This window comes from Fringilla coelebs (genome assembly GCF_963513975.1).
Source record: "Fringilla coelebs genome assembly, chromosome: 9".
Classification (NCBI taxonomy): domain Eukaryota; kingdom Metazoa; phylum Chordata; class Aves; order Passeriformes; family Fringillidae; genus Fringilla; species Fringilla coelebs.
The window spans coordinates 17,379,281-17,449,532 of NC_140067.1; the positions used below are offsets into that span (position 1 = coordinate 17,379,281).

The 70,252-nt window shown below is 38.8% G+C and overlaps 1 protein-coding gene across 5 annotated transcripts; it reads right to left on the minus strand.

Moving 5' to 3' along the window:
- Positions 1-4,915: 4,915 nt before the first annotated feature.
- ARHGAP29 (Rho GTPase activating protein 29) lies at positions 4,916-53,201 on the minus strand. 5 transcript variants are annotated; one of them, XM_084211823.1, is made up of 23 exons: positions 53,083-53,201; positions 50,052-50,397; positions 31,011-31,154; positions 23,756-23,852; positions 23,325-23,397; positions 19,446-19,506; positions 18,813-18,950; positions 18,462-18,526; positions 17,914-18,024; positions 17,725-17,805; positions 17,250-17,438; positions 16,867-17,004; positions 15,438-15,628; positions 13,450-13,616; positions 12,814-12,942; positions 12,546-12,644; positions 10,922-11,046; positions 10,499-10,687; positions 10,218-10,355; positions 9,037-9,269; positions 7,966-8,272; positions 7,699-7,807; positions 4,916-6,767 (listed from the first exon to the last, which is right to left on the minus strand). In XM_084211823.1, the coding sequence occupies exons 2-23, from the start codon at positions 50,311-50,313 to the stop codon at positions 5,869-5,871; spliced, it is 3,945 nt and encodes a 1,314-aa protein (XP_084067949.1). In that variant the 5' UTR covers positions 50,314-50,397; positions 53,083-53,201; the 3' UTR covers positions 4,916-5,868. The 5 variants fall into 5 exon arrangements, with proteins under 5 accessions (XP_084067949.1, XP_084067948.1, XP_084067950.1 ...); XM_084211822.1 differs by having other exon boundaries at positions 7,699-7,804; positions 10,922-11,085; XM_084211824.1 differs by having other exon boundaries at positions 4,916-6,713; positions 10,922-11,085.
- Between the last annotated feature and the right edge of the window lie 17,051 nt (positions 53,202-70,252).

Here is a 70,252-nt window from a genome sequence, read left to right on the forward strand (position 1 = left end):
TCTAACCTCAAAGATTCTATTCTATGGTTCTGTGGAAACCTGCTCTTTTACAAATGGCTTTGATCTAATTTCTGTTGAGCATATATTCATATCCCAGGTAAGACACAGCCTGCTTTAATCTAGACAGAGAAACAAAGCTTCATAAAGACACAGATAGAAGCTAACTCTGACTAATGGCAGTGCAAAGCAGAGAAACCAGCACTGCTGCTGCTTCTCAGCTGCAGGCTGGGTTTAAGCCCTACCACAATGTGTGAGGCAAACAGATAATTTAATTGTTTTATTCAGAAAACAAGCATTTCATCTCTGAAGTCCTAAGGCAAGTTATTTTAAGAAAATAGATCTCTTTTTGCTATCCACATGTTTTCAGAGACAGCTCTAACAGATTAAATTAATCTCTTCTAATTAGATTTTTACATCACAATTGGATGATGGTAGGGGATATTTTGCTTTCTATGGTCAACTACATCTGCTGCTCCTGTGACCCATTTCTACTTTTTAGCTTTACAAAGGGATCTTCAGAAGTAAACAGAGAAAGCTTATGCAGGACCTATCACGTTACATGGGAGGGTAAAATACAGTTCAGCTTATGGAGCACACTGCACAATTTCACTGTAGCTCTACCCACTATGACTTAGCTTTTTCCTAAAGAGCTGTCATTTGTTACCAGCAACAACAAATCATGAGACATTCCACTTACATATCAGACCATAAAGAAAGCAGAAATAGATGTTTGGTGACAGTTCTTGCATTATGCCTACAGTAGATATCTCATAATAATCCCTGTGACATGCTTAGTGAACACTTTTATGCAATACATGAGGTCACACAGCATGTGTGTTGTGATACCCCCTTACCTCAGACACATATGCCACAGTTTTACCTGCTGTTTTAAATATCAGAATTTTGTTTTCTTATTTCCAGGCTTATTCCTGACTTCTGACTAAAAAATTAAGTCTGATTAAATGCTATTCATCCAGCAAATTATAAAAAGATCCCCAGTAATCTCTCCAGTACCACAAACAAATATTTCTGTAAAATAAGGAAATTTTTAAAATTACCTGAAAAGATAGCTTTGTAAATATCCACACTGAGGTGTATTGGGTGTGCTCATGGGCCAGCACTTCTATGTTCAACAATGCTTTCCAGCATCCAAACCATATCCTAACCTGTGAGACATTCTTGTGCATGTAGGAGATGCCCCTCGACATAGGCTCACTAGAAAGTTAACACAATTAATGCTAACACAATTTTGCCTAGACTAACTGTAAAAGTGGGTGAGTATAAATGTATCCTATAGCAATAAACAGATCTATCTCTGTGTATGGAAAGGAAACTACACAAACACAGGTTGGTACTTTCTGAGTTAAGGTAAGTTTTGCACCCAGCTATCTCAAACTACTGGAGAAAACCCAAGCTAAAGCTTTTTAGGTGTTTCTTATGTATTTCAGAGGCTTCCCTCTGAAATAAGGAGTAACCTGAAAGACAAGAATGGGAAGTTCTGTCAAACCAGGATCAAATGATAAAACATCAGAGAGACTAAGAAAAGGCCCCATGGAACTTCTGTTTGAAAGGTGTATTTCTATGAATCAAGGACAATCACAGACTCTTCCATGTCAAACACAGAGAAATGTGGAATCTTAAACAGATTCCATTCTTATGCAAACCCAGCAGTGAGCTAATCACCCCAACCTGTGGATAAACAAGCACAAAACAGTAGAAACACATGGCATACTTTCTACTTCTGGCGTAATTCACTTCATATAAACACTGTTCTGTCATCCAGCTGCATAAGGCCTGAGGAGCAAAGACTTTCCTAGCATTCACCCTCCTCAAACATTTAACATTTTGGAAGATTTAGGATAGCTTTTTCTTCTACCTGTGAGTGAAACACTTTCCAAGGGTCCTTTGGATCTCGAAATTAGAAAACTAATTCCCCTCTCTCTATGAATATAGGTAAGGCATGCAGATAGGCTTGTCTCCAAAGAGTCCGCCAGTAAGACTTACTTCAGTGAATATTCTAAATAACACGGTTTGTAAATATCAGACATTCCCCGTCCCTGCCCCTCCCTCCTTATTAATAGGAAGCAAACATTAGATTTTCTCTATTTTCCCAACATACTAGGTGTATGTTGACTAGTGGGATGGCCCAACAAGAGCAGCTCTACAGTGAAACAGTGGGTGCTGAGGACCAATGACCCATGCACTATTTGCCTAAGGGCTACTTCAGATGAGCTCCAGGCACAGACTGAAAGTGCATTAGCAGCTGCAGCACATCAGGTATGGTGCTGAAGCACACGTTCCAGTTTAGTTCACCCAAACAGAACTAACTTTGTGTGCTCTGAGACCGCTCTGCATGGTGAGCCGCAGCGGTATGTAGCGAAGTCCCTCAGTAAGTACAGACACGCTCTGAGCTAGGTTACCAACGTTACCATACGTGCACTGCCTTCACAGAGCATTTCGTGTCAGCTCTCAGATTAGCTCCATTAGGCCTCTGCTGCACGGAAGCTGAAGACTTCATGGATTTGCAAGCAAAACACAGATTTCTTACACAGAAGCAACAAAAACCTTAAAAACTTACCACAAAAGCTTACCTCATCTGTGAGAACTGCTGAAAGAGAAAGGTTTCTGAAGGAATGTTCAGCTTGGCAGCAAAGAAACACATATCTTAGATGCAGTTAGCAGTCGCAGAATAACACTGCTCAGTTGTAAGGAGATTGTTTTAATCCCCTGCTTGATACAGAACAGCTCCTTCTGTGAGTTTAAGGACTCATGAATAAAAATCCTCCCAAATATCCAGTATGACCTACCCAAGCACAATCAGGTCTGTACCAGGATGTTGATATTTCTGTATTTCTTCAGGTCTGAACAAACCCCTTGTTTGAGAAGAGGTTTTAAAAGGGTAGTTCTGGTAGCATCAGAGGCCCTACTAAACAAACAGCTGTCATGACTAATTAGGTCAGCGACTTAGAGAAGTCGGTACTTTGCCAAAGCTTTAAGAGGGATGAGGCACTACATTACTTCAGAAAATACAATTACCAAACAAATCTGACTGCGAGAGGTTTCCTCCCCAGAGTTCAAGCTGCCAGGTTCTGGCATTTTTTGTAATCCACAGCCTGGTACCTGGGGCAGGTGGGTTGGATCGCTGCACTTCCATTGGAGTGAAGCCATTTCAAAGCAAGACAGAGGAAAATCTGCATCTGAACCAAAAGAAACAACAAGAGCCAACCAAAACATTTCCAGTTCCAAAGGAAACCAAGTCTTTTCCACTAGGCGTAAGGCTCCGCTGCCGCGGCCGCCTCCTCATCCCCTCAGGCGGCCGCCGGACCCCGCTCCCTCACAGGGCGGTCGAGCCCTCCGCGCACGGGCCCGAACACAACACGGCCGTGACGCCACCGCGGAAATGTTTACGAAAATTGACAAATTAAGAAGTCAGAGAATGGCCTCGCAGCTGCCCTGTCCCAGCCTCCCCCGCCGGCCCCGGGCTGGTGGGCAGACTCGGAAAGAAGCCCCAGCCCCACCCCGCAGCCGCTGCTGCGCTGCCGCCACGCCGGGCAGCGGGGGCGTAAGACTTGCATAGGCTCCAGAGGTTTCCATTTCCAAAGTCGTGCCCTTGCTACTCCGCTTGTATTACATAAAAACAGCTGAAAGCAATGTAAAGCTGGGACACGTAAATTATCTTTTGCAATGGATGCTTCCCCTGAAATAACATGGGTTTGTAAAACACCTACAGCTGCCCACCCACAGGTACCGGGCCCTGCTCACCCCTCTCCTGGCCCAGCCTGCTGGCACCTGCGGCTCTGTGGGAAAGACCTTAATAAGAGCAGAAACCTTCAGGACTAGCAAAGTATGGAAGATTTTACATAAAAAGGAGTATGGCAAGAGCCAGTAATAGCTGGTATTATGACTTGATTAAGAAATGTTTGTCTGTTTCTCACGGGTCAGTATTCAGTGTTGTAATTCTCTATCTCAGGAGCCTGCTCTGAGGAGTACTAGAGACCTCCAACACAGTAGCTGACAGCTTTATTAAATTAAGAAATTATTAAATTGAATTTAATTAATTAATTTCTTAAGCCATTGCCATATCCAGAGTTAGAAATGTTGAAACAAATATAGCGAGACAATAAATGTAATGATAATTCACAGATTATTTTGTTATATTGTGGCCCTAATCAATATTGATCTTTTCACAATGCTATGAAGTTATGCTACACTGTCTTTAATGATTCATTAACCAGTTGTGTGGGGTATATATAGTCCACTTCTCCACTGTCAAACTACAATAAATTCCCATCTATGTCAAGAAGCCTTTCCACGTATTTTATTCTGCAACTCCCAACACCAGTCTGGGCAGACAGCAGCATCTGGGACTTTCAGCTCTTCTGTAATAAGAGGCAGCTCCCCAAGAAATTACCTCAAGCATGGCCAGAACCATCTAGTTATCACTGTTATTAGATCTAGTGATAGGATGGCCTTTGCCAAGAATGCACATCCTGCTTCTGTAGAAATGCGACAAGGAATCGTAGTCCAGCATTGTGAGTTCTGGAAACAAAAATCAGATTATGTCCACAAAACAGAGTGTGGGATTTTATCTGTGGTGTTTTGGGAAGACTGGCAAAGGTAATGGTGTATTAAAGTCCAGTGTATTTCCTGTTGCAAAAACAGAAGAGTGATTCTTCGTCTTTGCCATCCTTTGAGAGTCACCCTGGAGCTTACATCAGTAGAAAGTACCATGATAAAACACCTATACTCCATAGTATGCAAGAAAGGGTCATGCTAATTGTAATCCCATATAGAAAAGCGTGCCAGCCCCTAGTCCCAGAGGACAGATGCAGGAGAGTACTACACTATTGCAAAGGCCAAACGTGTATTTTAATAAGTTAGAAGAAATCCAGGTATAGAAGCCATGGAGTCACTGAACTGTTAACACGTTAATATATTTTAAAGCAAGTATAACACAGTGTATACATAAAAACCATTTAATACAAAGTGAAAACCATTAGATGCACCTACTAATGCTGATTTTTGGTTATTTTTATCTGTTTCACGGAAACTTGGAAACAAAGCTCTTCATTTCAGTTACACCAGGTTTAGTGGTAAAACTGATCTACAGCAAGCAAATCACTACCTTGTCATTCATTCACCTGGGAAAGACACCGCCAGGGCAACTGAGCATGTCCAGAATGGCACCCAAGTGAAACAGGCTGTGCACATTTGCCCCACTCACTAAGCTATACAAGAGACCAGATGTGAATTGACTGCTGCTTCTGAACAGTAAAGCTCAGTAAGTGCATCCTTGCTGTACAAAAAAAAAAAAATTAAAGTGACAACATAGAAAACTGGCAACAGATAACCATGTCTGCCTAAAATATACACATATGATACATAACTATTGCCATGCTGGCCAGTATGTAAGCCTGTTCAAGAGCAAAGCTTTAATTGCACAGATTAGAAAAATGAACAAATGCTTTTACAGAGCAAAGCACAAGCTTTGGTTTATGCTTAGACAGTGAACATTAAACCTTCCATTTTTATTATAACATCTATTAAGAAAAATAGCTGTTTCTCTATGAATAAGCACTCCATTCCACACAATGAAATGAAGCTCAATGTCTCATTCAATGAACCCATGTGTCTAGACTGGGAATGTATTACATCTTTATTGAAAGCTACTGAACTACAAAATTTTGACTTATTTAATTCACAGTTCCCCAGGCCTCCCCCCGTTTTTAAAATGCTGCATATATAAAAATAACTCCAATATGGCACAAAAGTGGGATTCTCAAGGGAAGGCAAAGGATAAAGGGGCAAAGGGAAGCCTCCACTGGGCAACATCAAGAAATTGCATATCGTCCAAGAGGAATTTGCACCCTATACAAAATGAGCTTCCCTGTGTTCCAGTTCTTGGATCCTTTTTGGTCTCAATCTCTGGTAAGGAGGCTTCAGATCTGTGGAGTGAATATCCTCTGAGCTAGATTTCTGTTCGTTTGTGTTTTGTTCAGCATCACCTGACAGAAGTGCAGAGCTCCTAGCCAGTTTCACAGTATTATCCTGGGGGAGCACAGAGCTAGCACTGGTGGGTGCACAAGCTTTAGCAGAAGAACCATCTCCATTTTCTTTTGATTTGTTAGAGGGTGGCTTATAAAATGTCCCTGGGGGTGGTTGCAATGTTCTTGGTGCCCTAAAGGCAGCAGGAGGATTAACATCAGGACCATTCTCTTCAGCTGTTGTCCTTCCTGACCCGACAACAGAATATGGCTTATTAGGAAGAATGGCTTTAGCTGAATTGTTACCAAGGCTGCATAATGATGATAAAGCACCTGCAGTTCCACTCTCGAGCGGCCGGATCTCCTGGGGCACATTAGTCACGATCATTGCTGTCCTTGCTGTGATATCATACTGTTTGTACTGCTTGTCCCAAGTTTTTCGCAGCATCTGGGTGTCATAACAAGGCAGTCTGCAGCAGGTATCAACAGCAGGGACTGCCTTCACCTCTGAGACTTCTTCAATAGTAGGGCTTCTGCCCAGCTTCTCTGAACTTATTGCCCCTGCATTTCGTGAATTTCTTTCATTCAAAACACACGGAGGAAGTATTCGGTCTACAGGCAGGCTGACAGGGCGAGATGTTGGCTTTGTCCTTGGAGCCCGCAGTGGAACTTTGGCAATCTGACGGTTGGGTTTTACAGCAACTAAGTTCATTTGGCAGGGGTCTTCACCTAGAGAAATGAATGGATCATTGTCTTTCTCTGAAGCTGGACTCACAACATCACCTAGAAACACAAACAGATGTGACTGGATCTTTTCACCAAGAGAAATCAGCAAGATTTCAATGACTCATTGCTAGTTAGTATTTTAATGGGATAACAGTTTTTTAGGGATAGCTTGTATGCATACTAGCAACAGCCTACTCTAACCAAATGTAAGCATTTCACTAGCAGTAAAACACATACTGTACAGCTGTAACCAAAGAGAAAACAAAGAGACACTTCACTTTTTGTTTGGTGCTTTGCCATCCCTGAATATTTTCAGTTTTAGTATGTTTCAGGATGTTGCACTGTTGATGTACGGGACATGACTGAAGTGGTAACATCAGATGAAAATCAGTACAATTAAAAGGGAATATGTATAGTTACTCCTAAATGAAGTACATTAAATTATACCTACATTAAACCAAACCCCTGTAGTAGCATAGGCAGATAAACAGAAAAAAATTCAGAGTTAGAATTAGGTTAGCAAACCTGGGGTTTTTTAAGCAAAAATACTGATGAGTCTGTCAGACAATTACTCTTTCCAAAGCCTTCTGGTGCAGTTCCAGTGAGTGGCAATGATATATATTTTGGGGGAACAGCAGTCAAAATACATAAATTGCTGGGTATTAGCTTACAGCCTTGTAGTGGATTTCAGAAATCAACAGTCACAGCATAATTAGAACTTTTTTTGTTTGCTTTCTTTAAAACAAGGGAGAACCAAACCACTGTTACACTCTCTTACCAAATACTTCAACCTCTGACTCCATAAACATAGATTTCTTAAAAGCCTTTAGAAAGATTTAATTTTCTGTTCTTATTACAAAAAATAAACAGTATCAAACAGTGATGAACAGGTTTTGTCACTTCTTCTGTCTATATTGCAGTGCTACATGCACTATAAAGCATCCCGGGCTCCTTATTTACCCACACCCAGATTTCACAGAATACTAACCAGTTAGAGATGTAACTGCTTCTTCTTTTGTATTCTTGCTATTCTTCAATTCCAAAAAGAGTGCAGCTGTTTCTGAAGCTCTTTCACATGGAACTATTTGCATACCCTGCTAACAAAGCCAGAGCAGAGTAAATGAGAACAAAAAAGGCACTCTTTATCCAAAAACCCCACAAAGACTTATTAGAAATATGCTCTGGAATGCTCCAGAATTTAACACAGAAGTTAATGTGGCACAGGTAACATTGTGGCAGCAAGAGAGTCACTTACTTCCTTTACAGCAACAAACGATTTCCTCTGCTGCTGCAGCTCCCTCTCATCTCCTGATAAAGCAACTCTGACCGTACCAGCTGTTTCTTCAGCATGAGAAGCACTCAGAAGTGGTTTCAATGAGACATCAAATATCTTTTCATAGTATGTTATGAGCAGCTCCACTACCCGGGCCTGATAAGGGTAGTCCACAAGTGATGACAAAGAAACTGTAGCATCAGTTTGACGTGGTCTGATCAGAGTTGGGCCAAATATTATGCCAAGGTTGCTGGCTGACATTTTATTTTCATCGCACTGTTCTGTAACTCTGCACAAAGAAGGGGAAAAAATGAAACCAAAAGAAATCCCCAAGTGTTAGAGGGTTTTATTACTTCAGAAATACTTTTGATATTAAAGAGGGTCTGAAGAGGGTAAGAGATGACAAAAAACAGAATGGGTTTGGTAGGCAGGCAGAATCTTCAGTGCAGACCACATTTAACAGTGGCTTGAACTTCCCACACGGTGCTTTTAATGTCCTATTTGTTAAAGTTATTTGTGGCTATTTGGCATTTCTGGGGCTGGGGAAAAGAATGTCTCCCATTCTAAGTAATAACACAGTTATAGCCCAGTATTACCCATTTTTATAGGCAATCATCAGTTTAGTACTTCATCATACAAACCACCATTTGGAGAACAAGGAAGTGAAATGTGACTGAAGAATGGTTATTAAGAGACATGATACAAGTTTCAATTTTCTGTTCACAGCCATCAAATCACTGCCCTATCTTTGTTACATTGCAATTTAAATCATATTTAGATCCCTGCATATGACACTAATTACTACTGACCCCAATGCTAGCAGAGAATCAAAAATAATGGAGGCCAATGCATTCCCTGCTTTATTTCCCTTTCATGCTCTTCTCTCACTTGGGAATTCATTATATGGAAAAAACTTCAGCAACAGAACAGTGTCTTCAAAGGCATATGTGACTTCTTCCTCAACAGCCATCAAAAAGGTACAAGAGATTCCTAGCATGCAGCATGTAGCAGTTAAGTTTTCAACATCAGTTTGCATATAAAGTATTTTCTTACCTGTGAAGGTGTCCAATAAGGTACTGAAGAGTGTTATAGTTTGGTACAGGCAGTTGTTTCAGAAGATCTTTAATTTTAATAATGATCCTATTAAGTTCAATACAGAGTGACTGTCTTGTCTTTGCTTTGGGGCTAGCTTGTTTAGCATCCAATTCCTCATTAGCGTTCTGACTTTCTTTTGCAAGTCCAATGAACTCATTGTAAAGCCGAAACAAAATCAAGGGCTCTGGAAGCTGAAGAAATAGGAACATTTCAGAAACATCCTTAAACCTGAATTTTAACTCTTTCCTTCCTGTCTTTCTCCAATCTTTTCTGGTCTAGCATCTTTTCTTAGATGATGACATTGTTTAATCCTTGTTGATTAGCTCAATCCCCAATTTTCCTTTTTCCAATCCACACCTTTTTCCAGAAATCATGCGCTAACCCTTTCCTACAATAGCTCCAGGACTGAGCATTTATCACAATTTATTGAAATAAGATTTCAAGAAAAAAAAGTTGATTTCAAAATCATTTAATGGTGACGATCATAGGATTGGAATGCTCATCTCTGACAGCCAGCATGAGGAGGAGGACAGGACCATCCAGCTTAAGATTATTCCTTTCAGGGTTAACACATTTTCAGAGTGACTCAATAATTTCACTGGGCTACATCACAGCTTCATTTTTTCACATACATATTGAAACTGTTTTAGAAAATTCAAACATGAAGCTTTAAAGCTCTATTTTAGAAGAAAAATATGGATAATCCCTCCATGATGAACACATCATGACCACTATGAGTGTTTCATTACATTTTTGTTAGCAGGTATTAACAGCAATATATCAGCATCTGTCTGCATGAAGGGGCAAGAACATGGCAATCTTTTAAACTCCACATAAGACAAGCAAATTCACTAATCAGAAAGGTTTTAGAAATAAACTCTACTATGAGTAGATAAACAAGCTTGTTATGCACAATTTCCTTGCAGAATACATATTGTAATTCCAGCACTTTTCCCAGCCCTTGTCACAGGCTCCATGTAAATAAAGAAGCCACTGCAGTTATACAAAGCACTTGTTTAATTGCTACTGTAGGACAACTCGCTGCTGTAGGAGTGCTGAAAAGGAGTGGTTGTTTTGTACTGTACTGAAGAAATATACTACAGCACTTTGGTTTTCCATCTGACCTCTCAATTCCATACCTGGCGGAGATACAGCTTGAGAACATTGCTGATATCATGTGCATAGAGTTCTGAGAGCTCAACCAAATCCTTTCCATTTTCAAAAGCTTGACAAAGCTTTTCAACTCTTGACTTGGCTCCATTCACACGATAGATGCCCTAAAATTAAAAGATGAATGGAATTCATCTTTTGATTTGAATGGAACTTGTAAAACACAGATGATACTGACAGCATTAAAATCCTAAGAGAATTTTTTTTTTAAGACTGTGTTAAGCTTAAGCATGAACAAACTTAAGCATACCTTGACATTCAGCGCTCTGCTTTCAATTTCTGACGTACACTTTTTGATGATGAAAGGAATGCCGTCAGGAAAATTTTTAGCAGCTTGGGCAAATTCCACTCCAAATAAGTGAAGCCTTCCATGAAGTTTTTTGTGCCCACATTGAATAGCTAAAGTCTCTAAACATTTTTTGTGGCATGCAAGTGAACACTACAGGAGAAGAAACAAAAAAGCACATGGCTTTATATAATCTGACACTGTAAGAAATATTTCTGCTGTTTCTCACCCCATATGTGAGCAAAAAAAAAAAATTGTTAGTATGGTGTGCCTCTGCTTAAAGTACATGGTGGTTATACGAGACACAAACTCCAGTTTTTATACAGAAACAGAACTCCCAACTTTACATAAATCCCAAGCAGCAATTAAAACTGATTGTCGACTTACCTCCTCACATTCAGCTCCATGAAATACTACTAGGCCGTCACATTCTCTGCATTTAGATGGAGCTCTCAGCTTCCGTAGTTTGTGTGTTTGTGCTGCTTTGGACATATTAGCATTTCTAAAAGGTCCTGGAGAATTTGCAGTTTCAGATGTGAGATCATTTAAACCTGAAGAGAATTTCCCTGTTATAGTCATTTTAATATCTACTCCTGGGGTGGTAGTTACTGATTTTTTAGAATTGTACTTCAGAACACAAGTCTGTAAGAAATGGCAGCTATCAAAGTAATCAAAAACATTTCAATCACAAGGAGGCAACACTATGTTGCAGTTCACATAACAGAGACATTAACTATCAAACAATCTTTTTTGCCTTATTAAGTATTTAGTTTTCTCCTGTATGGTGGCAATGTGAAAATATTAGGACATTTAATTCCAACTGCTCTGCATTTCAGGCAAAAATTCATGGAAGTTTAATGTTATACATTTCGAAATCCTGTACTAGAGGATGAAAGATAGCTTGTTTTGGCCTTTAGTGTTTCTGAAATGCTTGAAAAAAGGAATATTTTGCAGCAAGGAAGAGTTAACACACACTCATGGCAGCAGCCTCAAAAATAATTAAAAAAAAAAATCACTGATTCTGAGTTTCCTGAAACTTCAAATATTTTTAGAGGATTCTAAAACTAAAAAGAATAGCAACTGGTCCTTTTTGTGTCCAAATTTACTTAAAATGCTATCAGTAACTCTGTGAACCAAACCCCTTTGTTTTACAGATAACTTAAAATTATTACATTCAGTTAATTGGCCAGAAAACTTCTTAAATGCTCAAGCATTGATTAAACAATACCACTCTAACTAAGCTTGCATTCAGAAACATATTGCCATGCTTTAAGTCTAGATCTGAATAAAAGCTGTTTACCACAGGTTCTTCTTTCCTAGAAGGCAAAGTATACATTTAGGAAGTAAGGGCTAAGTAAAGAATTTCCTAAGGGGTTTACTGAACAAGTGCCACAAATATTTCAAAATTAGTTTGTAAGTACTCTAGACATACAATAGAACAATTTCTGATAATCCAGTTATTCAGGTTTCAATGCCTGTGGCAACATTGTCGTTATACAGTCAAAATTCATTTGAAAATTAGAAAAGGCCTGGTCAAGACATTACTGAACTCATTTATCTTAGCTGAAAGGGTGAAAATCTCACTTACTACCCTAAACATTTGGTTCCACTTTTTTCCCAATTTGCCACTTATCACCTCTACGTATTTGTACATTTCATGTTCAAGTTTAGAAGTGATCTTACATAACTCAGTATGGAGCTAAATTTAAATGCAAATGTCTGGAGGGAATGCTTAGTGGATCATTTGCTTTATCTCAAGAGGGTGACAACACTAGAAATGTTCTATGGTTGTCCATACAGTAACCTGAACATATAAAGGCAATTCTGCACCACTTCATTAAAATGAACATGATTCTTCATCTCTCAACCTGAAGTGGATGCATATATGAAAAACAATGCTGTTGGCAATCACACCTTGATAAAGTACTTTTCTTAAGAATGTTAGAAAGAAAAGCCACACAATGTAACAAAATGCATCTTTTGAGGACTTCAGGTACAGAAACAACATTACCACAGTCTGAAGGAGATGGTGGCTCTCTTTCATCAAGATCATCTGCAGATGACATAGTCCCAGTGGAAGGTGTTCGGGGAAGTCGTCTTTTAAAATCCCCTAGCAGATGACAAAAACTTTCAGGAAGTTGTAAATATCAGTCCCACCCAACTGTTCGTTTTTCATTACATGCTCCGCTCAACACTTCTTTATTTAACAATGTCTTCACTAATGTGAAACAGTGCAGGGAAACGACTTCAGGTTGGTATAGCAGTGAGGGCAGCTGTACCTGGGCTGGCAGATGGAGAATCCATGGATCGGGACTCACTGCTCCCCCCTGCACTTTCAGAGTCACTGCACATTCCTCCACTCTGGTTGCCAACTGACCATGATCTGAACGGTGGTGGCCCTCGCACTGCTTTTGAAAAGAAAGTTCACTAATTCCAAATGTCAAAAACAAAATTTACTTTTTTTAAACTGAAAACTAACTATGAGTATATTTAAAATAGGAAAATTTGCACAAGTTACATGAACATGCAATACAGTGAAGAAACCCCAGGGCATATATTCCTGTAAAAGCTTCAGGAGCTAAGAAAATTCATTTCAGAAACTTGACAATTGTGCTTTTGCAGAGGACCTGCAATCAACCAGGAATTTACAAAACCAATGGATTTTCAATTGCTAGAGTTTCAATTGAAAGAGTTTAGTCTCCACTGAGTTTGACAGTACTTGCTGTTTGAATTGTATCTCACCTTTCTTATCAAAGGATCTAGGATCAGGCAGTTTTCCATTTGTCCTTATTATGCTCAAATACATTATGTTTTATAGGCTTTGAACTTTACAATACATTTTTAATCCTCCAGTGTTACATTTAAAAAAATATTTATTTAGAGACTGAGCTCCAAAAGAAATATAGAAGGACTACCTGGAATATCTGTGTTGCTGGAAGATCTCTTCTCTCTAACCTTTTGTGAACGATGATAAACTGGGCTTCCCACATCATCTAATGTCTGAGCAGGAAAATCTCCTGAACACTGAGATAAGTTACCATGGGATGTATGGACACTGTTTGCTGATTGTTTATTAAAAACCCTTCAGAAAGAAAAAAAGTATTTTGAAGAATGAATAAGACAGAAATTCATGAAAAATAATGCATTTTTTTAATCCCTGGGCACAAAAAATGCTGCACTTAATTACTATTTATGAACCTATATTTTTGACATGTCATTCTCATAATTAAATTTAATTCAAAAATTAAAAAAAAAATATTAAAAGAAGAGTGGCCATTTATTTTCAATTAAGTATGTGAGATTTCCTAGTGTTTTCTCTCCACCCAGTGAGAATCAGCTTTTCCATGTCTTCATGTATTATAAACATTATCTTGCAGACTTAGAAAAACAGCCTATCTGTTCATCTGAAGGTAAGAATAATCAGAAGCCATTGTATTCTATCATTATGCTTTCCTCTCCAAAAGATTCTCTGACCAGCCATCAGGACCATCCACCTATAAACACAGGTGTTCACATACTGTACTTTTTAAATGCACAGAAAATGTGTTGAAGCTGCCAGAGTGTCAGTCCATTTTGAAAATCCACTCTCACTGTAAGAACAGAATAATGTTAACAGTAATTAACATAAAATGCTGAAGCACCCTGGGGACAAAATAGCCTGCTGGTCAAGTTTAGCAGTCAGGAGGCTGTTCCTTAATCAGTTCTACCCTATCAAGCTTAAGGGAAACAGAGACTGAAAAACATTCAAATTGGCATTTGTTCAAGGAACAGTCCCTCAAATTAATGCAGAATCAAACAATAAAAATGATCAAGTACATGAAGTATCACAAGGCTGTGACATAGAAAATAAAAGGTGGGCAGAGGAGGAGAAAAAACATGCTCCTATAAATGCCAAACAGTAAAAGCTGAGAGAGCACACAAAGTGTTGGAAATTTCACGCTCATCAGTTTCTCAGGGAGCTACATAGTTAAATCCCCCAAAGTCAAAGTTTATGAGTATAGCCTAAATCAGTCTTAAAAGGCAGGAAATTTACAGACAAGAATTAAGAATCTCAGCTTTAACTTTGAATTTCCGGCCTTTTGTTGGTAGAAGTCTGACTCAAGCATTCAGTTTTTTGTATTTAGTTTCCTTTTGAAAAACGATGACGACGCTTTCCTGTAGAACTGTGAAACACACAGATTGAAATGGATATTCTGGTGCTTTAGTGCCAAGATGACCATTTTACAACAAATTAAAGGTGGAAAAGCATTTGGCATGCTGACACAATGAGCTGTCTTTATCTTGAAGTCTTTACTTCCACATTAGCTGGATCTTTCATAGTTTAATAATAAAAACTTCTATTTCATACAGGTTGGAAAAAAAATAATTAAGTTATAACATGTCCCTACAAATGGACTCTGAGCTTTTTTTAGGCACATAACATGAGATAGAAATCGAGACACATTTCCTGCCAAAAAGTTGCCAAATGTAAACAGTATGAAAGAAGCTACTGTATGTAGCAGCAAGGCTTGTAGAAGAGGAAAACTACCTCTTCAGACTGTCTAAATTTCTGATTTTCAAGTACTACTGCCACACAACCCTACCAAATCCAAAACTTACATTTTTCATATTAATCAGTATCCATATTAAAATAGTAAAAAGTCAAGTCTTGCACAACAATTGTCAATGTTTTAGCAAGTATTATTGCATGAAATAACATTCTGCCTTAGAATTCAGAGGCAGATTTTAATGTCAAAATTATATATAATCTACCACCTAAAAGATGAGACTAAGAGAATAGTAAAGCATGGTAAAACACCAGGATTCCTTTAGTTCCTCCAAAAATATTGTTTTATTGTTAAACACATATGCCTAACTGTTGCATTTTAAACCAAGCAGTTGCCACCTTTACTTTGGCACTTACCCATCAACCTGGGAATTCTGGGTTTCAAAACAACCTGATTCAACAGGAACACCATCCTTTGGCAAACTTTTCACAAACTCTGAATACTGCTGACCAGGATCATAGAGTTTGGCACTCTCACAGAGGGACTGGCAGTTAACTGGCAGAGATACAACCTGAGCATGTTGCAGCTGGAACAGGTTAACTGTTGCCTGTTGGGAGAAAGACTTTCATTATTTGTAGATCATTTACCAAATATTCACTTGCACTTTGCTCAACTCAATACCCCAGCAGCAGATTATTTGAACAATAAGACTAAAAAACTTCAAGAAAAGAGTAACATGTTACTTTTTATAGTCAACTTTCAGGAGACTTGCACAAGCCTCATCTTAATAGAGACATGAGTATTTCCCTCCTCTCTGGGTTATTGAATCCTCCCACTAGCAAATGCAATTTTTTCTCACTTTGGGTTGATCAAGAAAAACAAGAAGGGCCTTTGCTATCAGAAAGGCTTTTTTCATGATCTAGAGTGAATATTAGTCATCACTACAATAATGAAGTAGCTGGAATTCCAAACCCAGGTGAGCTCCTTATTGTCTTGTCCCAGCAGACAGATCAAGTGAACACTTTCTTCATTAAATTACCTTACACTTCTAAAAGATTTTATCACATGTCAGAGACCAGAAAAGGGGGACACTGCTTCATCAGCTTTTGGGTTGCAAAGCAGTCTGCAATTTAAATATACTTGAACTGACAAGTCTATACTTTCTACTGTTCTTATGGGTTAGTTTTAGGGTTGCTTGTGGAGCAGGGTTAAATTTGATATTTTTCCTCCCTGTGCCAGCATTAAGTTTTCATTGTCTCATCTAAACAAACAGAAAAAAAATAAACAAAAACCCCCAAACATCTCTTGACATAATGAGTTCTTACATTCAAGTTTTTTTGAACTGTGCATGTCGTATACAGTTATGACCATCACTTCCCTCTTACACCAATAAATTAGTACATTCTACTAGTCACAATGGATCCTGCAGTAACTGAGACTGCCAGCAAGGCTGAAGTGCGTTAATATCCATGCTGGGCTTGATCCAAATGTCTTTGCTAATGCACTAATCAAAGCAAAGAAAGCTGTACTCTTAAGCAACAGAGGAACACTACTGCCATCAAAATTTTGAAGAGATATTTTGTAAGGATTGTGTAAGTCAGGGTGCTTGCAAGGCAACAGCTTATGAAACACCCAGAAATGTTCAAGACTCCCCCCATATGTTTGGTTTTTTTTTTAAACTCCTACTAGAAAGAGAACAGAGATTAAAAGTTTTTCTTTTTTTTCTGTTGGCATGACATCTGTCCTTTGAAAACTTTCTATTTAAAATGGGGCTTATGGGGCCTTCTCTTAGTTCTAATAATATATAAATATCTGCGCAAAATGTATTTTAAAGATCATGCTTACAGCTTTAAGAGTAAGATCACACTGGTAAATAAGCTCCCGAAGCTGTGTTAAAACATCACTTTTAAAGCTCTCCAAATAATTTCTTTTTTCTTCAACCTCTGCCATGCTTGCTTTATAGTGTTCATTGGCTTCTTCGGCCTAAAGAAAACACAAGTATAAAGAGTTGATGAACTACAGGCCTTGATACTAGAAGCAAGAAAAATCTCCACTCAATATGCTTGTATTCAAGATTCTCTTTTAAGGTAAAAACCCATACAAACGAAGGAACATCGCATGATTAAAATTAAAAATGTGAACTCAACTTACTCAAATGCCCTCCTTGGGAAAGCATGAATAAAACCAGCATAGACTTAACTTTAAAAGCAAGGAACAAACCTCTTTACCTTTTGAAGAGCTTCCTCTTCTAGCCTTCGTTTTTTCTCAAGTTGCTTGCTGAAATCTTTGACAAAGCTTCCACTTGAGCTAAGCTGTTCCTCCTCGGCACGAGCAGTACAGGACTTTGCCTTTTCATACTCATCTTGACGCTGCGTATACAGCAACTTGGCTTTTCTGAGAGCAGCTTCCAGCTCTTGCTGCAGAATGTTGCCAGAGAAAAAGGAGAAGGATAAACAACATTAATTTTTCAGTTATTTAATGTGATGTTTAAAGAGGCTTATGCACAGGTCTGTATGCTGCAGTACCAAGTACATTAACAGTGAAAGATAACCTCTTACAAATGCCAGACTGCCACGAAATTGACAGTTACATCTACTTTCACCAAGCTCTAGAGACTAGGTGAATTTAAGTGCAGAACAGGCTAGTTTGAAAGTTTCATCCTTTTGAAGAAGTCCAGACTGAACATATGAAAGAAGTACCAACCATTTTTTTCTGTTCTCGCTGCCAAAGATCCTTGATATCTTTCCTTTGTCTATCCAACTCATTTTTCCTTCCAAGAAGAGGCTAGATAGGAAATATTAATGGAATACATTAAAGGCATATAGGCTGGAAGTTTGTTTTCTTGAATATTCTCTAAAATTATATACACTCTTGTCTTTTTTTAAAGCATACCTGCACAAATTTGTTGGACTGGAGAGCAGCAGCTGTTTGTTGCCAAAGTTGACTGTTCTCGATATCATTTTGAAAAGCATTAAAGAATATTGACTGGAATGGCATATAATCCTAAAATTACACAAAACATGTTCTAGGTAAGACAGAGGCGTAATGACATTCCAGATGTCTGTAAAACTGAACTAGATTTTCAATTAAATTTAGTAAATTTACTAAAATAGTATGAATGTCAACTATGAATGTAGAAAATTACTAATTTCTCAATTGTGATTCATTTTACTAGGAAAAAAGTCTACAAGTCCGAATCACAAAGCATACAAAATATTAGTCAGAAAAAAGAATATTGTGAATCTTCATATTCAACAAAAATATTACATATACAAATTTCCATTACATCTTCCCATTTGTTAAATGAAGATCTTTTTAACCACTGCTTTATAATTCTGTATTAGCTTAAAAATCCATTCCTCAACATCAGAGTTTTACTCCTGAGCAAGCCATCCAATAAAGATTTAAGACTAAGATAAACCCCCAAGGTATACACTCACCTGGTGTCCAACAACAGCTTTAGCAGTTTCAGCCATTTTTGCTAAGTTTTTAGCACACTCCACTTCTGTTAAAAAAATTCACAGTTACTGTTTACATTATAACACAACAACAGTTATAACACATGCTAAATGCTTTTTACAGTCTTCCTTTAACAAACAGACTACAGAGGGGACCACCTTCATTTTGTTACAGGCCTTTAATTGTAGGAAATGCACGATAGCTCTGTCCACTTCAGCGGAACAGCTACTAATTTAGAAATCACATTATTGACAGTCTGCAGCACAGAGTCCTGACAACAGATTTAATTTCATCATGACAAAGCTGATTAAATGCCAGAAAGAGCCACTCACCCAAGCTAAGCTTTTTTTCTACCCATGCGACTACATCCTTGGTATATTTTGACCATGCTTTAGCATAGGACAGAGCCGACTCAATTCCACTGTCATTTCTTAGGAGCATGCTATCAACCTCCTCTGCTCGAAGATGTCCTGCAAATAAAGCATCCAACACAAAGAAGTGATTTTTAGACATGACCACACACTGAGAGCAAAGCCAGTATTAGCCAACTGTGAATGCTTAAGCAGCTCTCATCTTGAGTTGGTCTTTAATGCTAGTTGACTCTAAACAGGACTGACAAGAGGTTTTAGAACAAATTAAAGGGTCATAGTACTTTATCTGGAGTAGTCATATGGTCAGCATAACTTTCTTCAAGAAAGTGACCCAACAAAACACCAATCGTATGACAACACACAGAAGGTCCTTCAGGCCTTAGTTCTCTCCCCAGCCAAAACAAAAAAAAAGCAACCTGGGTTGGTTATTTACAAAAGAATGAAACGTTGACAATAACTTTTTTTTCCACAGTGAAGTTGTAAAGACAGCATAGGTGTAAAAAAGTGACCAAGCAACTTATTTAGAACATTTTTAGAAGAAAAAACCCCACAGATTACAAAAGGGTGTTTATCAATGTTAAATGAATGACCTACCTTGAATATCATCCCTTTCATGCAGTGAACCCCCAGACTCCACAGAAAGATTCTCAAAAGACTGGCGTACAAGAAATAAAACATTAAGTTAGCAAAGAAAATCTCTCACTGGAACTGAAAGCTAACAAGATAAATGGCATTAGCTGCCTCTATTTCTTCATAGATAGAGCAGATAAAGCAAACTGCACCATCACTCCCTCTCTTCTAAGGCACAGCATTTTTTAAACCCCCATTGCTGACAAATAAAAAAGAATAAATAGCAAGGAATCATTATGTACCTTTACATCAACAATCTTGAAAGTTTGTGATGAAAGAGTTAAATATCAACCAGATTTGTTAAACAATTAAGTGAGCTCCAGCTTTTCTTAAATCCCTACCTATCTTTTAAAAACCTTTTCACACAGACTTAATGCCAGATACATAAAACAGACACCATTCTATAAGCCATTATAATCCTGTATTTCTTCCTCAAGGGAATAAAGTTTTTTATTAAATTACTTGCAGGAGGTGCACTGTAAACACAACAGCTGACTAGCAACACTTGCTAATGAAGCCCTGAGAATCAGTACAACCTGACAGAAAGTAATCCACTAATAAAAGGAATTTAGCACATCACGTCATCCCTACCTTTGTCCTCACTGCATTTTGCTACCCCTTGAATTGTGCAAGTTGAATTATTTGTAAGACTGTGCTGTAGACCTGACTACTCAACAAATTTAAATAAATAAAAAGTTTACTTTGTAGCAACTACCTCCTCAAAAGCCAAACCAAAACAGACAGACATCAAACCCTACATAATGTTAAACAGATAAACTACATTTGAAAACTTTGAAGCACAAAGCAGACAAAGAAAACAAAGGCTAAGAAATAGCTGCAAAACGTCCTTAAGCTTTGCAGGAACAGGTTATTTCTATTTAGACTTTGGCACTGGTTTATTTTCAGACATTCACTAAAACAGAGCACAGTTATCAATGATAAAAGTAGTTTTGGTTTGTTGGTGTTTTTTAATGTAAATGAAAACTGATCATAAATCACACAAAAATCTCTCAAGAATCATTGTTTACTTCACAGCAGAAGCAGCTTTTCCAAAGACCAAAACATGCAAGGTATTAATCATCAATGACATCCAACAGAATCAAATTACAGCCTAAAGACCTGCTTTGTTACTATTACAGTGGCTGTCTAATACAAGTGAGTTTCCACAAAATGGAAAGGGTTTTTCCAGAACAGGTGGGAAATCTATCCAAAGCTGTCCCCAACTAAATTGGTAAACAACCCCTAAAATGTGAATTTAGCAATGGATCAATATTTGGTTACAGAGAAAGCTTGAACATTCTTAGATTTAGTTCAGATTTTATATAAAGTATTACTGTCTTCAAGATTATTTAAAAGTTGTTAGGGGAGAAAAAAATAATAATTGGAACACCTCCATACTTTATATTAACTTGATGCACTTTTAAGTTCTGGACCTAAAAATTTTTTTCCCATTTCTATAAGATCTAATTCATTGCAGTCCTGAAAACCATTCACTCCTTTCCAGTAAATCAGGCACACCAGTTAATGCAGCTAATCAAAGGTCCCTCATTCTTCCACATTCACCCACTGCAAATATATAATACCAGAATATAAAAATTTCAGAAGCAAGCATGAACATATGCTTTTATCTATGTCAAATCTTTTATCTACAACTTATCAGAACGTGATCCATACAGCTTGCCCCCCTCAAGCAACCCAATGACTCACTCCAAGCAAAATTAAAACCCCGACTTTCATTTCCAACTTCAACCAGTCTCTTCTGCCTCTTCTTCCCCTCATTACCCGACTCTCCCCCTAACACAGGCAAATCTCTTCACACACTTTGAAAATTTTATCCTTCTTATTATGCTCTCAGATCTGCACAGCATCAAATAGCATTCAAATAGCTTGTTGAGTAATGAAAGGTCAGACATGTCTGTCTGGTCTCTTCCAGTATATTTTAAAGTGCTTTTGTTTTTAATTAAAAAATATCTTTGCTTCCACCTTGTACATCTGGTTGAACTACAAGAAGTAAAATGAGAGCAATTACATTTGCTAAGTGGGGGTATACATATCATTTAACGTAAGCTCCCAAGTGGAATGCCTATGGTAAAGAATGTAGACTCCCCTGCAGTCAAGAGAAGCAAGATCAGCTCTGCCCACCCCCCTCCTTGGAGCCATCCTCATCAGCTTAATTAGGGAGGTCCCTAACTAAACAGGCAATTAAAATATTTCTCCTTAATCAACCCTCAAAGTATTTACATATTAAATTCTACTAAAATCTTATGCTCTATTTAAAATACAGCTAGCTGCTATGATCACTGAAGATGCAAAACTACAGAAAAAGTTAAACAGCTATTAAATATTTTGCATTTAACTCCAGTTAACACTCAACTCCTAGCTGGCCTCCAAATTCCTCTCTGAATTGTAAATCAAAGTGAAATTATTCACCTGTTAAATGTGTATTTATTTGCCTAAATGAAAATGCACTTCAGACAGATTTCTATGAAACTGAAGTATGTTACCCTACCTGCTCCAAAATTTATAATTGTTCACCTTCACGTTAGGAAAAGCATGCAATACTACAAAAGCAAGGTTCTAAATATAAACTGATTTCTGAAGCATCTAGAATGGAATTCCTTCTTCATTTCACTATATTCAAATTTCCTCTTGGCCTTCCCCTCACCTCCATGTTCAGAGGAGTGACCCTCTGGATAATCAATCATTCACTTCACAATAAAATATATAAAACCATCTCTTTCCACAAGCACATATTTTTGCAATGTAAAACCATTTCAAGATTAAAATGTTGGTAAATTCAGCAATTTCCTTCTGCTGGTGAACCAATTAGATAAACCAGTACTTCTTCAAATAATCTCATTTAATTTACATGAGATGCTGGGTTCTATGCTATTAAATTCCATATTTTTTATCAGTGACCTAAAATGAAGTTTGCTGGAACCAGTTTTCTGAGTAGCCTCCATATTGTATATGAAGATAAGTTTTGTAGCAGCTACAGAAGTAGAATTTGCATGATAACACACATGAGAGAAAGATGGATTATCAAACATAGTGAAAGTTTGAAGACTGTTCAGCTGTAGCTGCATGGCTTGCTGCACACAAGGCTGTGTGAAGAAATGCTAAGTCTTAAGTATGTTTCAACAAAGCCTTTAAAAAAACACAATCTAACTTTTTTAACCTCGCTGCAACTTCGCTTGTAATACACACTAATTATCAATTGAATTTTCCTTGCATGTAACTTTAAAATTTATTTCATTTACCTGAAAGTCTGCTTCTCAATACACAAAAATTCAAAACAGAACTTGGTACTGAGCATTTTTCAATCATACCTTCAGAGTGTTTAAAGGGAAGTTTAAAATGTTAGTGTTTTTCTTTAACTACCTATAAACTGACAGTTCTTTTAGTGAATTGTTGCTGGAACAGTTACAGCACAAAGTGGGCTCTGAAAGAAGAAAAGGTAATTTTGTCATAAGTTCAAATCTTTAAAAGCCAAAATGAGTCCTTAACCCTTTGGCTTTCAGGTTTAACAGGTAACTGTCTAAGTACTTCAGCGACAAATCATTCAAGTATCTTACTTTTCCCCATTTATGTTCACTTAACCAATTTTAAAACCTCAAAAACAATGACAGCAGGTAGCCCTGTCAAGTCATTGCTATCATTTAGAACTGAGAATACATTCAAGTATTTGAAATGTTGAATACACATTTTTCCTGGGTTGAAATCTTGTTTTAAAACACAGATAACTCCTACTGTCCCAGCCCAAAGATACCGAGAGTTTCAGTGGAACTGAAGTCTCCTTTAACAGATATCATTTTACACTCCAAGAGAACGTGTTTAGCCTACCCGACTTCTCCGAGATACAGGAAGTCCCAATGACGAGCCATTGTCTACATCTCCCATAAGGAAGTCTGAAACACTGCCAGAAAAACAAAGAATTGTGTTACTTCATTACTTTACCTCACCAAGCAGTTCTGTATCACTGAATTCAGAAATTCAGATAGTGTTACTAAGCCCTTTAAAAGCTCTGCGAACCATTTTTAGTAGACATCTTATATTCTCTGCAATTTCTATACCATCCTAAATTTTGTTATTAAGGAAAAAAACCAAACTGACAAAAATCCAAAACAGTATAATTATTCTAGATGTAGCTAATTTAAATTACTTTATCAGAAAATAGTTGTCCAAAAGAAAACTAAAGCTTTTGTGATTATTGTGTCTTAATTTGATTTGGCTCCATTGAGTTCTTTAAAAACTTGTTCTGGATTCCAACTTACACGCTTCCAAAGGTGAATGCCAATGTTTCAATGGAAGAAAATATTTCACTGAAGAGCTCTCTCTTATTTTCTTCATTAACTTCTTTGAAGTTCACAGCTTACAAAAGAAAAAAGAAAGAAAACCAAAGGGTGAGAGGTGGGGTCAATTAAGCAAGTTTACCAGGCCTAGCGACAAATTTTATACACAAAGTCTCCTACAGAACATGCAACATTATGCTTTTCTGAATAATTGAAAAAACATGGTTTTAAAGAAGATTAGTAAGAAAGTAAACACTAAAGGAAAAAAAATTAACACAGTCCAGATGCTTCCCACAATGAAATCAGATTACTCTTGCACTTCCTGTATCTTCCCACTTAAGGAGCAGCTTTGTGTGGAAATGTTGGTAATGCATGAACAAAAAATAATTTACCAACCAGAGTCAAATGACACAGCAGCAGCACCCACAAAAAGCAGCTCACAAATGCAGTCAGATGTTGGAACAGCTGTTTCTTTTCTGAGTAGAAATTTCGGAATTTCAAACAGGAGCAGTAGTTTGTGGGGGTGCCCCCTCAACTGAATACAATCCAGAACACAGCATTTCTGGCTTAAGTACGGGCAAGCAGAACGCTATCAAAAGGTGGTGTCCATTGCAAACCCCTCCAATTATTAGCTCCACAGTCTGGCAAAAGCCCATCAGTTTTTCCTGTTTAAAGTGGGGAAGAAACTCAGCATAACTATTGGTGGTCCCAAATAGGAAGAAGAGTGTTGCTGGACAAGTTAGATGGTTTTAAGTGGCGATCAAGTACTTAACTACTCAACACAGCATTTAGCACACTTCTCTGACAAGCTGGAATAATGAGACAAGAAGAATGATTCATCCAGAATTTCTATTAACAACTACTAAACAAGAAGATGGAGGGAGAAAGGACAAGACAAAAAAGCACGACCATTTTTGTCTGGTTTCAACTTAACTCCTTAATCAATGGCGACTGGGAGATATTTTGTAGAAAAGCTGCATACATTCCTTTGAGCTGAAGCTGGATCCTCTGGAGGGAAGTTTTTCCCAGAGTTACATTGTGAAAATGACAACTTCACATCAGTACTTTAAGTTTTCTTTTTTTTCAGTTTACTGTTTATCTTTTTTTAAGCAATGCAATATTCTTAACTCTAGATCTGTAAGTCACACATGCTGCTCACACCTATTTTAGGGGTACTGCAATGACACACATACAGGTACTCAACCCACAGCACTTTTTGCAAAATCAAACAAGATTAGTTTGTCTTCTTTACATTTCAAGTACAAGTAGAATACAATGTCTTGTAGAAGTAAAAATAAAATAATGTTAAAATGTTACCCATTCTACACAAATTTTCTCAGCAAATTAGCAGGCTTTAATCTTAAAAAGCATTCAAACTTCCTGCCAGGTGCCTAAATACTAATGGGTAACAAACAAAGAAAGTACAGTAATCTGCTCCCCCATTAGACTTCCTTTGTGAAAGGAAAAGTTCTTTACCAGTAAAGTAGCACAGTTAAATCCATTCCTTTTTACAAAGTATGTTAACAGACTTGATCAACATTTTATAACAACTATTTCTATACAAAGCCATTACAGAAAATACATATTCTTCTCATGGGCTATTTTTACAATTACTTGCAAATAAAAAGTAATGTTGTAAGAAGCTTACAGCAAAAACCAATTCTTGCATATTATAATAACATTACCAGTCTCTGTTGACAATTCACTACTAAATTACAGCTTCTCCTACCTCTTCATTCGGCTACACTTTGTAATTAGGAAAAAAAAAGCCTCTGGCACCTTTGTTTGAAATGAGATTCGATAAAGCTCCACAGATTATTTTTTTAAAATAACTTTGTAAATAGCAGCGGATTTCTTTTTTTTTTCTTAATTCAGGTTAGTTGAAAACCTCCGCTTTCCAGAAATAATGTTGTGCATAAGTCTAAACTTTGCATTCCAAATCATTAAGCAACAACAGTCACAAGGCGACCTATTGATTACCAGTCCCTAATGACTGGAAAAATCATTTAGGAGCCGTCATGAAATGCAAACTGCTTCAAAATTAGAAGGAATTAGCAAAATTGTCTATGTATTCAAAGCACTTACCATGGTAACATTTGTATATCCATTAGCTGCAATGTCTTCAGAGAGAGAGCACTTCTTTCACTTAGCTAACGAGACATTAATATAGAGAGCCTTTCCCTAAAGAAATGCCGTCTGTTTCACTCTGCCTTCCTGTTCCAGGAAGAGTTTTGTTAAGCTTTACACTTTATATGCCAGAGAAATCCTTTCTTTTCAGGATCCATCACAAAAGGAATAACAAATCTTAAATTTTTCAGATTTACTTCTTTGCATTTCTCCCAAAACAAGTTAGTTTAATCTCTTAGTGATTCAGTAGAACACCACCAGCTTTTTTCTAGCTTACCACCACTGGAATGCTGATGTACTTAACGTCAACTTTAAACCACGCACTCTCTTTCCCCAGGACATCCTGACTGCACACAATAGCTACTGACAACAATGAACTGTAGTAATCTTGCCATGTCTGGAAATGACAGCTATCTATCTATAGTTCTACAGATTTCAAAGCAAGAATAAAACTAGACAACTCTTTTAAGCAAGATTTCAGATGACACATAATGAACTTCAAAAAATCATATGACAGTGGTACTTTAAAATCTAAATCCAGTACCAGAAATGCAAGCCTAGCATGCAGTGGATCTCTATTTCTAAAGCTGTCTTCAAACTGAGGTGGGTTTGGCAATCTCATTAAAATGCTGCAGTATGCTGCAGTTTCAGCACTTGGGTCATGCCATCAAAACTTTTTCGAATCAAGCACAGATCAGGCTGGGGAAGCCAAAACAGCCGTGAAGGTTTTGGAAGTGAGAATCCCAGAAGCTGAAGCATTGCCTGAGGACATTTGAGCAATGCTTCTAAAAACGATGCAGGAAAGGCTGCCAGCTGTGGAGACCGAAGGGCAAGCAGGGCCTTCAGAAGGTGATGGGTAGCTCCCAGTGAGCTCCCAGGCACACAGCCCATGGGACACAGCCACGCTGGAGGCAGCGCAAGTTCGCTCGCTGCCTCAAGCATGCTGCCCACACACACGGGCAGGACTGGCAGCAGCAAAGCTGCCTTGCCAGCTGTCTGCAGATTCCGGACAAGCTTGCACAATTTCCTCCTTGCAGGTCAGTTTTCTCATACATGATGGATATATATGATGGCATCACCATGTTTTTTTTTTAGACAGGAATACATCCTCAATCCTTGCTTTGCTAGCTGACGTATAAGAAGTAAGCAACCAGCTGACTTCTTAGAACTGAGTACCTTTGCAACCAATTTTGTCTTTAAACTCACAACAATGCTTTCAAAAACCTTTCAGAACTATGTCAAAAACAAAACAACCCAAGCAAACAAAAAACCCAACAGAGACGAAAAGACCACTCCCTCTCTGAAAACAAAGACTTATAATACCTCTTGTTATTACCACTCTGCTTCAGAAACATGTAAAATAAATGGGGAGAGGAACATAAGTAAGAAGATCAATAGTATGGAGATTGGAAATAGGCAGAATATTCTTGTATTCTAGAGAAGATCAAAAGGCTGTCCAAGCCCCACTGTTCTACTTTTAGTTGTTAGTGCCACATCATCTCACCATCCTGCACTTACTACCAGATTTGGCAGCCTCCTCAACTCAAGCTGGATGCCAACAAGACAATTTCAAGGAACTGTTTCCTACTCCTTCCATAATAAATTTTGCTCTGAATGAACATCACAGATACACCAACAAAACTGAATTACTTCAGTTCAGTTTTTTACTTCTTATTTGAGGTATTTCTTTTTGATGCAAAATTACTACAAAAAAGCCCATGCTTAAACAGGAAACTTCTACAAGACAAGCATAATTTTCAGCTTTACCAGGAATCAGTATTCATTCTAGTGATTTAGTCAAAGGGTGTAATTAAGAGCAGAGGAAGAGTACAAATGTCAATTCAGCATGGGATCGGGAGAACCATGTACTCTAGGGCCATCAACTATTTAAAGGCACTGAGTGGAAAAATGACAATTACAAATATGGTGCTGTGCCAGGATGGGAAGTGACTTACAGAAATGGGAGCATAAACAGGTTCCAAGCAAGATGCTTCAGTAAGTCTCAATTCTTCCAGGTCAAGCGAGGTGCCATTTAAAAGACATTTTTCATTAAGTACTCAAGTAGGCATGTAGAAGTAGTAGAGTCCAAAGAGGCCCAGTGAGGCACGTCATGTCCAAGATATAACCAGAGAAACCAAATGTGTCATGTCCCACTCTTCTCACCGCCATTTCCCCTCAACCTCAGTCAAAAACAGCACAGGTCTGACAAACCTGTACTGCCAAGTATGATTCTCTGCAGCATGATTCAGGTAACATGTTACAGGTGGGTTTTCCTTCAATCTATCTAAAAGGAAAAGCATTGAACATCCAAAGCAGAACAAGGGGCACATTTGTATCATTCCCATTGAAGGTCTTGAAAAATGGCCAAGAAGTTTCAAAGAGGGTCACGCACACTCTAATTTTTGTTAGCCTTTGAAACAGTCACACTTGCAGTAATCTAAAGGGGGGTGGGTAGTCCATCTGCACTGCACATTATGATTAAAGCATGGTGCAACTTGTCACAGTTATGAGAACACTTCGCAAGACACTAAGACTTCATGAGTCATTAAGGTTCCAAAGTTATTATAACTGATTTAATGAAGAGCAAAAGGCATTTGTTATAATACCAGTATGTCCCTATATGAAGTTTCAAAGAAAAACTGGATTTGAAACTGACATTATACAAAGATTCAAAAACCAGGAGGTAGAATCAGGTGTAAATCTCAGCTTGTTTCTATTTCATCCTCTCCTAAATAAACATCAGAATTTTTCCATGTCAGGTTAATTTTCTTCCTAGTCATAAATCCAACTACAGAGTGCCTCCATATCTTTTTATAGTTCTGTCCTCCAATGACAAGAAACAGATGAATCACATGAACTTTTCATAATGTCACATTAACAACGACAGGGAAGCCAGAGGAAAAAGGATACTGGATATGTTCTACCAGCTCCTCACATTCTTGTAGCTTCCTGTTTATTCAAAAGCTGCATTACCTCTGGTGAAATAACCACAGCTGAAAACATGTGAATGCATGTGTAACACACAGGTCAAAGTAAGCAAATCTGAGGTCTGATATGCTTAAAATCACCACAATGTGCTGTATTTTTATTTCCGCTTTCTCAGTACCAGCTGTCATACACTTCAGTTTGAATATAAACTTGGAGCAGTATGATCTTCAGAAAAAGAACAGCTGTAAAAACCAAACAGGTGCTAAAGGCAAACTGCCTTCACATTTACCACAGATTATGCTGGGGGAGGTAGTCTGTTTTCATACTGCAAAGGCTTCGCTGTTCACAGAGAAGTAGGACTGAAATATCAGCCAGAAAGAGTCCTGAAGTCTTGAATCTCCCCATTTCCATCTCCAGAGGTGTGACAAATACAGTATGTGTCTGAGCAAACGCTGACAAGCATTACCAAAATCTTTGTATCAAAGTACTTGTTTGTATCAATGGCTACAAATACTGAGGCAGTACTGCTTGTTTTCAGCTCCTGTAAATGGCAGTTCAACCCCTAGTGAAAGAAGATTTTCAGATAGGCTACTAAACTCTATCCAAGCCTTTGTTTTCCCTTTTCAGTTTTAAGAGCTGGGTTTCACCTTTTGAGAGGTAGGGAGCTGACTCATTCCTCCAGGAGATTGCAGGAAGCCAGTCACCTGAGTGAACAGCTGAGCTCAAGTGCCCAGAGAGGGCCCCTAAATGTTGCAGGATGACTGACATGATCCTGCTTTAGACTCCTGTGGATTTTGCATTTCATGCTATTAAGCTTGAGAGTTGTTTTAAAACAATATGGTATGACTTACTTGGATACCTTAGGTCACTTTTCCTCAACATTTCTTAAATTAAATAAATTGAACATTGTCCTATGACCAATGCAGGCAGAATAGAGTACACAGTCATCTCAGCACAGCACTTAAGCATGGAAACAGCTTGTTGGAGGTGGAAGAATTATGTTCACTAAACAATTAACATGCTCACTAAACTCTGGCTACCCCTGTAGGTGTGTACTTCAGCTCTCCCCATGATCAATAACAAACGGCACCACAAGCGACACCCTCTGTGTTTCTGCTGTAATGTACAAACCTCTAAAGCAAGTTCAGAAGTTATAGTCCTGTCCCATGATCATCTGAAATACAGGTACAGAACGACAGGGAGTGTAACATGAAGAAAATGTGAAGTAGTCTGCTTCTACCTGCCAAGATCAAACAAACTCGCAAAGGCATAGATCAATAGGAAGAATCCATAAGAAGCTTGGAAAAATTCAATATATAGGAATCAGGAAGCTAAACACATTAGCATTTTAACTGATATTCCCATTTAACTGATATTCCCATACACTTCAGACATACTAAGATAAATAGGAAACAAGAGGGAAGGCCTAGACAAAGAAGAAAACCTAAACTGTCTCTCTGAAGGAAGGTATCCTACATGATTTAATGCAGGCAAGAGGTAGAGATTTAACCCTGCTCAAAGCTGGTTCCACAGTAATACACCAGACTCCAGAGTAGGAAGAGCTGCAGTCAAAGGTTACACAGAGAAGGAACAGGTTTCTGGAGCAATTGAGTACTTAATTATTTGCATTTGTCTGGCATGCTGAGAACTGCAGTAGCAAAGATCAACAACAGAAAGTATTAACATGTCTGCAATACTTTTGTTGCTATTGGCACCTTTATTGACACGTGGCTGCAATGCACTTGTGGAATTTATAACTCTTCAACTATGCAGATTTGGATTGCTCACCTGATATAATTATAATACCATCCCTACAGATTCACAGACTTAGGCAAAGATACTTGGCAAATCTCAAAGTGGATAAATGCCAGGCTTATTACTCTGTGATATTATTCTGGATACTCAGGTAAAGAAAAGCTTAAAATCAAAGGCTTGTGCTTTTAGAATTCAATGTGAGTTTGCACTTAACTTCCTATAAGCATAATTCTATCACATCAATGAGAGAACAAGCTACTTAATATTACTCTTCACTTAGGGAAGGCATTTTTTTAAACAAGTATTACAGCATTAAGCTTAAAAAACCCCTGGTTTCTTCAGTACACGTAGAATTCTATGTATAACTCCATCCAATCAAGTCACTAATTACAATTTTCCATGAATATGAAACATAGCAATTCCTTACCTTTTACTTTTGCAATAACTGTTCCTGCAGCACTAAGAATATCAACAGAATTTAGAGTCTGATGTTTATTTATCACTGCTTTTAAAACGCGTAGTAACTCCCCCAGGCGTTCATGTACTACTTGATGCAGGCCATCATGATTTTCTGAAAAAAGTAAAGGAGAAACTAAATTAAACCAGTGAATTAACACCCAGTCACATTACAAAACTCTTTGATAGTATTCAGTTGCATGGAATTCTAGGCCACATTGAAGCTGAGCCTACTTCAAATAAAGAAATTGTTAAAAACAGAGTTATAATAGTAGCTGCCAATAGTAAACTTGCAATATTGTACATCATTTACACAAACTTATTTCTCACAAAAAGTGAGGCAAGGATACTTTAAAAAAAGGGGGAGGGGGGGTGTGGGAATTCTAAAACAATACCTTAAGGCTTCTAAATTAAACCATAATTTCTTTTTCATGTCATTTAATCTACCACCGTTTTGATAACTACCTATATGAAAAAAGTATCAACGAAAGCAGATTCTGATTTTTCATTAAGTAATTCTTCATCTGATACCAATTCAACACCATACATGTATGTTTGTAAATTAAAATTTCTGGCAAATATTGGTTAGTTTTCAATTAAAGTATCAGCAAAATCTTAAGCATCTTTAGTATATAAGCCTAGATCTACAAAAGGTCTGTCTTTAAGTATGTCAGTAAGTTGAACATCTAAATTAGTCCAAATCAGAAAAATTCTCAAACACACTCCAAGATGGTGATGCTTTTTACAGCATGTGCCTCTTGCTATGTGCCTCTAAATCCCAAGCTCATCTAAGTTTTTTATAAAATACTTATTGTTGCATCCACATCACAGGTTAAAGCACAATCTGTTTTGTTACAGAAGAGGTGCTGGTGCATGGAATTAAAGTTTCTCATGCGCTAGAGTGCTGCGTTGCAAGTTGTGGTAAAAAGCTTTCAAATTCAGGAAAGTCTAGCTTATGAAAAAGAAAAAGAGGATCTAATAGAAGCTGACTCACTTCCCCACCGAGCAGGGCAATTCTGTGTTGTCTGTGGCCATGATAACAAACAGGTCAATACAGACAATCACAGTACAGTGCAAATTGATCCAGTGTTGCTCAGAAAATAGTTTCAACTCAGAGCCATTTTTTTCTGGTGACAAGACATTATATTTAGGCTAGAGGCACCTAAATTTTTCTGAGGAATCCACATAGTACAACATGACACATCAGTACAGTAGTCAGGTGTGCAGGTGGGGAGGCTACACACTAATTTTATATGTTTGTATCAGGTATAATAGCAAGTCTCCTAAGGACCACCACGCTTCAGACTTTATTCCCCTACATGCCACATATCAGGAGTTTTTTTTTTTTAACTCAGACTGGCTTATACATTGTTAAAGGAATAAACCTTGACTCAGGAAGTACACTAAGGTAAAGACTATCTACCATTCACAGGCACTTTCCCTGCTGGAAGGGACAAGCAAGATCTGTAATAGGACACACGAAAGTCCAGGAAAATCCATCTTAATCAGCAGTAAATTAGGAAAGTTGTAAGTAACTTGTTAAAAAAAAATTACCACCCAGTTGTGCCTTTATCTTCATTTACACCTACGTACTGGAACTGCATCTCTCGCCTAGTCAAAATGATGATGGTGTCCCTGCCTTATGACACACAGGTGCTCACAGATGTGTCTGGAGAGATGAGCTCCTAATCATGTGATCAGAACACCCATCCCTATAGCCAGATCCTTTTGGCAACCTGGGGGGTAGATTTTTGGACCCCTCACGATCAGGGAGGGGAAACAAGGCCATAAAGCAGCCCCACCAACCTACAGATTATTTTGAGAGTGCTCAGGAAGGAGTATAACACAGACATACATCAAACAGCATGATTTATTCTTGGGACTTCAATGTGACCCACAACTACAGATTTGTCATTGTAAGTCAAAAAAGTCTCTTAGGGTTCCTTATGCATTAAGTGAAGACAAAAAAACCAACACCCCCACAAAGACTAATTAAAGCAAAATTGATCCCAAAATACGGTTTCATACTACTAAAATTTGATAATATATCTTGCCAGAACAATAGAGCTGGGGGGGAAAGGCAAAATAAGCGAGAAGGGAAAACCAAAAGAAAATTCTTGAAGCGGACACAAACCTCTTCAAGTCTGAAACAGAAGTAATAAGCTTCAAAGGGAAATGCTAATGAAAACAACCACCGAGTTGAATTAAATGTTTATCATACCATCCAGGAGAACACTATCACTAAAATAACACACTCAAGCAGGACTTGTACTCTCAAAAGCAAAGGTCTGGCTACACCCAACTGAGATTTCTTTGTATTCCATCACTGTATCATTTGTTTACAAAATATCTGGAACATTGTTTCTGTGCCTCCAGAAGACAAAAGGTCTGTGACAAGTGGTGCTTGGGACGAGGTGGGGGCAGAAGTCATCAGGAACCACAACTACGCTGCATTCACAATAACTAAGACCAAACAGACACTAAACCAGAGATTTCCTGTACAGGACGGATTTAGAAACCTCAGGTAGCAAAACAGCCTAAATATGCCAGATGAACAGAAACAGAGTTTGAATAGTAAGAAGTCTGAAAATGGCTGAGAGCAAAACAATGGTAGAACAAATACAGTGAAAGGAATGCACAAGGAAATGTGTCTCCAATGGGTTCCTGCAGGAATTCAATCTAACTGAAGCAGTCACAAAAAGTACTTTCAGTTTTTCTTCTGTCCCTTGTATTGTTGTACACATTCATTGATGCACATGAAGTCAGCAAGAAATTCTCCACCAATGGATGCCATATTGTTTTAAAACAACTCTCAAGCTTAATAGCATGAAATGCAAAATCCACAGAAGTCTAAAGCAGGATCATGTCAGTCATCCTGCAACATTTAGGGGCCCTCTCTGGGCACTTGAGCTCAGCTGTTCACTCAGGTGACTGGCTTCCTGCAATCTCCTGGAGGAATGAGTCAGCCCCCTACCTCTCAAAAGGAGAGAACCAGCTCTTAAAACTGAAAAGGAAAGAAAAAAAAAAGACTTGGATAGAGTTTAGTAGCCTATCTGAAAATCTTCTTTCACTCGGGGTTGAACTGCCATTTACAAGAGCTGAAAACAAACTCTTCCCAAATGAAAGCAGTGGAGAGAGAAGGACAGGGTGAAAAAGCATGTATTCAAAACTGACAAGTCTAATATACAAGAATGACAGTACAAAGCAGCTGGAAAGTCTGTCTGCCAAGCCATCACAGTAGCACACTATTGTCACTGGCATCCCAGTCCTCAATGGTTTTGGTCACCACGTTTTATAACCGCTCACACATCTTTACTGTAAAAGTATAATCTACCTATTTTCTAATTTTACATATTTCTCAAAGGGAAGCCTTTGTTTAGTAAGTTACTAAGCAATAATGTCCTTACAGCTATGGATTCTATTCATGCAAAACAAAATCAAATTTGCTCATCAAGCTTGTCAGCACCAGCCACCCTCCCTGCCAAGTCAGGGCCGGTCACAATACACGCAATCGGGAAAGGCACTGCTGTGTCAGTTGGCTGGCATTCTTTTGTCTGACCTGATTTATTATTGGCCCAAACATTTCTGAAGTTGTTTATGTCAACAAATGTTTGCCAGAGTACCAGTCTTTCCCCCACTACACTGCTCTTCAGACCCATACAGGAGATGTACGTGCAATTCTACTTACTGCTTCTCCACGTAGAATATTAAGGCCTTATAACAGCAGCAGACTCTCTACTACTCAATTTACACCAGTCCCAAAAGAAGGGAAACCACTAATACAACCATTGTTTTGCTGTGGCTAAAAGTTTGTTTAGAACGGAAGTTGGTCTGACTAAAGAAAGACAGGGTAGCAGTCTAGATAAAAGAACTGAAAAGTGACACATCCCTGCAAAATTCTTTGAGTCAGAATGCATGTGAGACTGTCAAAGCAGATATTCTAGTTCACAACATGTAATAAAGTCCAGCTTTCTGTTAGGAGCTTTTTACAGTTAGGAAGATGTGATTAGTTATGTCATGCATTCAAGTATTTTCACGAACATTACCTGGTGTGAACAACACGCTGTGCACACCCTCTACAGCACAAGTTTATACACACACACCAGTCTCTTTAGACTGGGGGAGGTCTACAGAAACTCACCTCACTGGTCAAAATCTTACTATAAACAAGGTAACTTGGAGTTTTGCAAAATATTTTCTGCATCTACCTTCACAAATACACTATGCCTTCACTAAGATCAGCATCTACAGAGAAGTCACTCTGGACATTTCCAGTAGAACAAATGCAACTGATGAGAACCCCTGCATGCCCATGGTAGCCATCACCTTCACTAGGTCTAGTCCTCATTTGGGGAACTCCCTTTGTAAATCTGTTCTCCTGCCATCAGCTGAAGGGTACGTACTTCACCTCCCCTTCAACTGAAATATAATAATCTGAATTCCAATTTTATGCACCATTTCACATCTTCTCCATGAATCCTAACCTCTTTCAGAACAAACAGGCCAGCCAAATAATTTTGCAGGATGGTGTTGAGAACAAGCACACAAACTCAGAAGCAATTTCCCCAATATCTGGATCCAGAACCTTAACACCTTATAGAATGCAAACAGTCAGCTTCTCATCACTTTTACTCTTGGAAGGATTCAGAAGAGAGAGGCTTGAGTAACCAACATTTCAATATTCAAGACCAATATCTTGGGTAAGAGACCACTCACTCTATTTATTAAAAAAATCTCATTTTGACCTTTAAGTCAATTATAGCCTGTTTCTATTACACTATACAGAAAGATTACATGGTGTCACTACTTATGCCACCTAGGGCAGGGAAAAAAAATCACCATTGGAATGAAGATGATCCAAAGTAAAACAGATTTTATCTAAAATCTCATTATTATCATCTTCATCTATGTCCATATTGCATACTAGGACACTGTCAGCACTCAAGTCTGAACCTGGCCCAGACTATGAGACTTCCCAGTGAGCATGACAGAGTAGGCAAAACAATCACACAATAATGAACTATGTGGAAATCACCTAATTCCTACATCTGCAGTTTGGCAAATGGTCCCAGAATAAACCATCATTTTCTTTTTGCCTGCTATCTCTGTCAGCCCCATTTTAACACAATTAACAGCCAGACATATTTGTTTGATCTAACAGAGTTCACTACCACATTCAAAAGACCACAAGAATTAAACCAACACACAGTGAAAGCAAGTTTTACATTGATTGTGGTTTGACCAAAGCAAAGTTACCTATGTCCCTGCACTCTGGTCTACCATCAAAGCAGTTTTTCTAGGCAGTAAACATATGAGTTAGACATGATTTTCATTGATTGTATGGATATAAAATGAACAAAACTTCTTCCTTTAATGGTGGTAGAGATATTTTTTGGTGGTCATAGTTCAGGAGCGATGAGAAAGCAACAGTCTTAGCTATCACATTTCTTCCTTTAATTGGCTACATGCTGCAGATGTAAGGAAGGAAACATTTTAATTCACTGAAAAACTTACTCAGAGAATTCCTGGAAGAATTTATTCCTGCTAAATCTCTAGCAAGGCTGGAAGCTGCAGAAGGGTCTGGTAGAGTCATCATCTTTCTACCCCATGCACAATGCAGAATAAGAAGCTACCTACCCATCCCTCTGTCAAGAAACATAGTACTTGAAGCTTCCAAATTAGCAAGATAGCCAGTCCCAGCCTTTTTGTTCATCAGTATCATGGCAACCCCTGTTGTCATGGCATCATTAAAACACACCACACTAAATTCATAGTCTTGACCAGCATGTGCTCCAACCAATGTTTTAACTACATCATAACGCAGCAAAAAATTACAATTTATGGAAAATAACCAATTAAGCAACTATTTTGATGAGAAAAATCTAGGGACACGTGAAGTTTGATTAGAAATAAGGAAAACAAAGTAATAAAAATAGTAACCCAAATCCCTACATTTGAAATAAAAGCATTAGAGTTTTGAAAGGGTTTTTTTTTTGAAAAGAGCAATATTGACCCAGTTCAGTGAGAATGCACTGAGACTTCTTGCAAACAGCTCACTGAATGCAGTAATGAAAGTAGCACTGTTTGATTCCAGTTATTCCACACAAATAATGCTTTTGTAATACAAGAAAGTGTTTAACATTTGGAAAGTCTATTGTCTCTTTACTGTTAAACTACTAAATTTATTCTTAAAGTCAGGTTGCACAAATGTAGGGTAAAATAAAAAAGCACTGGTACTTACCTCTTCTTTAATTTTAACAGTAACAGTTTTGTCTTTACTTTTTGAAATAAGCACCTTGTATATGCAAACTTGCAATTTTTGCAGAAAAAATATCCCTGAATAGACCATAAAACTACCCCCCATTAGTTAATCCTTCCAGGCTAAGTTTTCTAGCATGATGACTTTTTGTTATATATCACAAATGCCCAAATAACCCTTTCAAATTTGTCATTTGCTATTAGGGACTGGCCAAAATACAACAATTTATTAATTCAGATTCAACCACTAACCATGCTGATCAGCCTCTGATGTGACCTTGAGCTGTGTTGGTTTTTGGTTTTCGTTAAACTGGGCTAACATTCCTAGCCCATTTTAGTTATGGGCCAATTCTGTACTTGGGAATTCAACACTTCTGTAAGATGTCCTTCTTGACTACATACACAGAGCAAACCCAGACTAAATTAATTTTCAGAAATTTAAGTTATAAAAATAAAGATGCCTTAATCTTTTCAAATGTCAATAAAATAGGTGTATATGCAAAATACATCAGAATAATCAAAATCTTATAATTCTGCTTACACTGAAAGCAGTTACATATTTTCCTTTTGTTGCTTTGCCAACTGACATCAGCAGAAAAGTTGTTACTTCACATTTGTCTCACATTTAGATGCATAGATGAACTCCCCATTTGTTACAATGGGGAAGCCTTTAAGAAAAAAACTACCACAATGCAGTTTTCAATCTATTTCAATATGCTGTACAACACATGCCTTTAACTTTTCTATTCTACTAGCCCTGAGATTCCAGTCAACTAACCCAGATGTGTTCAGCAATGCATTTTAATCTTTAGAATGCTTTAATCTTTTATTAAACCAAAATTTAGAGACCAGAAACGAGTAATGAATGAAAATTGCTAGTGTTTCCTTACTTACCCATTTCTGACAAATGAGAGTGAAAACACTACATGGTCATTTTAGTCACTGTTCATCTCCCTGAATCTTCCCAGAGATTAAGAATAAATCTAGGTGAAGATAATGCTTCAGAAGTTTCAGGACACAATTTAAAATTGTAAATTGTCAAGTGGACATAAAGCTATATTCTTTAGTATGAATACATTAGCAATAAATCTGATCAGTCACAGTTCATAAAAAATCATATCCATTGGGCCAGGCAACCATACATCTAGTCGTGGCTAGTTACTTATTTCTTATTCAAGGATATTTCACTAAAACTTAGTCAAACAGTCACTAGACTGAACAGCTGCCAATGGAAGACACTGTTAAAATAAAATGAGAACCCTTATCCTCTAAACAACTATGTTCCTTGCATACTGGTTCAAGTTCTGAGAGTATATGAAGTAATATTCACTCAACATTTACAGCACAAATTTTATTTTAAAAAAAGAACAAATCACAAACTGAAAGAATCTCCAGCAAGTTGATCATACCATATAAAACTGGCACACAGAGTAGTATGAAAGTTATGGTTTATTAATTCTAAATAAAATTAATTTAACCTTTGGTAACCAACATCAAGAGATGATCAAACAATACTTAACCTTTAACTCATGTTAATGTCAGTCTAAAATGCTTTCTGTTCTACCTGCCTGCTCCTTCCACTTTTAGCCTAAGCCACTGAGTGAAGAAGCATGTTACTGCTGCCTGCCCACCTACTTTTCAAAAGACCACACAAAGCCAGGATTACCAGAAATACGGTATTAAAGAAGGGACGTGTTATTTTGTGCATTTATTTTAAAGGATTTTTTAAACACAACTATGGACTGCTATAGGATGTGATAGTAGTTCATTTTTGGTTTGTTGATTAAAAGAAAAAAGTTGCACTTGAAAATCAACTTAGATTTAAAGTTGAATACAAGTCCCTAAAGCAGCAGCTGGTAACATTAGTTGTCTAGGAAAGTGGTGAACATACAGGATTAAGGATTATTTGAAGTTCTTTCACTGCTGAAACAGCCACCCAAGAGAGTAAAACCTGACTGCCTAACTCACACGTGTCAGAGCCATTTCAGTGGTCCAAACAAAATACTTTTTAAATCTTCCTATTTACTAAACTCAGGAATAGTCAATCTCCACTGCAATATAATGTTCTGAGATCAGTTAATTGACATCAAAACATTTTTGAAGATCTCTGTATAAAGAGAAAACATGGTACCATTATCATTAAGGCAGCAACCGATGCCACACTGGCACTTGCGCTTCCCAAATGACACCAGTAACTCACTGTACATCTCGCCGTGAATTTTTAACCAAGCAGTATTTCTAAATAAATACCTTCAGAAAGGTGAGAAACACAGCAGAATTCATTTGCTTTGTGGTTCTGGATTTACCCATCTGTTTCTCCCTAGTACCACTGAAGTTGTCATTCCAGGCAGTCAATGCTAGATCAAAAATTGATATGCTTCAGACCTACTGCTTTCTTCCAAATTAAGTTCTCAGCCACCTTCTCTAAAATCTCATGTCTAGCCATCAACTGAAGCCAACTACAGCTAGAAGTTCTCCATAGCTTGCTGAATTTGTTTGCTTGTCCTTAACACAAGGGCTCAAACATGAATACCAGAAAGCATTTAATCTGACCACTCCATAGTCTGAATCCCACTGTTAGCTTCCCCTTCACCACTGGCATCAGCTATTTATCACAGTCACTTTCTCAAAGCCCTTCACAAACTGTCTTCACTCAACTATCACAATTCACATGTGCTGGTAAGCTTTCAGATAAACGATTTGCAGCTTACTCTATACAGAACAAAGCATACAGAACTACCCCTCAAAAAAGCTGCCTCCTTCAACTGCTTTTCTGTTGGGAGTGGATAACCTACTTGTGAGCTGAGACCATACTGACTGCCAATCTTCACTGCTCTGCACCTCCACCACTTCAGTGATTCCAGTAAACACTTTTTCCCTACTTGTTGTCAGCACTGGGCAACTTCTGGACAGACCTTTTAGTTCCACAGTTGTGGTAGAACAAAATAATTTACATACCCTGTACACAATAAATGAATGAAATAAAAAGTCCACAGGAGAAACAAACAAAAAACCCCACCGAAAAGCATTCTACTAAAGAATCCATTCATACCACTACAAACACTAAAACAGCAGGATAAATCTGTGAACACTGAGCAGTCTTTAAGCTAATGCTTCAGGAGTACCATGTCCACAACTATTTCAGTGACATCTGAACTTAAAAGTAGAGCTAAGAATATAGCTGTAGTCACCAAAAGTAGAACATTAACTGAGATGTTACATTCCCTCACAACACAGAGCCCTAAAACAATCACACCTGCATAAACTGGGAAAATTTAAATACAATACTTAGAGAAGAACTTGGAAATGCTAAGTATAATGTCAAGTCCTAAAGATATCAAAGCTTCTTTGTGAAAAGCCATGAAGTTGCTTTAATTCCACCATACAAATATACTTCCTGCAACTTACAGATCTACAATCCTGCAATTGACATTTTCCATCATTTTTTTTAATGCATCTTTGCTGAAACTTCCTCTCTAGGTCTTTCCTATCTTGCAGACTTCTAAAACCAGGGAAAGACAAATATTACAAGATTTAGAAGAACACCTGATTCCTTCCAAAATAAGAACCTTCCCTTCAGCAGGTATGTGTAGCAAGCTCCACAATCCCACAGTCATTCTGTGTCTCACAGATGAGTAGCACTAACAGAACCTGTACCACCATCATGAACTGCTGCAACACCCACCTGTAGGCCCTGAACCAGTTATACACAGCAGAGAGAATCAGCATATTTGAAAAAGGGGACATGTTATATTACTAAAATAGCTTAAATATCTGAAGTAGCTCAGTAATGACAAAGAAAACAAGACTGAAGAGGTAAGTGCTGTTAACTTAAGATTAAAACTGGTTTATCAACTAAAAATAACTGTAATTGGCAAGTAAGAGTTCCTACATACTTTTAAAAATTAGTCCAAGAAATTATTCAAGCAATAAAGGAGAAAAAAAATGGGGAAAAGGAAAAAATCCTTTGTTCAGCTAAATCTCAGCCTCAACAAAAGAAAATTCCTCAAGTCCTAGGTTTTGCATTTACACTGTTCTGTAACAAATGCCATTAAGATGAAAGTTTAACTCACACATAAGTATTTTCTACAGCCTTACATGAGTCACGTCCGTCTTCCATAAAAAGGGGCATTTTAGGCAGACAAAGGAATAAACCCCCATAAAATCCCTATTTTCCTGAGGAAAGGGAAACAGCTATGTACAAAAATCAAGGTCCAAACTGTGTATCAAATCTCCTACCCTGCCATGCTCTTCTAACTCTAATCCATTACCCAGACATTAGCTCTAACAATCAAATCACTAGAACTGTCAGATTAGATGAACATTTGCTCAGAATTAAGCAACAAGTCAGCTTCAGTTCTGTGACCTAGCTACTAAATAGGAAGAACAAACACTTCCAACAAAACTGGTGGAAAAGGAATGGTTTAGTCCATGAAAATTTCATAAACTCAAGATCACTAAGATGACAATTACAACTGTTAACTCTATGCTATCAGACATACAAAAATTATTTGTATTGACGTTCTTCTTTTATGTTGCAACTTTGATAAATTGATGAATGAGCAAAATGAGAAAATTTAATATTTTTGTGGATCTGCTATAATACATTTTGCCAAGAGTGGGAAACTCATTTATGGCAAGTGTTTTTTGTTTTGTTTTTAAACACAAGAGCTCCTACACATACATGGGAATTGCTGTTTAGAACACAAGACTTTGAATATAGGTCAATTCTTATCTTTCAGATGTTATGACAGACTTCTTTGAGAGATACAAGTTGATTTTGGTTCAAGTGTTCCTGCTCCTTAAACTATATTAGGATTTTTGTTGTTGCAAGGCCTAGCTTTACTTTCAAAAATTAAAATACTACTATTCATCCACTTCCTCACTAGTGACCTTTCATCTTGCTGTTCTTGTCATTTCAGTTCCATTAGTCTAGTTGCTGTGATGGAAAGGGAAGCTAATTCTAATTAACACTCCAGCCAAGGCTCTAAGTGTTTTGAGCTCCTTTCGTACATCAGAGATGTGAAAAGGAGAAAGAATGAAGTTTTTCCTTGTATTGCATTTTTTTGCACTTCAAAAGCAACATAAGAATGAAAAATGCCTGTGCTCTCTTATAAATAGCTCAGAGTTTTCCTAAAGAAAGATATGCTAATTATTTAAGTCAACCAAAATATCTGACTGCACATAAGGGTTGATTTTACATTTGGAACACTCACGAGCCTTCAAGACACCCCCCCTCCTGACTGCTGATCTTAGACACTATAGCAACAAGTGAACATTTGTTCTGAAGGAATGTGGAGTATGCAACTGGGGGAGGGGTAGTACTATCAGCCACAAACTTATCTCCTGGTCCACTAAGTTATTATTTAACTTCAGTCTTCTCTGAAACTGAAGAAACAGCATTTACTATCCAACATTAGCAACCAGCATTTAACAGGCAGCTTACACTTTGACTAAGAAGAACACAGATTTGCTTGAACTCAACTTCAAGAGGAGATTGGTTTTTTTCTCTTGTTCAGAATAGTGGAAACAGAAGAGCACGACTGCAGACAAGTTAAGCAGTGCACTACCACTGCAAACTTGCAAAACCAAACAATACCCAGCTCCTCTGGCGCTGCTCACAGCATCTGAAAGTCCAAGACTCCCTGACTAAAGCCCACAGACTCAGAAAACAGCAGGCTTGGGCAAAACAGACTGGGGGATGATCTGGAGTGAAATTAAAAGAAAGGTGGGAAGTTTGCTCTCCCAGATTGAGTGCAACGTTCCTGGGGAAAACCTATTTTTCATAACTACGCCTGCCTCCCATAAACAGACTGTAACTAACCTTCTTTTGCAGGGTTTGCCTTCATCCAGGCTCTACATCACACTTTCTCTGCCTAGCTTCTCAACTCTGAGGAAACTGGACAGGAACATGACAGAGCCAGGGATATCAGCGTTTTCTGTCCAAGAGAGGGACCAGCAAATGACAGTGTGAAAGTGAAGAAAGCATGGGAAAATGACCAGGAGGCCTCTGGCTTGCTGTGGTCCTACAGCTACACTAAAAGAAGCAGCCTGTCTAATTTTTTTTTTCCTCTGAGTTTTGCCATTAAAAAAACCAGGAAAACCTCTTTTTAGAAGTCACTACTACTACCTTTCAGCTCTTAGCAATAGTTTTACTTGCTAAAGAAAATTTAAGGAACTACTTACTTTGTTCTTATCCTTGTTTATATTCTTCACACCTTTTAGCTTGAAAGACTATTTCAGATTTGTGAAAGGACAACTGCAGTTTCAGATTGACAGAACTACATAGCAGTGCCAACTACTTGGAGGTATGTGAAAGGGTGTACTAAGGAATTTCCAGGTCAGAAAAACTGGAAGTAGATATGACTGTGCATGTAAGAAGCAGGTTTCAGAAAGGTGAGTTTAGAAGATGACTGTCAAATTCAAGTGTGCCAAAAGCTCAGTGCTGAGGTGACTGGTTAATTTGTCATCTACAAAGGGCATCCTCTGCTTGCTCCTCTCCTCACCACCACCCCACTGTTAACAGACCCCTGTCAAACTTAGCATTCAATAAAAGAGACAAAAGCATTGATACAGGTTTTAGCAGTGTATGCTGTGATGCCAGACTGGAGGGCCACACCAACTCTGCCCAGAGCCTCACTGTCTTGTTCCATGTTAACCTCTGGCCCCTTGTTCTTTTGCCAGCCACCTTCTCCCTTTTGCTGACACTCAGTACAACCTTACAGCAAGCTCATAGAACTGATCCAGCTAAAAACTAATTTCTTTCTTCCTAGGACTAGTTTTCAGGTAGATCTGCCCCCAAAACTTGGTTTGCTATGCAGACACCAGAGAACTACCACCAGCGTCAAGGAGAAACAGTGAGATCACAGCAGCTCATGTAGAAGTTTACAAAGAAACTGCTGTGGAAATAGACTATCAGCATGTTTAAACCAAAACCCCAAACACAAGCAGGTTTAGATGCATCTGGAGGATTTTAAACAGTTACAGAACTCAACTTTAACAGTTACAGTTATCAACTTTAAAGCTGCTGATGGAGGGGGAAAATAAAGGCAATTTCGGCAGGAGCACATCAGAAACTATTCCCTGCAGTTGCCCCAGCCTGGTTTAGTCCTGCCCTCCCTGCTACTGAGGCTCAAACAGGCACTTCTGCTAACTCTGCCATGGGAACCATAACCCCCAAAGCAGCAAACACAAGCTGTCAGATTTCACCTTTTAACATCTAATTTGGTCCAGCAAGAGGATGAGCAATCTTATTATAGGCAAATGCATTTGAAACATGCAGTTAGTTCCTTGTGGATCAAGTTGGAATAGAACTACAAAGTACAAAATTTTATATTTTAATAATAAATCACAAAATTATTCTTCAGATACTGCAAGCATATTACACTTTGACAGATTCTGGAAATGATAAACTTTAAAACTCCACTTTAGACTATTTGTCAACATCCTCAACTATTTTTTAATTCTGTAATATTATTTATTAGTTATAGACAGTTTGTTTCTCTTATTCCATGTAGCATAAAAAAGAAAGAAAACAATGTGCCACACATGACATGGATTCCTCTGCTTTTTGCTACCAATTCTCAAAGGTCATTTAATAATTCACAAGCAGGTTGTTTACACATTTGATAATCACTGTTTTCACAGTCCCCACAAGTTAGTTGCCCTGACGGCATTTTCCTTTCCCTTCTCTCATAAAAGTTTCTTCTTTATCAAACAAAATACTACCCAGCAGAAAACCAGCACCATCTTCCACAAAAACTAGTCCAGCTGCCCTCACATCAAAATCAACATAAAAAACTCTCCCAAATGTTGCTTCCAGAAACTGCTGGAAAGAAAAGTAAATACTTTATCAGATCCTTGTTTAGAGCAGTTTGCCCACCTACCAAGCAGTAATAGTATAAGGTGTCATTAGACAGGTAAATACATCTAGTTTAAGGTGTATCAAAGACAGCACCTTTCACTGAGAAACATCAAAATTGGAATAAAGAACAAACAGTAAAATTACACCTAGTATTAAAAATTATCATAAATTCAATCTGTAATCTTCACTGCAGTAACTAATGAGCTTCAGATTTCCCTAGCAAAACAGGACAAACTGTCTTTGAAGAACACTGCCTCAGAAAAAAGGACAGTAGTATTTTAGACTATAAGAAAATAAGGAAATAAAAAATGAAATGCTAAAAATACTGCAGTGCCTTAATCATACTAAAAATAGGGACAATGTACATTATCAAGCCAGGAAGGGCTGAAGAGAAATCATTCACCTTTGAGCCTCAGGCACTATATTCAGTAAATGGCTTCTGGCTTTTAGTGTAGTACGTGATTAACACCAATCTCTGTGGTGCTAAAAGAAGGTTTTAAAGTCACTAGAGATTACAAGTTCCTCATTTTGAGGAAACTGTTTACCTTGAGACACCTTTAGAATGGTCCCACTGGGGTGAATATCTTATCCTGCAAAAATAACAACCTGATATGTTTCAAGTTAGGTAGCATTCCTGATGGGTTTGAAAGTATTGGTGCTACTGTAAAGAGAAAGCAAACATTCCTGACCAAGCCATCCAGCTTCAGTTAAAAACAAAAAACCAAACAAAACTACCAAACAGAAACCAAAGCCAAAAACCAACAAAAACCAACAAAAAACAAACCCCAAATAAAAAAAAAATCTATCAAACTCTAAAAAAAAAAATCAGGCACATTCTGATCCTCAGAGAAATCTGTAATGAAAGATAATAGCTTCATCTTGGTACTCTGGTTCTAAGATACCTGGGAAAAAAGAGTATATTAATATTTTAGAATGAACTACAATATACATTTGTTGAAGATAGGATGAAAATGAAGAAAAAGTTTTTGCTCATTAAAAGGATGCAGAATAACCCACATGAAGGACACAATATCACACTTTGATGATTACTTCAAAGTTTGTGATAAAGTAAGCAAAAATTCTAGAGTATATTCTAAAGTACAATCAAGATGCCTACATACTAAAATGCAATTATTCCTGCACTTTTAAACCACATGCAAATTTTACCCTTAGAGCTATTCATAATGAAACACAGTATTTCCCACAGTCTCAAGGGCAGACCTTATGGTATATATTGTATTCATAAAAAAAAAAAAAAAGTAGCAGATGTCACAGAACTAGTAGGGAAGTACCTTCAGAGTAGGGAAACAGGGATGCTTTCTCCCTCTCTAATGCAATACAAGCAAAAGCTGCTTTGGATTGTTTTAGGATTAAGTATTTAATTTCAGTTCATAATTAGAAGATATTTTACTGTGTCCTGAATATTCTTTTGTGTGGTCTTTTTAAACCTGAGAAAATTAATCTCATCTAAGCAAAGACCACACAGTAACATCATTTACTTGAAGCAACAGTAAAATTTATTATATGCAGTAAAAGCTTGGACTGTAGTCACCAACTTCATACATAAAAACCTATTAAATAGACTCTCAACTTTGCATATCAGTGCAGTAAGCAATGTTTTTTTGACCTGGTAGATTCTCTAATACAAGTTTGTAAGAGTTAGGTCCTGCAAGTTTGGGACAAGAACAAACCTCTTCAAGTTATAAGATTTACCTTAAATATACCTCACACACTTCAAAATCTTTAATATTTTCAATACTGTGGTCAGGTTTTTAAGCCCTCAGCAGGTCTCCATGGGAAGCAAACAACTTCTCAGTTCCTAAAACTGCTTTTACCATAGGAAGTTACTTTTATCTTGAGTGCCACCACTCTGAAAATCACAGATTGGCTCCAGCCTTTATACTGAATCCTACCTTTGCAAAGAGGGGTGTAAGTTGAAGGCAACAATAAGGTTCTCACACTCTCAGCCAATAGGTGAAATGTTACTCTTGGAACTCAAAGAGTTTCAGAGAAAACTCACCAGCTTTCAAGCCATTATGTCTTAACAGTTTGTACTTGTGATGCACATTAGAACAGAAAGAAGTAAACCTGGGGCACATCAGGAAAACAATGCCACCCATAAAACTGAACAGTCAAATGAACAGCACTAAGAACAGCACAAATTACAGGAAATTATCTGAGTTTTCTGCATACTAACTCAACATACATTCTCAGGTCTGGCCTTCCAGGCAGAAATTTCCAGGGAACTATTTTCATTTTCTTCTTATCAGAAAAGAAATAAGACTTATTTTGAGATTTCTCAATAAATTTCAATTATCTCTAACTACATAAAATACAAATGCTACAACTGAAGACAATCTTCCAGCTCAGACACAAAACCACAGTGACAACACCTGTCCTCACTAGTACTAGCCACATGACAACCTTGCTCATCTGGAAATTTAGCTGAAGACTGGACCAAGAGACTGATGCACTTAACTGCATCAGTTGCACTAACCACCACTACAGTTTCAGCCTGGCATCAAGCAGAATTGAATACAAAATTTGTGACTTAGGTTCATTGACTTAGGTTCAAAAAATGCCCAGAGCTCTCCTCTAATGAAGACAATGGTAAAGTATCTGATCCTATAGTGATCCCCAGACTGCATCACTAATAACAGAATCCAACGAGTACAAGCCTAAAGGACAGCAAGAACTGAAGGGTATGGAACATATGGTACTTCACTCAACACAAGAGACAACTGCAGCTCCCTCATGTCCAAACAGCTGTCAAACTTTTCAACTCTACAGTTACATTCAGAGTGGTTTTTTTGCTGGTTTGGGGTGCTTTGGTTGGTTGGCTGTTGGTTTAGGTTTCCCTTTGTTGATGGGTGTCAAAAATTTATTCAGCATTATGACAATGAGACTACTGTAAGAAATGAAATCATGTTAACATAAGGAATGCAAAGAGAAGTAGCCTTGAAATCTATGGAACATTTCATTTACCAAATACTCCCCTCAAGAGATTTCAACTTACTCTTCGTGTGACAAATTGACTTGCATTGGTAGCACAACAAAATCCAGTTCAAGTCTGTAATCCCAAGGCATTTATGCTCTAGTTTAGACACAAACACACGTTATAACCCAAAATCTCTTAGATTTGCCATCCAAGATTCATCAGATGAGTGTTAAGTGAACCACAGGTAAGAAACTGCTGGGCTCTATGATAGCTCAGGTACCACAAACACAGAGCACAAGCATCAGTCAGTATAAATGACACTGAAGGCACACACCCTTGGCAATCAGCTGCCAACAACTGCAGGACCCCAGCAGCAGAGGGGGGACAACTGGGAGCCACATGGTCAAGCCTGAAGCTACTGTGCACCAGGAGTTCAGACAAACATGCCAGAGAGGCAACACAACTAACACTTGATGCAGAAGCTGAGGGAATAGTAGCTCGAAGCTGAAAGACCTATGGGAACCTCTAGGCATGCTTACCAAGCAAATATAAACACTCATTGATGCAACCCTTCCAAAAAGGAAGAAATTAATTTCCTATCCCTGCAACTGATTTCATCTTCAAACAATTGATGTACCTAATTTCAGGATGGTGGCAAGCTGAAAGCATTGCAAACCACAATTTTATGTGCAAGTCTGTTCAACCACCTTGGTAAGTTTTTGTTAGTTTTTGGACCGACAATTGTGAATGTTTTCAAAATTAGAAAATGCAAACTAAACAATGCAGCTTCTAGAGGTTTTCTCCAGCCAGCAGTAAGAATGGCCAGCATTACATAGCTCACTATATTATGGGGACAAAGGTCAAAAAGAAAACTCACAGCTATAGAAGGGAGACATCTTTCCTCTATAAATTATAAATCCTTTAAATGGACAACACAGTTTCACAAATTAATTCTATACCATATTATAACAAGACAAGTCCTGTTTTCCATGTTAGGTTTTTTGGATCTTTTGAGCTCAAAATTTTAAACTAACAAGCAGTTAACTACTGCTGCATGGCAATGGGAACACTTCAGTGTTTTGACAGACTTTTCCTACAGAATGCTCATTTCATTCTCAGTAGGCACCAGACACCCAACCTCACAAATAACTCTGCTCATCCTGTGTGCTCAGCAAAAACGATGAGGACATAAAAGTTATCACTAGTGTCAAATTATTGCTCTTTTAAGAACTGTTCACACACATTTTAGCAGCAGTATTTCAGCTGTGTGCACACTCACTTGAACAGAGGTGGCTGCAAATGTTCAGCACTCCGGACATCTTACACAAAACTGCTCTGTCAGTTCAGATATTAATCTCACAAAATTCAGGAAAAAAGCTTTCCTGCTTATGACCAAAACTGGACTAGTGTTACTGCCCCGAAAGGAACACAATAACACATACCTCCTGCAGTTTCCACCTGCTGGCAGAAGACAGTAAATACTTCTCTTGCAAAGGAAGACAGTGTAGTTATATTCTACCTTAAAACTCGAACTACTAGTGTGGAAGACTTTCAAAAACGAAATCAGCGTAGGAAATTGAAATATAACAAAAATAATAATAGAATTGTTTGGAATTACAAAAAACATTTCAACCATTCAAGTGGTTAAAAACCTAATCTCTCGATGGTCTCACAAATTTAAGCATCAGCCTAGACAGCCTGCTAAGAGTTTATTTTCCCTTGTTATGATTATGAAACAGATTGCACTGTTCTGGTGAGGAAATGCAGAACCCAAACTAAAAACCATCACTTCCTGTAATCACCATGCTGGGGGTGGGGAGGGAACAGGAAGGGAGGATAAATGGTGAAGGTAAAGGGCAGGGGGAAACAACCATAGCAAATACTAGTTAAAACACACAAATGGAGCTGTGGAGAGTTTCAGAAAATCAAAGAATTAAGAACAACTGACACACCTTCTGAAAGAAAGGCTTCCTTCAAATATAGCAGCACATCTGCAAATTTTCTGACATCGTTCACCAGTTGCATGATATATTCTGGATCCACAACAGGATTATCATAGCAGTCAGAGTTGGAGCTAATGCTGCTCAGAGAGCTGCTCTTGGTGCTGCGCCCCATTGCCCAGTTTCCTGCAGCAGAGATAGTGAAGAAGTTGGAGGTAGACAGGCGGGCTAATCCCAAACCACGCTTGTTACTTCCGCCGTTCTGCCGCAACATCCCAGCAGCCGCTGCGCTTGGAGAGCTCCCGCAGTCAACGCTCACTGTCACTTGATGGCCATTGGACAAGCCAGAGGTGAAACCCTTAAAAATTGGGGAGGGAGAACGAGGCGGAAGAGAAGGAAAAAAGCTGGTTAGTATAGAAATATATGTGAAGCAATACTTTTGTACCGACAAGATCCAAAACTTCTTTCAAGATGATAATGCTTTACATAAAAATGCTAAACTGAGTATTATAAAGGCTTTGACTATCTGAAGTTATTTAAATTTGTACAGAAGATTATCGCATTAAAAAAACCCAATGGCATGTCAAAATTGTTTCAAAAGCATGCATCATGATGCATGCTTACTTCATGAAAAGTTTCTAATAAGAATATTTAGAAATTGAATTTTCTATATTTACCAAGACCTATTCTTTACCATGAAATGTTACTTCAAGTGAATACAATCACAAAAACCCTTGATGTGATACAGGCTATGATCAACATCCCCTCTTGCATGAACCACCAAGCTGTATTCAGCATCCTGTCTCTTCAGATAATACACAACCTTGATCTAATATGATGAATTTTCTTTGTGCAGTGTGCCACTCAAGACACCATGGCCCATCACAGTTTGTCTCAGAAAGGAAAATATCCTCAAAGAAGTAATGTGAGCTTTTCAGCCTGTTATCTATTAACATGAAAGGCAATCAAAAGAAAGACATAGAAAAATGACGAGAATGAAAAAATATTTTAGATATTTAGTTTATCTGCGAGTCTCAGCGCAGTTATCTTGAATGACGTTGCTCTGCTCTGAAAGTTCTACCATAAAAATGCACAAATTTGGAGGAGTATAAACTAAGAAACTTACCTGCATTCCTTTCCTTTAGGGGAAAAAAAAAAAAAACTAACCAGAAAGCTACTGAAAATTTTGCCATGTCAGGTTAAGGGATTCATTTCAAAGCAAACTGCAGGTGGCAGAGTCAGGTACGCTTCCAGCAGCTCCCACAACGCCTGCTGTTGTTCTCTCAACACCAGGAGAAATTCCCAGTGTTTACGCTATAGCCTAAACACCACAGGGAAAAAAACCCCAAAAACCAAATTGGAACACAACAGCTAAAAAGTTAATGTGGGTTGCAGACACATCTGCAGCAAATCTTCAAATTCAATTACTTTTCCTAAAAATAAAAGCTGTTATAAACTAAAAAATACAGGTTGAAACGGGTTCTCCTGCATATGTTTATATTAGACCAACTGAAGTAGTAGCACCTTTACCACTTTGAACACTCCCTCTATGAATTTCAATAGGCATTACTCTAATGCACTTCAATTATTTTTCCATTATTTCTGCTTTATTTCTGTTTGCAGTTTAAAAATATCAGAGGAAACGTGGTCAAAGCAGTTGTTTTTGTAATTAATGTGCAAGCCTTCCAGGGAATGTGTGTGGGGGGAGAGGGAAGAAAACTTCAGAATTTAACACAAATTAACTGCTCTAATTTCTGTTTACTGCTTAAAGTCAGTATGTATAAGAACACTCATCACACTATACAAATAATGCAGATAATTAAGCAATTCCAAACACCTCAAGTAGATTGAAGTGAGGTTTACATTAAACATAGTGTTTAAGCAAGTTTCTTCTGTTCCCACATATAATTCTCATGGCTACAAAGCTACTGCAATTCTGCCTTGCAATTAGAGGCAAAACACAACCTTCTCTCCTCTTAACAAGTGTGATATCTATTTATATCGAGAAAGATTTTCATATTATTTAAAAGACATGCCTCTTTTAAGTCCAGCCAGCTCCAGAGTAAACTTTTTAAGTAGCATGATGTGTTAAACCTGTTCCAGTGGCAAGTCCATGCTTTTAAAGCTGTGTTATTTTAGAAATGTTGCCTTTTTTTAGTACAAGCAGTACAATAATGCCACCACTCTGAAAATTGTAAAAGTGATGACAAAGTGTTTCTAAGCGGGGAAAACTTGTGAAAACCAAAACCGAGCAGCTTAGCACAAGAGGCAACTTTTCCTCATAAATATTAGCCCTTACGTCTGTTCCTCCTGTGTTACAAGGCAGATGGGGAAGGTTTCCCTCCCAGAACACATGCCTTTCATTACTGAGAAGTGTTTCATATTTCTTCAGGAGACTCTGGCTTTGAAAGCGAAAAGCATCCACCAGCTTTGTTATAAACGCCTCCAGACTCCTTTGGCTCACAGCGAGCCATTGCCCGTCCCGACGGAAAAAAGATGAAAAACTAAAGCGCCAGATATTTCAAAAATTTGCTCTCCCAGCACAATCTCCCCGGTAGGGAGGGGAAGAAAGGGGAAAAAAAAAAAAAGCAAGCAAGAAAGAAAGGAAAGAAGGGGCCACGTCGCTGGCGGGCGGAGGGCAGGGCCGCTCCCGGTGCCCCGGGCGGGGGTCGGCGCTCCGCCCTGCCCCCGCCGCGCATTCCCGGCGCCCCGCGGCCGCCCCGGCCCGCACGGCCCCGCGGCGGGCGCGCACTCCCCGCGGCCGCGGCAGGTACCGGGCAGGGGCCGCCAGAGGCGCGGGGCAGGGCGGAGGTGGGCGCGCGGAGAGGCGCCCGGCACCGCTCCGGGGAACCGCCGGGCGGGGCTCTGGGGGTCGCCGGGGCCAGACTCGGACCGGGAGGGGGGACGCCAGGCCCCTCCAGCCGCCCCCGTCGCCCCGGCGGCTCACCGGCGCCCTGCCCCACGCTCGCCCACGGCTCCTCCCGGCGGCGACAGGCGACGCCCCCCCTCCTCCCGCCGCAACGTTCCCGCGGCCGGCGCTTACCGGAGAGCGGCGGCCGAGCGCAGGCAGCAGCCGGGCCGCCGCGGGCCCCTCGCGCGGCCGCCCCGCTGCCCATGGAGCGCCCTCCCCTCAACGAGCCCCGTTCGCCGCCGCCGCCCCCGGGGTCGCCACCGCCCCCGGCCCCGCCCGCGCTCCGCCATTGGCCGGTTGCTGCGGAGGCGGGGCTACCGCAGGACACGCCCTCCGAACTCCGCGAGCGCCGGTGCGCGGGAGCAGCGCGCGGGGCGCGGCAGGTGCGGCGCGCGGAGCGAGCGGCGGGAGCGGCCGCACCGGCAGCAGCAGCAGCGGGACGCACCGCACCGCACCGCACCGCACCGCACCGCACCGCACCGCACCGCACCGCACCGCACCGCACCGCACCGCACCGCACCGCCGCAGGCACCCGCCGCTCCGCGGGGAAAGGAGCCGCACTGCAGCCACTGCTGTACGCACAACACGCTTCAAAAGGGAGGAAAAGTCCAAATTCAGGCTGCGTGGTGTTTAGCAAACAGGCTTTGCTTTTAAGTGATTTGGCCAACAAGAAACACAAACACCGTGGCAAAGCGCAGAATAAATTTCTCATGCTCAACCTCCCACGTTTTTTATGCCTGGATCCAGTTTACCATTAATTGTACAGCTTCCAGTATTGTTGTGGGAGAGTAACGTGTGCGGGCACACACACACTCTCTACTATACCTAGCCCACTTTTATTCCTGGATGAGGTCTGTTGGCTACTTATTGAAAATGAAAGCAGTAACAAAATTACTATATAACCTCAGACTATATCCCCAGCATAGGCGTGGATTCAGCTACCCAGACAACCCAAATTTTGGCATAATTTATCTTCTGCATTTAGTTGCATGTGCAGATATATGCACTTTTTCTGGTTAAGAGGAAAGAGAAGTTTGAAAAGCAGAAATTTGCATCATCATACAGAAACTCAGATAGATCCCAGCAACACCACGACCTTTAGACCTGAGTAGACTTCTGTTACATCATCTCACAGTGCTTGATGGCAGCAGTAATTTTTCCATCTTCTAGAGGCAGGACCACAAACCTGCACTTTATTTCTCATTATTAAAAGGCCATTTTAATTCAGCAATCTTAGATCCAATGCCCAAAGTCTGGAATAGGACTTACTTTCAAAAAATGTATCAAAGGCCCCTGCATCTAATTCTCAGACCAGTTCCTTAACCCTAGCAGTTTCAGGCTTTACATCTTCAGTTTCCCCATCCTTGCTCTAGCCTCCTTTCCCAGCCACTCCCATGCAGGATTTTGTGTTAGAACACCAATCTTCTCCTTCCTTCATCCTTCCTTTTCATATTTTCCATTATTTATTCTACTGGAAGAATTTTATTAAATTTCTTTTGGAATTCATAAAACCTGAAAACAATTAAACTAAAACAAGTTGTGACATTTCTTATCTCTAGCATCAATGTTAAGCACGGTTCAAAAACTTTTCTTCACCTTGAAAAATTCTAAATGACATGTGATGTAAATTTAGAAATCTAGTGTTATAAATTCTTCAAGTGTTCTAAGCATGGGGGGAAAAAAATAAAAAAGAAAACAATACTCTAACCTTCAAAAGGACTTTGAGCATTCAGGTAATCAATACTTCAAGTGTCAAAATCAGGCCAGAGTAAACAATTGTAAACTAATTTAATGTGAAAACAAGGAAGTTTGTTAGAGAATGTGGGTTAAATAGTACAATCAACAATCACATCATCAGAAAAAGAAAGGTTTACTGTGGGAAAACTCATTGAAACCATTAGATAAGTGTTCGAAAACAATAAAAAAGATAAACAAGAAATTCCACCTATACTTATCAATAGATACAATACAATGCAGTGGATACTATTTGGTGAGCCAAACCTTTGTTCAAAAGAAAAGCCTATAGCTACAGCAGAGTCTATGTTCCTTACAGGCACTCTTTATGAAAAGAGAAGTGACTTTATCTTGCCATAATTACACCATTCCCAGACACATTTTAGAAAATGCTAGGAAGAATAAACTCAGCTCTTCCAAGTACATATATACTCCACTGAAGTAAATATACACTTCTTATGCTCCAACCCCTCATAGGCTTGTCTCTCTCATGCCAACTCACACTTAAGCTAATCTGGGTCCATACAAGAATTCAGCACATTTATTAGTGAATTGTTTATTTGCCAAAAAAAAAAAAAAAATCTGTTCTAGATGTAAAATTGAAAGTGACAAAGAAATAGAAATACTAGAATTATATGGGTTTTGTGCTTTTATGCTTTTGAAATATTTTTTTCAGTTACTTTTGATTTAAAACTCAAAAGTGTTCTACATTGTGGGAGGCCTAGCTTCAAACATCTTTTGAAAAAAGGGTTTGAGCCCACATGCTGCATTATGGGAATATTAAGCGAAGTTTTGGGTTTTCCTCAAAGTAAAACAACAAACAATTGTCCTTTTGCATTTTCATTGTTCAGAGCTTTTTTCCCTCCCCATTTTCAGCTTGGCTGCCAAATTGAATACAGATTGTCTGCACTCCCCCTGAGTCAAATCTAGCACAAAACAGCTGCAACCATCTCTCAGACTGTTCAGTGTTCATTGCCCCCTAAACTGCCTTGGAAAATATTACATGAAAGAGAAATGGAAATAATAGATCTGCCTTCAAGAAAATATGTCTTGCATAAAAGGCCAGGTGTGCATCACAACTTTTGCTGCAGCAGATAAACTGGGAAGAGGATTAAGGATCTGACAGCGGCTGTATGTTGATCACCCTTTACTCGTCCACAGGGCAATGCCCCTCTTTAGCCAAATGTAGTCTACAGCACCACTAATGCAGCCTTCAGGGCACTAACAGAAGAGCAAGTGAAAGGTTGCCTAAAGTCACTTTTTTCTGTACTTTATCCAACTATCCTAGTTTACTGTGAATGAACTATTTGGCAAATTATTGGGCAAATAGTGAAGACTGGGGCAATAAGAGGCCAGTGTCTCAACAGTGTAGTCCCCAAGAAGAGACAGGAAAATTGAATTTGTTTGCATTAAAAATGCAAAATTTTAATGAGAGCAGCCAGTGAAATGTCCAACTCTGTAAGAGTCACTTCTATGATTCTTTTAACATGTTTTTTTTTCCTGATAGAGCATGTGCACACAGTGAAATAAGAGCTATAGCATATCTCTGTTACAATTAAACAAGACAAACCAACAAAACCCCCAAACTCCAAGTCCTGTTTTTTCCCTTTACTCACGCAGAAATCCAAAGAAACACCTGATGAAAACTGCTCTACATTGCAGCCTCCAATTACTGTTTAGAGAAGAAACATTTCTAGATAGCAGCATTCATGTAACTAGAACTGGGAAGGTAACTTCTGTTAAAAAATCAGTTTCAAAATACTGTCTCTATTCTATGTGCAGAAGTGCCAGATTTTCTAGACTAGTTGGAAGACATAAATTATGAGCAGATAAGTAACTGCAATCAATAAGCATTCAGTACAGAGCTGAATATTTGCTACTGTTGTTACCTGCCACATCGGCAAGTGAAGTAACAGCAAGAAACCCAACTCTGGCCCCATGCTAAGCATCACTTTAAATTATTTTTAACTAATTACTTAGAGAGGTAACTTGGTAGGAGTTTCTACCTTCTGCTTGCATTCCAACAAGTAACATTCTGCTCTCAAGAAGTATTTCCATAAACCATTTCTTTTCAAGAATCTCTATATAGACTCCTGCAAAAGGCCAACACAATCTGCATATCAGAAAACCATTCAAGACTCAGTTTCTGTTTAAGAAAATAATGTGACATTTTTAGTAAAATAAAACCTGCCCACTGCTATATTTTAAGTGAACTGTTATTGAAGAATAGCTAGAACTCAAACCTGAAAATTATTTGTTTAAATTCTTTAAAAATTCAAAAAATTGTTCCCCCGGCCCTACTGCATCTACTGACGGTTTATAAAAGAATTTATTTTTTCTCTCACAAGATCTTTTGCATTGTAATAAATACCACCCACCTACCTGAGAACCCATCAAGATAAAAGATTCATGCACACTTCCTAGAACACCCTACATTTCAGTCAGTGCAGCAGATGCCCTTAGGGGAGCTATGTGGGTGAAACTACAGCAGCCACTACAGACTGGTATGAACCTGCAGAGCCAACTGATAGAGAACAGGAGCACCCCATCTCCTGCAGATGTGCCACTCACACAGGGATCAGCCATCTCTCTCTTCTCAGTGCTAGTCTTCAAGGCAGACCACAAAGATGAGCAAGGGAAATGAAATTCATAGCTTTAGCATGTACTTAATAATGACATTAATGGCTCATTGTAATTCACCCCCAAGATAATCCCTCCGTGCTTTTAATGTGATGAACAGGTCTCTTGCTATGGGAGATATTCACTCAATCACCTCTGCCCTTGCTAATAGCCCTCTTCTCCACTAATGTCTCCTCTATTTCACAATTATTATCTGCCTTTTCTCTCAGATGATCTAGCTATTTTTTAGCTTAATGCAGAGCAGTTATTATCAGACCTGGTGCCCCAAACTGTTGACTTTTTCTTTTCGGTTACATCAACTGTCCTAATTTAAAACTTGTTCCCTGGTCTTCCCTCTTTTATATGGCATCCTGCCCTGCTCTAGATGAGCTACATAACATCCTAAACTGTTCCTCAAACATTATGCAAAGCCAGAAGCGCAACAAGAGAAATGCAGCTGGACACAGAACAACTCCATTTGCTAATCCTGCAGGGAAAAGGATTGCCACTAGCATATACAGCACCCTATTTCCAAATGTTTAACAAGCAGTTTCTTAAGAAACTTCCACCTTAACTAGCAATTGCCAAGGACAACAGTGGGTGGTGAGGAATGAAAGGAAAGACTGCACGAAGGGAACGACTTCCAGAAGGTTCGCAGCTTGCCAAACACACTATTAACCAACAGTAATTATGGCACAGAGACCTGCTGCTGCGGGAGCCAGGAGGCCTGGAGCTACCACCCTGGCTCAGTTAGCCCCACCTGCCCTACCAGTACCAGCAGGATTTAAGGCAGAGAAAGGCCAACAATTAAGGGTTAGCCGGGAAACAGGCTGTTTCTGCAGGGACCAGGATGTTTGGCCGGGAACTCCTCGCAGGTGGTATCCTGCCAAAGGCTGTCAGCCGGGCGGCTCCTGCTCGGCTGCGCTCTGGGCAGCAGGGCTGCAGCTCCAGCTGGCAGAGGGGGCGAGCGCGGCTCTCGCTGCTGGATTTGCCTCGCAGGGGAAGGGGCTTGTGGTGAGGCTTCTGTCGGCTTTGCCACTCGAATTAAGGGCTGGAAGTCGATTATAGGACGCAGTGTTACCCAGTTTCTGGAAGCCCTCGGGACAACAGGCCTGCAGGGTGCTGAAGGGACTCCTGCTGTCGCTGGGTTTCTGTCTCACTGCTCTGGAGCACACAAAGTCCTTCTGCTATTGCTATTGTTATTGCTGCTCTCAGCCTCAAAGCAAAAATTAATTTGTGTGTTCTTGACAGTATTTAGTACTTAAAGAATTTGATAAATCAGGTAAAAAAAATTGTGGCTAGAAACTTTTCCTTCCCCAGATTTGACTAATTATTAACACAACAGTAAGTCAATTCAAATGTAGCAATAAATCCCTTAATCTTCAGTAGTTTCAGAACTATTTTTAACATACATTCCATTTTTCCTCTAACAATAGTTCTCTGCCAGGGAGAACAGAGTATTTCAGGTTGGGAGAGCACGTAAGGTCCTCAAGTAGCAATCAAATGCACTACATGTGATTAAGTGGTTTCTACTTCCAAATCTATGCTTTTGCCTCTTCCTTCCTTCTCCTGCCTCTGATGTTGTGTGATAATTGTTTAAATCCAGCCCTGACAAAATGATCTAGGTTAAAAGAACCCCTATGGTTAAAGGTCTTGCAGTTCACTCAGATCATTTTGCCAAGAGAGCGAGTACAGCCTGCCTCGAAGGTGGCAAACCCAAGTGTACCAGTTTGTGATGGGGTAGGAGCTGTAACCTCACAACCTGCTTAAGGGGAAGCTGGAATGGTTTTTCTCATTGTGGCTCAGGGTTTTCTGGGCTTGTCTTACGGACTGTACTTGGCTTCCATATGCAGTTTTGTTGCCAGAGATCATATTTTTATGTTGGAGCCTAGACAAAAAAAAGAGAGATTCAGCTGAAGATCAGCACTGCTGATACCTTGGCTGTTATGTAGCTTGTTCAGGAAGAAACTGTTTCAGATTCTGCTTTTAGGACAATATATATGTTTGAGATACAATGATGTATGTTTGCTGTGAACAAGTGAACACTGTTTAATGAGTGTAGTTAAAGCAGAAAGCTGACCAATATTGGCTGGTAAGGACAACTGACCTAATCGTGGTGGAATTGAGCTGTTGTGCCTGAGTGTTGCTACAAGTTTATCTCAGCTGCAGCTAGAGCTGAGCGCTCGGATACAGTGAGGAAAAGGTGGTGAGCTGCATTCTCCTGTGCATTACTAATGGGCACTATTTGTTATTCAGGACTAAAAAGGACTGGGAAATAAAGGTTATTCTCATTGACACAGAGCAAGATATACTTTGCCCTTTACTAAAACTCATAATGAAACTCTATGCTGAAGTAGAGCTATGTGATTACTCGTCTTTCTAACTACCAAAGCAGCATCTGACCATAATATTAACAAGGCTAGGAAAACATAATCCAGCTATAATGGCTGGATCTCAGGCTTTCCTGAATTTCCTATGCTGGTCACATTACCTGAGGAAGTATTTTTTGTACAAGGAGCCCATTCAGTAGTTTTCATCCTGGACATTGTAACCTGAATATCTAGGTCAAGTTCCTTCTAACATCTTACCAAATTAAGTACTACAGTCTGCTTTGTGATACAGTCATTTTAATCACCTGTATTAAGGGAGGTCTTTAAAATGACATTACACTTTATTGAACACTGGTGTGTATATAGATGCTAGAGGGTATAATATTGTTCAATGAAGTTGCTAAAGTGATTATAATGTGTTCATAGGTTTTGAAAGTACAGTGCTATTGCCAGTGTCTTCTGTGTCAGTGAATGCACATCAGTCTCCTGTGGCAATATTGTCATGAGAATTCTGTGGCATGTCTCTAGACTAGCATCAGGAGAGGGCTCTACTCCTAGTCTTGCATAACAATTTGCTTAATTGTGGGTGGTATTTCTCAGCTACAAAAATCCGGTCGCCTCCGTCAATGACAATTATGAATGCTTCTTGATCATGAATATGAGTTTCAGACAGAGTTTCTGGGAGAAGGCTTTCTACTCTAACTGACCTTTTCCACCTGTCAGTATTTCCTTTCTTTCAAAATATTGGATCGCCACTCAAGTGATGTAATTACAGAGGAAAGAAACATCTGCCATGCAGTTGTGAGACTTGTCCATGTGAACAGATCTCATTAAATAAATAGAAATATAGAAAAGATACAGGCATGGGCCCTTTAAAGACAAGGTACTAAATGCCTCAGACATATCTCTGAGTTTGCTGATCCCTGAACTACTGTACAAAAGCTTCAGTAAAAATAGTGAACTCTATGCAGTTTCTGACGGAACAATTGTAGATGCCTGGTCCCAAGGCACAGTTCCTGACTGGCTCAGCCTTGGTGCAACACCTGAATTCCTGAAGGGAATTTCCTACTGACCTTAACTGCTCTTTGCCCAGGGCACAAGTTGCTCAGTTGTCCTAAAATGAGGCTCCTAAATCTTCCTGTTAATAATAAAGGGAGTGTTGTGCCTAATGCAGAATTACCTGTAGGCCATGGGCTGAGACACCAAGTGCTATAGTTCATCCGTCTCTCACTGGACTTGTCCCAAAAATTCCTAATCCAACACCAACTGTGGTCTGTCTGTTTTGTTTTGTTTCCTGTTTTTGCTTTAAATAGTAATGATGAATCTGATTAGCTGCAAGACAGCAGATGCTATGGCCATATAATATTTGAAAACCAGATGTGAGAACAGACTCTGGACTTGTTTCATACAACATGTTATTTAGTATTGTATAACATTTTCTTGTGCAATGGAAGCAATGCTTTCTGCTCTTCCAGAAACTCTCTACTGAATAATATGTACAAAATCAGGACCATTATTATTTAATGTGTATATATATATATATATATATACCTGAGAAAATAACATTGTATCTAAAAGAGCAGCATATCTTTTGAAATATGATACTAATCAGAGAAGGATTAAAGTAATAGGACTGATCTATTTCTGTCATTTTGCCTAGGCAAAATAATCCAATGTGATACTTACAGATATAGGCTAACAAAAATGTATGAATATCTGTTACTTTTGATTATGTATATAGCATAAAAATATATAATACAATTCACTGTATTGAAAATCACAGTATTTTAACATTTTATTCTGAGAAAGCCATAAACGCTCAAATTTACTGATAGCTATTCAAAAGGAGTTTCTTTTTAGCAAATATTATTTACAAATCTGTAGTTTTAATGAGAAATCCAAACTATATGTAACTAGAAGACTGCAAGATGAAATACAAATAAATAACCCTACTTGTTTGTGTCCAAGTTATGACTGGTTCATTGGCATGTTAGCAGCATGGTACTGTGTTTGATAACAGCAAGAATGAGAAATCCAAGTTGGTAGGTTTGCAAATCTAGTGAATGGAAAGGCTGCTGATACTGCCTGAGCCATGGCAGAATGCACTCCAATTGGAGACCCTCCTCAGCTTTCTCCTGAATAAATTGTCTTGGTAGGAACGTGTGGGGATGCCCTGTGAGTTTCTCTGCTTGTCCCATGATTCAAAAGATGGGGTCCCACTTAAGATGAGATGCGTCTGTGAGGAGACTTAGCCCTTGTGACAAGACAGGATGACTGCAGGTGGAGTCCTTGTGCTTTGGCAGACACTGCTGACAGCTGCTCTTGGAAGAGCAGTCCCAGTAGGTAAAAGCCTACAGAGATGAAAATTCCATTCTTCTAGAACCTGAGGACTTTACCAAAAGCAGGCCACAAAGCTGGGCTGGTTCCTTCCTTGTCACCCTGACCCTGTTCTGTGGAACAGCTTTGGAGATTATCCTCTTCAGACAGAGAGCCTCCAGTGCCAAATGCAGCCATGAAGCAGCATATAATCAACAAAGCCACACTGGCAATCTTCAGCGTAGGAATGTGACTCCAGTGTTGCTAGAGCATTTGCCATCTAATTTCAGTAACTTCTCCCAACCAGTAGAAAAATGCCCGAGACAGGCTTGGCTGCCAAACATTGCAGGCTTTGAAGTCTGATGGCAGGTAAAAGCTGTATGTCAGTGACCTACTAAAACATCAAAAGCTATGTCAGAGAATGGTCTTGCAGGGCTCAAGCTGGAAAGCTAAAAGAAAAGCCTCAGAGATAATATTAAGGGACTTCAAAGGTAGGAGATATGCAGAAGTTCAACAAGACTGGTAAAAATCAGACAGAGAAACAAAGATTTTCTCTGATGAGAACAAGTTGGAAAGGAAATAAAAGGGAGAAACACGTACTGCTTTTTATGGTCACATGCACACATACTGTACAAGAAACAGCTATCTTGTCTTTAAAGTGGATTTGTTGCTATGCTCAGAATGTAGGCATACGCAGCTAATGCCTCAAAAGGAGACTAATAAAAGATAGCCCCCTTTTTCTTCTATACTCACATATCTAAAGGTCCTGTAGATTAGGATTTGTTTTTTTATAACATTATTTATCATGTGCAGCAAGTATGTAACAGGGAAAGACACAAACATTAAAGATCAGGTCCTAATCTTACAGACTCCAAGGGGTGGGACCTAGCATACTCAAAAGTAAAGGCATTAAGGTAAGAAATAAATTAAGCTATAGATTAATCTCAATGCCACAAGGATTTTTAATAATCTCTGGTACTTGATCTTGCAAGCAAGGATTTTTCAATAGTAAAAACCGGAGAATATAGAATTTATGTAGGTAAGGCTTCAAAATAGGAATAACCAGGCTGGGTAAGACCAAGAGTGCAGTAGAACCAGTGTCTTGCTTCTCATAATAGCCATGAATGGATGCTTGAGAAACATATGAAACACTGGACAGGAATATTTTCCTGATCTTCCAGCCATTTGCAGCTGAGAAACTTCCTGAACCAAGGATGACTTCTGTATCTAGTAATCCTCAGTGAATTCCTCTCCCATGAACTCCTGTAATCCTCTCCAGAAACTTAATTTTTAGCAAACACATTCTGTAGCAGTAGGTGTTCCCAGCTTTACAAACAGACACTGCAAAGAATTACTCATTTTTAAAATTTTCTTTGCTGGTTTTGATATCTGAGAGCCAAATCTACTGTACTGAGATTCATTCTGGGTTTCTGAATCTGGCTCATGCCACAAAATCTGTTCTGGGAAGACAGGCTTTATCAGAACAAGCTGCAGGAACAGATTTTCCATCAATGCCACTGTGCAACAACTGAAATGAATTGGAAAAGAGAAGGAAATAGCAGCACCATATGATCTTGAACATCAAAATGACCACAGGAAGACATGTTCAAAATGCATTAGAGCACACTTGTGTGTGCTTTTTGTGGTTTACCATGGTGCCAGAATGCACAGGGCTGTAGTTAAAATTCCACTGATTTTTTTCCCCTCTTTGTGAAGTTCTGTTTTCAATTTTCAGTGTGCAGCAGCAGTGTTACCAAATATGGGAGAATCTGTGACCCCTCTGGACCTATATCTCTGCGCTGGGAATGCATAACATAAATGCATTTCTTTTTAAACTACTTTTTCCTTGTTATTTCAGCGGTAAAGCACGGATTTCCTGTAGCCTCCAACATGGACACAGAAGCTTATAGGCAAATGATAAGGTAGATCAGATTGGTCCTACTTTTCATCCACACAATTAAAAAAGAAAGAAGCTGTAAAAAGGAATGTTGTTGAATATATACGATACAGTAAGTGGGTTAAGCTGTTCATATCACCTGCTTCACATGCAACATAACTCTTTTTTTAACCCCTTCAGGAGGAAGATAAACAGTTCTCTTATGCCTAGGGTGGTAGCAAGCCCTAACAAGGAAAAGCAGGACACATTCCTTTCTTCCTTCCTTTACAACCAATCACTGAATCGCTCCCAACACATTCCAGACCTGGTAGGACAGTTTAATTGTCTTCACCTGGAGGCCACTGCCTGAGTTCCTGTCAGTTAATGTAGCACCTAGGGAGTGAGGCGCTGTGATTCTTTTCTGATGAAAGTGGGTTAAGCACACAGCCCCATGGCCATAAGCAGTTTCATGGGTCCATTTGCATATGAAGATTTATGAGTTTCTTGGGTGTAACTGTGCCTATAGAAGTTTGAGTCTATAAGTGTCATCAAACATAATTCCTCCCTAAAGACTTAGAACAGATATGAGAAAGATGAGGAACTGTTTATTGTAATAAGTTGTGGTTATGAGTGAAATCTTTAATTGCTTCCTTACAATGAAAGGTCTGCATGGAGAAGGGAATGTTGCTGGTTTGCTTTCACTGGTGGTGAAATAGGGAAATTTCTGTAACAATCCATGATCAGGTGTGCAGGGTTATTCCACAAGGCAGCTGACATTTGGCAAAGCTATTGAGACAATAATTCTTGTCACAAAATGTTGTCAGCCAGTATTCTGGGTCATAATTTCTCATTTCCATAGTTACCATTCACACAGAATGTCAAGAGGAGTCTCCAGTTACAAAGCAGTACTACTAAATCAGTAGTAAAATAACAAGCTTATCTGTTTTTCCAAATGAGTAGCTAGACAATTAGACTAAAAAAAAAAAAAATACCTAAGTGTATGAACTCAAACCACAGTTTGCCATTGTTATGCACTTGTTCTATTTCTACCATATTTTATGAAGTATTTTGTAATAAGCTTTAAAACCTCACTTGTGTTGTCTGATTCTTATCCAAGTGAAGTGAAATATTAACAGTAATTCTGGAATAGAATTGAAAACAATGTTTTAACTGACAACATTTTGACAGCTTGATAAAATATCAGGAAGTTTGATAAGACAGCATCTTATCACAATATTGCCTAGATAGAATAAATTTCAACAGACTACAATAAAAGTCAGAACAAACAAGTGATAGCTCATTATTCATATGTCCACTGCAGAAATGAAAAAAGAGTAAGCAAGACAAGAAGGCCTCTAAGCTTGAAAAATCATGATGAACAAAGTAAGTAAAAATGTGCAATACCACAATCAGGATGATAAGCAAGAGAGTCATTAGCAATTCTATTTTCACCTGAGTGACAGAGGTGTCCTAATCATATACAGGGCTCTTACAAGAGAGAAGTTAATGATATAATTTTATTCTTAAGCTCAAAAGATAAATTTTTGTGATAAACAACAAAATGCACCTGACAATGTCAATTCACTTTGATTTTATCTCACACAGCACTCTCCAGATACATCAACCACTTAGTTATATAGGCATTCTTGGGAACTTACTTTTTCTTCATTTAAAGAACCTAACCATACCACAGGAAAGGAATGGAATATTTGTTTCTCAGGTCTCTTGTACAAATATGCTTTTCCACTGCTCCCATAACTCCTGAAACGTTACCCCAAGTAGACCAACAGTGACTTAGACTGGCTTAACCACTGTGACAACAGAAGGAATATGCTCACTGAATGCGCTTTTGGTGAATCAGATGAAAAGATATACGTAAATTAATAGCTCAATAGTTGGGCTACTAAAATTATGTCTGCACAATGTGTTTTACAGACATGCCATAAAATCAAAGTCAGGAAGGCAAAGAGAGCTCTGCTATTTCACCAGAGAGAAGCCTGTGCTTAGTGCACAGTCCCCCCAGATATGTACATGAGATTTGGGGGTGAAGATCAGGTGTGTACAGATAAAGAAAATAGCCCGCCTGTAGAATTTAAATTATCTGTCCAGAGGACAGCCAAAGCAGACATCGCAGTCCATGAAGTGTGCACCACAATTTCCTTCAGCACTGGGGTTTCCGCAGCTCTGACCGGCGCTGAGTCCCGGCCAAAGCTGACGCTGTGGCACCATCCTGTGGCACACCTGGCACTTGCACGGCCCCGGCTGCTCTCCCAGCGGCTGTCCCTGCCCCTGACTGCTCCGCAGGACGCCCTCGAGCTTTAGTTCCATGGCCCTTTCTGCGGCTAGGTATCACATTGGCTACTCCACCAAAGTTTCACCTTGTTCTTGGCAAAGTGCTTTGAAGGGAAGGGAGTTTCCCTACTATTCTAAAATTGATCCAAATATACTCCTCAATCTATGGCTAGTATGATATAAACATAAAATACAGATCTGGGAGATAGGTATTTGAAGAAGAACTGCTGAGATAGGCTGAAAATATTAATTCCAAAATTCTGAAACAAACTAGAATAAAACGGTGGGATCGGTTTGGTGGGAAATATTTCCAACAAAGTCAGGGTGGTATATAACTTGAGAACAGGCAATACAGTATCTCACTGTAAAAAGAAGGGAAAGAACAGAAATTACTCATTTTTGAGTAATTTCTCAAAAATTACTGAAAAGCCCCTGAACTTGAAATGAGTTGTCTGCAATAATTTAGGGCAAATAGTGAAGCGTTGAATAATCTGAGTAGGCAAGATTATATTTGATTTTCTAGGCAAACACAATGTTGTCCCACAATATGACTGAAGTGAACATTATTAAAACACATGGTGCTACTCAGAAATTTATTAATTAAGTTGGGAAAGTTGTTTTTTTAAATTAGGATTATAGTACAGGGAAGAGCTGGGTAAAAGTGGTCAGGTACAGAATGATTTTTAATGGTGAATCCAATGTAGTCATTAATGACGTGACACAAATGTTACCAGTGCTCTACTGACCAAATAAATTAGAAGATATCATTAATATAATGCAGAAAAACATGTTGATTCCAAGAAATAGAGGCATGAAATAGAATGAAGTTCTACAAGACACACTATGACATCATACTTCTGAAGAATAAAAATTATGGAGTTTTAAAGCAAACCTTAGCGCACTTTAACCCTTATTCTCACATTTGCTTCACTTTTCTAATCGCTTACTTGTTACTTGTTATTTTACTGAAATGCGGCAAATTCAAAGAGTACAAGTGAAAATATCCTCAAAAATATTGCCACTATGTTCACTGTGATATTGCATTTTGTGTTCAAAAGGCAGGTGACAAATTGAGAATTTTTGGAGAACCTTAAGGTTAGTTTGGACTATAGTGCAAAAAGATTGGAAGATGAATTAAATTATTTTGAACCAGTGAGGTACTGCTTATGTGACTACAATTTAATGAAATCAACTTGCAGACTAAGACTTGCTACTGTGTATGGGAGGTTCCAATATCCACCTCTAGAACTTCCAAGCAAAAACTATATGACTTTAAATTACATTTGTAGACCTCCTTCCTTTTCTCTTTCCTCCTTCCCCAGACTCTTATTGCTCATTTTAACTTTCTCTTCTGAGATTTCAATTACTACTTTGCTTCCCTGCTTCACCCAGTGTAGGAGTCAGTGTTCTGCTTTCTCTAAGATCCTACATGATTCAGGCATGTGATCTTTTCTGCACAGATATTCTCTTTTCAGAGCAGAGAGAGCACCAGCTATGGTTGTGCTACATAAGCCTTATTTCCATTATGAAAAAATGCTTTATTTTTTTCTTACTGAGAAGACCTTGGAAAAAATGGAGACATAAGTTTCTTAAAATGTGAAGGTCCCCCTGCAATTGGAACAATTTCCTCAAGCTGGAAGATGGCACAGAAGATAAGCCTGTTGATGAAACAGAAGTTTCAGTGATACCTGAAGTAAACTTTGCAAAATGTGCCTGTAAGAGCTACTCAGTATTTGCATGCCTTGATCTTTTGCCTGCTTTTAGCAATTTTATTCATCCTCCTTTGCCCAGGGTTTCTGCCCCAAGGTATTTCAACAATACAGTCCAGACAACACAATTGCTCTTCTTCCCATTTACCCAGGTAATCATGTGAGTCAAGCCCTATGATTTACAATTCCAGATTACAAAAGGAAATATATAACAATCTTAAAAATTAGGGCGCAGGTGTTTCTGAAGGTCAAATATTTGGCCCAACTAAGTTTAGCAAAATAATTAGGAGAATTAAGTTTATATTTCATTTTGCTTAGTTATACACAACTACTAGAGGTTTGGTCCATAGAGTATTTGGTTACTTCTGCTGCCTGTTTATGCTATTCCCACCAAGTTAGTGTGAAACAAACTGGCATGTGAACATTCAGTACATTAACTAAGCTGTGATAATAACAGGGACACATGTTTTAACTTGTGGTAAAAAGTCACTCTCATTTCAGATAACAGTGCAATTGGCAGCTGAGTTTTGAATTGGAATGATGTAATTTGGATGATTATTTACTTCATATTTAAACTGTGTATCTTCTATTTATATGTTCTGCATTAAGATGGACTGTCTGAGTTCAGCCCCGTTGAGCTGGAGTGAAGAATCCTGCTCTACCTTATAAACTGTGCCTTAGCTGGCAGGCAGAGAGGATGAGCTTTCAGCTGTGGCTTAGGGTGTAGCTCTCTGTAGGAAGGAACAGAGAATTTTCTCACGTTGTTTAGAGCCATGCAACTTTATCCCTTAAGGCTGAAGAGTAATATTTTTCTTCCTTCTACTAGAATGAGATAAAACTTCACTATTTATGTTTTCCTATGAAACTATTTTTTTTTCTGTACTGAAAAAGGAATAAGTGTGTCTGTGAATCTCTGTATTTTATAGGTATAGATGATATAGATATACATATAGACACGCACATAGATCCATATACCTACAAGAACTTCCACTGGTTTTTTTTTATACTTGTAAAACTGGACTTGATCCTGAAGGTCTTTTACAACCTAAATGGTACTATGATTCTAAGAACTGAACTTGAACTCTCTGTCAAATAATTCTACCATGTCTCCCCCATGTCCTCTACCAAAAATTGGTAGCTCAGGTACCACCTGAGTGGTCCAGCCCAGCTTCTGGTCCAGCCCACTCCATCTCACACCTCATTAAGTTGCCTTCTTTCACCCTTTTTCTTCTCCAGGCAATTAGCTCTAAATCCCTTTTTTCTGTTTTGCTCAGTAGTTCTAAATGTTACCCTCTTGTTTTGCAACACATCCGCTCGGCTTTTCTTGTCTAATCATTTAATTCCCTCCCAAAGCCAGAATCATTGTCCAACCCATGTAATCTCCTTGTCCAGCTGGTCTCCAGGTCCTCCTTCCTCTGCCTTCCTAACCCAACATGGCTCAGATTCCTTCCCTAAATATCATCTTCTTAAGCCACTCCAGTTTCCCTACCCCTTCTTCAGTGATTTCTTGTCAAGCCATTTCTGTCTCTTCCACTCAGTCTTGCCTTATTTTAACGCAGCCCTTTCATTCCTAAGGTGGTTTTATCTGTTTACATTCAGATCAGTAGGATAATTCTGAAAGTCAAAAACTGTTGCTATGCTCAGTCACCATTTCAAACTGCATTTTGGCACCAAAAACCCATTGCAGAAAAGCCTTGGAGCCTGCACGGTGCTTGATCAACAACAGGTTGCTCAGTCTGTATGGAGAAAGGTTGCAGAGACATGGATAACATGACCTGTAAGGTTGGTCAGTCTGAGCTGGGAGGAAACAGATGCTGCACAGTTGCTTTAGAGTGTGGTGCAGGTTGCTGAGCTGTGGCAGCTGTGAGGGACATGAACATAACACATGATGGAATCTCCAGCACTAAGGCAAAGAACTGCTACAGAAGGCATACAAATCTATTTCTGAAAAGACAGTAATTTGTCAGTGTGAAGGAACAAATGAAAAACTTCCTCATTAATGCTACATGAATATCATATGTGACCTGTTATTAGTGTATAAAAGCAGACCATTAGGCTCCTCAATGTTCAGTGTCTCTGACATGGTTAATCACAAGGGCTGCTATAATAATTGCCAACTTGTGAAATAATGGGTGGAGACAAGACTTCAGTTTTAGAAATCCATTTCAAGTTATGACACTGCTCCTTCTTTGTCTACCTTTCTTCAGCTGGTGAGCATGTAGCAAAATGGTACTTGAGCCTGAGTGTTACTAAATGCAAAGTATTGCATACAGAGGAGAAATTCTAATTTTGACTTTAATTCTCAAAAAGATCTGAACTATACTGATACAAAACAATGATTAAGGACTACTGTGTTTACCAAGGCTAGAACTTTATTGGAGATCACGCACTTAATAGTTTGAAACTTCCTGTAATAAGAGGAAGTA

What these genes read in the sequence shown, in the direction of transcription:
- ARHGAP29 (XM_084211821.1), bottom strand. Translation starts at nt 50,313, where the DNA reads ATGTTGCGGCAGAACGGCGGAAGTAACAAGCGTGGTTTGGGATTAGCC. An exon ending in AGTCCAACAAATTTGTGCAG is followed by an intron (nt 17,806 to 17,913) that starts GTATGCTTTAAA and finishes TTTCCTATCTAG; the next exon opens with CCTCTTCTTGGAAGGAAAAA. An exon ending in TTCTCCATCTGCCAGCCCAG is followed by an intron (nt 12,645 to 12,813) that starts GTACAGCTGCCC and finishes GTCATCTGCTAG; the next exon opens with GGGATTTTAAAAGACGACTT.